Genomic DNA, 70,753 nt, shown 5'->3' with positions numbered 1-70,753 from the left:
TTCTATAAAAAAAAAAGAAAAAGAAAAAAAATCCAAAAAAACTTTTCTGCTTTAAAAAAAAAATATATTTGGGATTAATTGCATTACAGTTTACTACTTGTGCAGACTGTGATTGACAAAGCTCCTTAATAAAGCTCAGCAGTGGTTCCTGAAGCAGCCAGAGATGTTTTGGCAATGGAGAAGAAGGTGATGGTCCTGCAAGGCAGGCACTCCCCAACCTGAAGTTGCTGGGAGGTTTTATGACCCCCCTGCTACCCCTGGCTCCAGGGGGCTGCTTTTCTTCATGACCACGTTCCACAGTCCTGACCTGCTCAGTGCCATGACGTAAGCTGGCAAAAATGTCACCAGGTTTTGGGGGTTGAATGGCTTTTGTTTCCCTTGCTAGTCCTGGAATGTGCCTGCTGGAGAGCCTGACGTGTGCAGGGAAGCAGGAAAACCCTCCTATGGTTCCTCCAGGAACTGGTACCAAACTCAGTGGGTTTGGGGCTATTACAGTTTGGGCTTTTTGAGGATGGTTCTGTAGGCAAGGCAGTCGCACATCTGAGTGTTGGATGCTGCCTGTGGTAGGGTGGCTTTCAGGAGCAGGCAAGACTTGGACAATCCAGGAAGTGCTGCAGGAGCCCTTAGCCCATCTGAAGAAGCTCAGGATGTTGGAAGGGGGAGGAGACCAGGCAGAGCCCCTTGGCTGAGCTGTGGACAAACATCCTCTCCAGGTGGCACCACCCGAGCGACTCGGTTGGATGCGACTCAGAGCTTTAACCTGAGAAGTTGTTGAGTGTCCAGAGGCTGATGCATGTTCACTGGGTTTTGCCATGCTCCCACACATGATGGTTGTTGTCCTTTCCCTCTCTTTAATTCCCAGTACAGTCCTGTGAATGTGCCCAAGGAGCTGGCTCAGAGCTGGTGCAGGGTGGCTGTCACCTCCCACATCCGCAGCCTTCATCCCCACCAAGCATCTCCCTCAACCTGCAGAGCACACACTTGGTTTTCTTTTGGCAGATTTTCACAGAGACTCTTGGCCAGACAGTGTAGATGGTGATGTATCACCCTCCCCTTGCTCTTCCTAAACCTGGCAATCTGGGACATGGGTGGTTTGGAGATCTCAAAATGGGAGACACTGAAAGCTGCCTTTTTCACGTTCTTCAGTTGAGTAGCCGTAAGTACAGCAGCATTTTCCAGCCTGTCTGAGCCAAATGACTCCAAATTGGAGTGCTGCTGAAGAAGCCCTTTGATTAACCTGTGACTTCATTAGGGAGAGCATGAAGGGCTCAGCAGTGAACTCATATTCCAGATCTTCAGAAAAATTCCCTTTGACAGACAAACTTCCCACCCAGAGTTGCAGATGCAGAGGGGAGGATCTCCAGAGCCAATGGCAATGAGATCTGCTCCAGCTGAATTAAAACTGGACCTCTGAGGGACAGAGAAATTGTTCTCAGATTTAAAAAAGAAAGAAAAAAGGAGGAAGATTTTGTGTGGTGTGGGAGTTGTGCCGTGGTTTGGCACAAACTCTCTGGTCTGCTTAAATACAGCTGCAGGTTGATGGTTGGACAGACTTCTATCACAGTGTAGATCATTAGGGATTTATGAGTATCTATGTGTTCACAGTCATGTTTATCTCTGGGCAACTCAGTGGCATCTGCTGCCCAACAGCTACCAGGTGCCACCTCTGGTTCTACATGTGGCTGGACCAGGGGTTTTTTGAAGCCCAAGTTTCTTTAGCCCATCTCTTGACCCACCAGGTGTGAGTGATGCTCAGGGACCCGCTCACATCCCTGTGGTTTGGCACTGGCAGGACTTGATTCAGAAATATGGACAGGACTGAGAAGGCAGCTGCTCTTTGGGCCAAAAAACAGAAGAAAAAGCAAAGGAACATGAGCAACCAAATCAGGCTGGAGCAGGTGAGTTGGGGTCCACCATGGTGTGCAAATATCAGATGCTGTTGAAGAGGGCAAGAGGGGGATAAAGTGCTCTCAGTGGAGACAAAAATTCCTCTTCTTGCCCATTTTCCTACTCATCCAGGCTGCAGATCCTACCTGCCCTTTTGGCAGGCTCATCACACGTGGAGTTAATAGCATTATGAAGGCACATAGTGGTTAAAGTATCATCATGGTGGGGAAAAACCCTCTCAATGGGTTTTAATCTGTTTTGTCTGAATTTGTTTAACTAAGAGAAGTTTGAAAATAAATCCTTTTTGGTTGTGTCAAGCCAAGAACCCTGTCCAGAAGAGGCTTGGACTTCCCTTCTGTGTGTGCTCAAGGGAGGTCCTGCTCCTGTGCTCCTCCAGACCACTGAGGTGATCTATCCAAAATCTGGGCTGCAGTGCCTGCAGGAGAGCTGTGGGCTGCTTGATAAAGAGCTTTTGCAAAGCTGACTTGAAATTAGTGCAGTAAAGCTGTCACTGCCATGTAAATGATTAGAAGAATGTGACTCACTGTTTCCCCTGACTCTTCTGCTCATTCTTACTTTTTAGCAAGTGTAATTTCCAAATAATCAGTTCAGGATGGCTCAGCTGAGCCATCAGCTGTTCTCTTGCCTTCGGGCCAGAAAATCTCTGGTTCAAGTACTAGGCTGAGTGACCAAGTCAGGGCAGTGGTTTGGGTGCCACCCAAGGGCAGGGTCGGGGGTCCCTGTGGCCCTGCCAGTCTGGGTGTGTGTTAGGAAGACCCTGGGCTGCCTCCCTTGGGCACATGTCCCCCTCCCACACCTCTGGCTGCCCCAGAAGTTTGCAGTCAGGTTTGGGAGGTGAGGAGGATTTACTTCTCTCTGCCAGCAGCAGTCCAGGATGCTTTGCCCCAGCAATGGACATCTCTGGATCTTGTCTGGGGAATGACTAACTCCAGGCACTGAGTGGGAACCATGTAACCAGAAAAACCTCCTGCAGATCCCCCAAGTGGAGACCGTGGAGTTTTACACATGTTGGGTTAACCTTAATGTGATGCAAGCCTGTGATCAGGGCTTGGTACCTACTGTTTAAAAAACCCACAGGATGGACTGGAGTCCAGAAAAAAAAAATAATCCCTGGATATAGAAATAATCCCTTTTTTTCCCCGTTCTCCAAGTGACTAAGGGTACTGCCAAAGGTCTCCTTATTATTTCCCCCCCTACTTTGAATGCACCAACCAGGACTAGTTCTGAGAATGTGTTGCTGTGCCTATGGCACATGTTGGGGACATTGTACTTCTGCCATTCTCCTCTCATCTCTTGAGGGAAAAAAAAAAGATTTACAAGGATGTTAAAGAAAATTTGCAGAGTCAGGGGGCTCAGCACCTGGCAAAATACCTGGGATCTTTCCATTGCTCCATTTTTAGGAGAATCGAGGGGTGGTTTTGGAAGGTGCAGCTCTCTGTGTGCTTTAGACATGATGCATCCCATTTTATGTGGTATTTTGGGATTGTTTCACCATGTTCTTATCTCACTGCACACTGCAGCATCACTGTTGCAAACATCTTGGCGTATTCCACAAGATTGTGGAAGTCATGGAAGAAAAACCTTTGCCAGATCATAAGGAAATGAAAAGTCAAAAGCTCTTTAGGTGGAACATGATCCTTGGTGGCTGTCAGAGCTCTGCTGATGACCTCCTCTTTGAACCATCACTGAAGTAAGCTAGAAACGTTTATGATTAAAAATAATCCAGACAAATCTGCTCTCCTTTCCCCCAGGTGGAAGCGCGGCCCAGTGCTGCTGGGGGCTGGAGGGAAGCATGTCCCCCCTCAGAGCCAGAGAAACCAGGGGCTGGGAAAGGCTCTCAGCCCTGATCCTTTTCCTGGAAACCTTGTGGCAAGGCTGGGAGTAAAACCCAGGTCTCCGGGGTTGTCCCTGCCAGCTCCTTCTTTCTAAGATGAAGCAGCCTCGGAGCCAGAGCAACCCCACCCGCGCTGAGGAAATGGATCACGACGGCTCTGACCGAAGCAGTTTCTGTGCCCTGATGATGATTAAATATCTTGGAATAATCTGCTTGGCTTTCATGCAACAAACACTCCCACAGGGCTTCGGGTAATAGGAGAAGGAAAGAGGAGACACGGTGTGTCCCTGGACCGAGGTACATCCCCAAAGCCTGGCACAGCAGTGATGGCAGCAGTGGTTGAGCTGTCTGAGGTGATGGGGAACAAACCATCCTGACCTGTTCTGGTCGTGCAGGCAACAGGGATTAGCAGGAGGGGGCTGGCTGGCAAAGCTCCACTCCTCCCAGCACCATCTCCCCTTAGCACGGGGTGGAGGCACAGAGAAATTAACGTTAAGGGTGACAAAAGGGATGGGAGTGACTTAGGGGTGATGAGTCTGGGGGTCTGTTTCTCTCCAAACTATGGCAGAAACCAAGAAGTAAGCTCTGGGGAGGACAAAAGGGATGGAAGTGCCTTAGGGTGACAGGTTTGGGGGTCTGGCTCTCTCCAAAGATGGGAAGAGGGGTGGGTGCCTCATGGTGGGGACACAAGAGTCTCAGGCCTGTGTTGTGCCCTAAAGTCTTCACCCGAGCTGGGTGGTGTGGGAGGGCTGAGAGCTGCTCACAGGAGCTCCTTGTAAAAGGGCTGGGGAGGAACCCTCCACCCGAGCTCCTGCTCAATTTGTTTTGCATGTTCTCGTTGGTAATAATTTTGTGTTTTATGAGATACTTCCTAAGACTTCCCCAACATGATGGAAACACATGTGGTGCTGTAAGATGGGATGTAACGTTTTTGGTGGAGAGATGAGATGAAAACCTGCTTTTTTTCTCTGACAGATTTGTGGGATATGGTCCCAATCACTGGGGCATGGCATGTCTGACCTTCCCCCAGCCCAACCACACTGTTCAACTCTCAGAAACATTACCTGCATTTCTCTCCCTGCCCAATTTCCAGGTGAATTTTTCTCGTTAAGTCAAGATTTAAACTTTTTCTCCTCATTTTTCGGTTTTTCCAGGGGGTCACCCAGCTGTCCCCCCCATCCTGGGGGATGTGAAAATCATCCCTTGGGATTTTATCCCAAGTGCAGGGCTGCTCCTGTCTGCACTTCAAGGACAGACCCAAACCAGGAGAAGCAAACACCAACCCTAGAAATGTTTTCTGTGGGCTTCAAAGCCAGCAGCCCAGAGGTAAAAGGACCTTTGCTTGTTTGAATTAGCAAATCCCTCTACAAAGGGCATGGCTGAGGGCTCAGTGTCACATCTACTGAGCCACAAGGCAGTATTGGGACAATTCCTGCAGTATTTGTGTTCAGGTGAGTGATGAGGCTCAGCCAGGACCTCCAGATCCATTTCTCCACAGCTGTGGGTGCAGAGGATCTCCAAAAAAAAACCAACAAGCAGGTACCCCCAGCTCTGGCTGTGGGCTGTCTGTAATCCAGGTTTTCATTATTTTCATGGTAAGATGAAACTTCTGTGTAGTGTGAAAAATAATCTGAAGCCTCCCTGTTTATAGGAAGGGTTCTGACAGGCTGAAAAAAATGGAATGGAAAAGCTGGAGACCACAGGAGAGCAACCAAGATGGAAGGACAGCTGTCAGAAATGGCCTGGAGATAGAGTTTTTTAAACTGAAAATAAAGTTCTAACAACAAGAAAGTCCAACAGTGGTATTGGTGAGTAATTCTGGATGAATGCAGAGGTCAGCTGTCACAAGCAGCAACCAAAAAGGTGGAGATCCTCTAACCCAACTGATGGATTTCTAATTTACAGCTGGGAATGACAAAGCTTTCTCCAGGTTTCCACATTCCTTAAAATATTGTGGCCTTGCTTTGTGGCCAGAAACATTGCTGCAATGGAAGAAATATCTTTGATCTGTTCTTTCCCTGAAAGCCTTTGCTTTGACTTTCCATGGGGGCCCATCTTTGGACACTTCACCTTTAGGTGTCAATATTTCTTGCTACTTAATTTTCTGTGAACATCTCTGAAGGGGCTGACCTGGCCCAAGAACAGCTGAAACACACTGAGAAATGCTCTGAATGTGCAGCAATGTTGATTGATGCCTTTGCCCAGTATCTCTGGGCTTGGGAGGCACAGCAACCTTTCTGGTGCCTGGCACATGGGGTGATGCTGCCCCTCAGCTTGGTCCTCAGGAGACCATATGGAAAATGGGGGTTCCAGCAAAGAGACCCCCATGTATTAATGAAAGAAAATAATGTATTTTGGGAGCTGGCTTCTCCTGCAGTTTAGGCTGTTGGGAATTGGGACTAAGGCAATAAGTCAGGGGAGCTGTACCAATGTAAATTGGACTTTTTATAAAAGAAAAAGGAGAGGCCCCTTTTGTCAGGCTTTTCTTCAGAAGCTAAATGATACATAATGTTTATATAGTGTTTTGCCTCTCCTAAATGCAGGCTAGACATTAATTGGTTCCAGGTTTGCTCCATGAAGTAGGTCAGCTCTTTCCATTCTGCAGATAAAGGAGAGGTGGGGATCGCTGAGGGGTCCCTGGGGGGTCAGTGCCAGTGCTGAGGCACCTCTATGGTGGTCACGGTGGCTCTGGGACCTCCCTAAATGTACACCCCTTCTGATGTGTGTCAGGATCAGCTGTGGCTCTCATAAACCCAGTTACATTAAGCCTGGTTCAAATGAAATCTGTTTATGTCTCCAACACTCACTGCTGGTCAAAGCAGGACCCAGCCAACCCAACGCTGTTTGCGTTCGAAGCCTCTTGAACCTCTGCTCTGATCATCTGGAAGTGAAATGTAAAGTCCTTGTTGGGACCTGGCCAGAATCCAGCCTTTCCCCTCTTCACTCTTTTGCTTGTGGGGCAGTTTAGAAAAAGTGTCGGGTATTTTAAACAGTGATGGAAAAAAAATAATTTTAATTCAGTTCTGTTTACATAGCGGTGAATGCTTGGAAGAGTTTGGAGAGATGATTATTAATGGCTTAAACTGGTGTAGTAAAAGCTTTGCTTTGGGCTGGGGACATGAGTTTGAAGGTGTTCAAACCTTCATGTTGGTGTTAGAGCTGGCTTGGTCTCAGTACCACCACACTCCGTTGATCTGGAATGAGTGTAGGACTCATCTGACCTCATTTGTGTCCTAAAACCAAACCTGCCACATGTCAAGTGTTGAATTTAAAGGAGGAAAAAAAAAATTATGAGGAGGGAGAATCTTGGAGGCTTTTACAACCAGAGCAGAGGCTGGTCTTTTCTAGAGGAATCCCTCAAGATGTCACGACATAAATTTCTCCAAGGCTGCAGCTCCAGAGCAATGGGGTTGAATGACAGTGAAACACAGAGAAGGAGCTTCCTTCTGCAAGCATTGGGGTTTGGCCTGTGTTGGGAGGAAGTGTTCCAGGGAAGATCTCTGAGGAACATGAAGGTTGAGGAAGGCTCCATGTGTTCAGTCATCACTTGTGTGAGGTGGGCAGGGAGAACCACCTGTATTCCACGAGATGACCCCATTCCAGAGAGATTTTCCTTGAAAAAAAGCCTCAACATCTGTTCCAAAGACAGGTGACTGTGTGGAGTCCAGTTAGATTAAGAAAAGGCCTGAAAATGAGGGTTCTATCCTGGGCAGGATAATTACCTGAATGCTTCTCTTGTGTGCCCATGCACACAACTTCATCCAGTTGATGAAGTTGTTCTGGATTGATGCTGGCTTGGGAAGAGGATTGGGCCCAGAGTTTGCAGACCTGACATCAATGCTCAGAGGTGGCAGACACCCCAAGGAAAAAGATGCAACTGGGGATGGGAAGGAAGACAAAATCTCAAAGCAGTACAGAAGCTGGCTGCAGAAATGTCCGCACAATTGAAATAAATGTTTTGTTTCTTACCACCCTCAGCATGGAATGTGCTCCAGGAACCATTGGAAACTCACTAGAAAACTCCAGTTTTCCATTTTGCATTGAAATTGGGCACTTCTGAACAGTTGTTCATGGTGGTTGGTTGTCCTGATTAGCTGGTGGTCCTTAGAGATGTTCTCCTGGCAGGCTGTGCCTGGATTCCTGCCTGTGGGTGCAGATCGATGATCTGGATGGAGACCTCCAGGAGTCAGGTCCTAAGTCATTGGGTTTTGATGCTACAAAGGAAAAAAAAATGGTAAAATGAAACATTTGGAAATCTGTTTCTTATTTACCGTGCTGCCAAGCTGCTGTAAGACTTGCTGGAATCACAATCCCAGAAGCAAAAAAAAAAAAAAAAAAAAGAGTGGAAAGGATTTTCCTGCTGATATTGTTGGCAATGGGAGAGACCTTGCTGTCTGCTGCAGGCTGGGACAGGTGGGGACAAGGAGGCTTGCTCAGGAGGGTGAGGAAAAGGTTTGAAAATGTTCCTTGTTTCTCTTCCCTCTTTTCTAAGAGGGAGGTTTATTCAATAGTGTGAAGAGCTGAAGGCAAGAGCTGCAAGGCTTGAGGAAGGGGGACTTGGAGAGAGGCAGTGATGGAGGGTAAACAAGGTCATGGTGGCAGGAGAAAAAGCATCAGATGCTCAGGCAATGGTGGGTTTTCACTGGATGTTTCCACACTCCTGGAATCACCAGAAAGGATCTTCCAGCACTGTGAGGTGCTGAGGGAGATGCCAAGGCAGTTCTGCTCTGCAGGCTGGGGAGCAGAAGATGTTTTGTGGTAGCAGGGAGCTATTCCCAACACAGCAAGGTCTTGCAGCTGCCATTTTCCCCTCCAAACCCCTGCCCCTGACCTGGGAATGCCACACATCACCCCTGGCTGCTCCTGCTCACTGAGACTGGGGTGAGCTGAGCAGGGAAAAGTTTCCCAGGGACTTTTGAGCCGTGATGTCAGGAGTCATTGTCACCTTGTCAGAGAGGGCCACAGTTGTTGGGACCTACCCTACCCTCTCACCCTGACGTGAGTCAGAGTGGAACTGGGATGGCTGGAAGCAAAGATGAAAAGCTGAGAGTTGCTTCCAAAAGCTTTTATTTCCTTGAGGGCAAGACTGAAAAATATGAGGGAGAAGGAGAGATTCTGGCAGGTTCAGCTCCGACTCATGTAGGAAGGTGTGGGGGGTGGGTGATACATGGGGCTACAAAGGTGAATGTGTCCTCTTCAGGTCAGAAGCATCAGGAGATGGCTCAGCAGGGTTTCCTGAGGACAACTGGCTTTGGATATCTTGGAGGATCTTCTGTCATGAAGCACTTTTGCTCTTGGGGATTTGCCAAGTTCCCTTCTGGTCTACACAACGGAGGAAAGGGCAGAGCTAAGAGGGATGTAGGGATGGAACCTGCTTACCCTCCCAGTGCTGGGAGAGATGACTGGATGAGATGGATCCATCCATGAGATGGATGCTGATGGAGCTGGTGCTTGTAGAGCCCCTGCAGGGAGGATGGGGGGCATGAACTACCTCCAGCACATGGAAACCCCGATGGGTCACCTTGGCTCCACAGGATGGTCAAAGTGGCCAGAATCTGGTGGTGAGTAGGGATGTCCTGTGGTGGGCATTGAAACAGTCTGAAGGGAATAGAAACCCCAGTCCTGAGCTCGCCCCAACCTTGGGGAGGTCCTGTCACCTCCAGGCTCCAAGTTCATGGCTCGGAGCCATCTCTCGTTTAGCCCCAGTGAATTACTGAGCCCCAGGAAGCCAACCTTACTGAGGCTTTTGTAGAAGTCAAGGGCTCAAATTGAGCAGGAGCTTAGGGAAACTGTTTCCCTTGTTAAAATAAATGTATTAGTTTAATACGTACCAGGAGAGGATAGGGAGTTCTCCTTGTTAAATATTTACCAGTCAAACCCTGCTGAGGACTTACTTGGAGCAATTCAGCTTTAGTGATTTCCTTCTATTGTGGTCTCAGTCTCCAGCATCGCTGGAAAATGAGGCCTGGAAGCAGATTTGAGCCCTGGGCAGTCAAACCACAGCTGGGATGACCTCCTGTCATGCCAGGGCCTCAGAGGGTCCTTAAATCCTTCCTGGCACCTCCATGGAGATGCTGGCACCCACCTGGAGCACTGGAGTGAGCAGCCTTGTTTCTGAAGGGGAGAGAGAGAAGTGGCTGAAAAGAAATAAAGAAGTACAAAATAAGATTAAAGAGACACTAAATGTTACTCTGTGCTTTTCCCATCATGGCAGCCCCTGAGAGCATCCCCCCAGCAGTTTCCCAGACACACCACAGTGAATTTTTAACAAGGAGAATAATTTCTGTGGAGGTTCCTCCCCTTGGGAGTCAGCGTGTGTCTTTGAAAAGAATCCAAATGGTGAATTACCTTCATTTCCCTAAGGTGTCCCTCCTGATGGTGGAGCTAAGCCATATTCCAACAACCTGCCATAGGTCAGGGTATCCTGACAAAGCCAGTCTATTTATAGGAGCAATTTCCTATGCCTGTTATTTACATGTATATATCCTAATTTGACAAGACATTTGCATTAATAACTTAATAGTAATTTCCAAGGTTGTATCTCAGCAATCTCTGATGGTTCAAGATTTCTTAAAATTGGTAATACTCCTTTTTTTTTTTTTTTTTTTTTCCTGATTAAGTTGAATTTATATTATTTGCATTTTTGGCAACTCTGTACTGATTTTTAACCCTGTTGCTTCCCCTTGAACACCCTAGGATAAAATGGAAGTCCAAGGTGACAGATCTCCATGGAAATGCTCAGGACGTGTTGGACCTTCGTTCTCCTGAGTGAAGATTTTTAAAGATCATGGGGGGGATTTTTTTGGTTTTTTTTTTTAGAGAATGCCTCTACTACTAAGGGTAAGAGAAAACAGATGGGTCAGGTTCACAACCAGAACTGTGGGTATTGCAGGAGACATCAATTGTTGGAAGTAAACAACAGCCCTGACTCAACCAGGCTCTTAAGCAGACACTTAACTTGAAGCAGGCACTTCACAAGGGCTCCAGCCAGGCGTTAACATATGTCCTGCTATATAAGGAGGGACTTAAGTACCTACTTAGAGTTAAGCTTGTGCTTAAGTGCTTTGTTGAATCAGGGCCAACACTTCAGCTCTCCCTCTGTCTCCCTAACATTAACTGTGCCTGACATCCAGGAAATTCAAACAGGGGCTGCTGTGGGCACCTACCAGCCTTTCCTTCCCCTTCAGACAGTGCCTGCTTCTCTATTGCAGCAGGGCTCGCTGGGTTGCTGGGTCAGGACATCGAGGTGACAAGGTTATCTCAGGTACCTTTGTGCCTTCATCACCTGTGGAGACATAAGAAAACCTGTAAGACTCTATGACTACCCCGCCTAGAAGTCTTCTCTGCCTTTATTTTTATTGGTTTTTAAATAAAGATTTTTTTTTCTCTATAATAATTCACATGTTCATGAAAGATGCCTCCTTTCTTTGTGCTGGTTTTCAGGTGGCTGTTTTGTTCTTTTTTAACCCTGAGCACCAAAAATTGCACTGTGTGATGGTTTAGCCTCACTGGTCAACCTTTGTGCAAAAAAAATTTAATTTTCCAATTTTAATTTTGCAATTTTTTTTTCTTTTTATAGCTTTTTCTCCTGTTACATTCCCCACCCACTGAGCATTGCAGATCAGCTGGTGAAAGTCTGTGGTGTCTCCCCAGTTGACATCTGACTTTCTGAAGCAGGCTGGATGCTCTTCTAGTTAGCTTGAGACTCTTCTTCTTGGCTGTAGGTCCCCTTCATTTTGGATGAAACTTGTTGAGGATGAAGATCTTCCCATTTTCTGGTCACTGTAATGACACTTTGAATCAGCATCACTGGAAACCCCAAAGCTTTTCCACAGCTTGGGACTAAGTCATCCTAATTTGTTGGATTTTATTTGCAGGAAACCAAATTTCTCTGAAAACCAAACAGATTTTGTTTCACGAGCTTGGGAGAGCTCAGGGAAAGGTAGAATTAAAGTCGGTACCTGAAGACTCAACTCACACCAGGCAAATCATAGAATCATAGAATTGGCTGGGTTGGAAGGGACCTCAGAGATCATCGAGTCCAACCCTTGAACCACCGTTGCGGTTGCTAGACCATGGCACTGAGTGCCACATCCAGGCTCTGTTTAAATATCTCCAGGGACAGAGAATCCACTACTTCCCTGGGCAGCCCATTCCATTGCCTGAAATCCAGGCATTCCCAAACTTTTCCTGCTTTGTAGGTGAAGTTATGCCCTTCTTGAAGTCCAAGGGAACTTTTGCACTTGCTGCAATGGGGCTGGAACAGTTTTGTCCATGGGAGTTTTCTTCTGGACAGTTTTTAAACAGTGGGGATAGCAGAAGAGAGGAGCCTGTAGCTCCTCTTCTGCTCCTTTCTGCTCTTACCCAAAGGGTCATGGCTGGAGACCCACAGGCACTGCAAAACAAAGGGTTTTGTTTCACCAGCCAAAGTCAAGCATGATGAACCTGTGGCCTTCAGTCAGACATGACTCAGGGAGCATCGTTGAGAAACTGTGCTGATTTCTTCAATTAAAAAAAATTAATCAAGACCTCAAGGACCAGCTCTTCACTCCTTATTTTCTTTGCAGATGGCAGTATCCAAGTTCCAGTTATTTCTGCCTTGGAAAATGAAAAAAAACACCAGCAGGAGGACAGGAATGTGAGTTTGCAGCAGAGTTTGGTACCTGGAAGACTCCAGGCTGGAGCTCACCCTCCTGATTTATGGGGTACTTGTTAAAACCACTTGTTCTTGTCATAACAAAACAGATCGAAGGGAAGCTGGATAGAAGGTCCCCTTTTAGTTGGCACTTCATCATGTCTTCTTACCCTGTCTTTGGTTCTGGGGGTTTACAGTTATATAAAACTTAATGAATCAGTATACTTCAGATTTCCTTCCTAATGCAGCTGGGTTTAATTAACTGCCCTGTTTGCTTATTTAAGTGTTTTCATTAAATTGCTTTACTATATTTCCCCCCAGTTGAAAGGGAACATGGTGGGGCTGATGCCATCTGCCACCATCAGTTGAGCAGAAGCTTTTTCTTTGTTCAGACCCTTTCTTTTTTTTCCTTTTATTTTTTTTTCTTTTTTTTATTAGAAGAGACCCTGCCACCCCCAGCTCCCTGTGTGACACTCACTTATTGCCTTCTCCTCACTCCAGACTGATAAATAAAAACTTATGCAAGGACCTTTAAGTATGGTATTTTTCAAGGCTCTTTTACAAGGTCAGGTTGTTTTGCTCCCCTCCTCTCCTTCCCCTGCTTACAGATTCCTTTTTTCTCTAGCTTGTGAATAAATCAATGGTTGCTGTTACCATCACCTCCAGCTCTTGCTGCCCAGCTCTGTGGGGTGGGGGTTTGCTTTGCCTAAAACACCCAGCCCAGGGTGGGGAGGACAAGGCAGGGAAGGTTTCTGCCTTGGTATTAAGGAAGAGCAGATCCTAACCATCTCACCAAACCCTCTGAAACACCTCACACCTCCAGGGCCTTCCCCTTGTGTTACACACAAACTAAACTGAGTGAACTCACCCACTTGATTCTGGGTGGGATCTGCACCCCGTGCCAAGTGCTTTGGAGACATCACTAATAGCAAAAACACCTCCTGAAGGATATACTAGAGGGAGGAAAAAATATTAAGGACTCAAGGACTCTGGCCCGGAGGTCAGCTTTTTGATTTGGAAATGTAGTGTTTGATGTTGTGTGGCTTATCTGCCATCTCGGGTCGGGAGCAGAGGAAGCATCGGTGCTCCCGAGCAAACTGGGATTTTGCAATCCAGTCTGGGGAGGAAAACGCCCCAGCATTTATCACTTTCTGTTCCCTGCTACAGGCATTTTTACCTAAGGGAAGATGCAATGAGAATAAAGAACTTGCCCTAAAGGTACACAAGGAATCTGTAGCCAAGAGAAATGCTTTTAACCTGCACTCGCCTTGCTCAAGAAGTTCTTTGGGTGAAGGGATTGGAGCCCTTCGTCCTTCTTGAAGTTTATGGGAATTGCTGTGGCCCTGGAGGACCAGAGGATGATGCTGTGGGACCCTTACCCAGCCTGTGGCCCTTTTTGTGGAGGAGTTTTAAAGGGCTGGGGAGGGCAGGGCAGGGCAAGGAAAGAGGAAAGGGAAGGGAAAAAGGGAAGGGAAAGGAAGGGAAGGGAAGGGAAGGGGAGGGAAGGGAAGGGAAGGGAAGGGAAGAGAAGAGAAGAGAAGAGAAGAGAAGAGAAGAGAAGAGAAGAGAAGAGAAGAGAAGAGAAGAGAAGAGAAGAGAAGAGAAGAGAAGAGAAGAGAAGAGAAGAGAAGAGAAGAGAAGAGAAGAGAAGAGAAGAGAAGAGAAGAGAAGAGAAGAGAAGAGAAGCCTTCAAACTCTTCAATGTTCAGTAAATTAAACTTAAGAAAAAGCAAAATGAGGGAAAATACATTTAAACTGGAAGAAAAAGTATTTTCCCTCCCTAGAAGTGGTAAGATGTTTTTTTCTTCCTTATTTTCAAATGGTTTCCTGATTTCTGTTTGGGTTTTGTTTGTTTGGGGTTTTGTTTGTTTGTTTGTTTTTCTTTTTCTTTTTTTAAGGGAAAAATGCAGGGAAAGCAACACAGATTTTGCAAAATTTCACCAAGTTGCCAAATTAACCTGGGGGCTGGGGGAGGGAGGGGGAGAGGAGAGGAGAGGGGTGGGCAGGAGGAAAGGATCAGCTGGAAAAACATCGGCTGCATCCCATTGCCCCCCAGCCCTCCCGACAGCAACTGGCTGGATTTGCCAAAATTGTTAGGAATAACCCAAAAAAAAACCCCAAAGTGGTGCAGAGCCTGGACTCTGGGAGGCTTTTTGAGAGAATGGCTTGACAGCCCTGCCAGCTCCAAGCTCTCGCTGGTGCCTTTTCTTCTTGAAGTGAGGCATAAAATAAATTGAAGCTGCTGGCTGGGGTAAACATTCCCTCCAAACATGCCTGTTCTTGATACCCCAAATGCAGATAGTCAATTGTGGAAGAAAAGGGAGAGAGAAAGAAAAGAGAGGAAAAAAAAAAAAAAAAAAAAAGAAAGAAAGAAAAGAGAGAAAACCCGGCGCTTCCAAGACACTAAAAATAGACTCTGATCACTTACCAAATGGTAAAATGAAAATGATTTGCTTTGAATAGTCTCCAGAAAGGCTCAGATACAATGTCTTGTGGAGCAAAATTGAATCAGTTGAAAGTGCAGACGCCAGCTCAGCCTAATCCCTCCCAGCTGCTTTGCTTTGCTTTTTTTCCAACAAGCAGCCCCTAAAAGTCGTCTCCCTAATCCTGCAAACTGAAATTCAATCTTGTATTTTTTTTTTTTAAATCAAGTTTCAAGCCTGGGGCTTGCAGGGTGGGGGAAGAGGAGGAGGGAGGGCTTTGGGGTTGCCTCCTTCTCCTTGCCCTGACTGCAGTAAACACAGCCTTGAATTCAAGGAAAAGCTTTAGACTACAATTCGCTTGGCTTGAGCCAAACACACAAATCTGATGCTTTTAAAGCCCCTCCAGCAGACGGGAGATAGCTTTGAGATGCTCACTAAATGGCTGTCTGGTTGCTGCCTTTTTTGTTGTTGATTGGGGGCCCAAGGAGACCTTGTCTCTGGGTTGTTTTTTTTCTTTTTTCTTTTTTTTTTTCTTTCTCTTTTTTTTATCCTTCCCACCCCAGTGTCTGCTTTTATCAGTGAATTTGGGTTGGGCATTTACCTACTGCAAAGACCAAGACAAACAATTTCTCACAGAGGCTGGTGATAGTGGCCAGCAGTGCATGTATGGGCTCTGCTATCTCAGGGAATAGCCAGAGGTATTTATGACACTTTCCCAAGAGTTTCCCGGACTCCTGCCCTCATCTCCCCCAGCTCCTGCTGCATGTGTGATTTCCAAGGACACAGCAAAGGCTCCCAGACCATCCTTTTCCTCAGTGGCACCTGGAGCATAACTCCATGTCTTTCCACACTTGTCTTGGCAGTCTTTGCCACCTGATAGTTCCCTATCCCAGTTTTTTTATTGTTTTTTTGGGGTTTTTTTTCTATCAAGTGATACCTGTTTGGTTTTGGAGAGTCACTGAGGATAAAAGAGCAGCAGAGCATCTAAAACTCAGTCTCACTGCTCAGCATCACTATAATCCAAATTCCTGGGTCTGAACCCTTCCAAACTGAGGGTTCAAAAGGTCTTCCCCTTCAGCTGGGAGGCTCTTGTTTGAACTGAGGTCAGGGTCCAGAATCTGAGCAGGAAAAAAAATAAGATGTCTAGGAGTGAAAAGAGAAGAGAAGAGAAGAGAAGAGAAGAGAAGAGAAGAGAAGAGAAGAGAAGAGAAGAGAAGAGAAGAGAAGAGAAGAGAAGAGAAGAGAAGTAGGAGTATCTATTTTACAGGATAGAAACTCCCCTAGGAATGGCTGTAGATCTGCCTGGTCAGGTGAAGATTTGGAGTACCAAAAGCAAACAACCAAAAAACAAAAAAGCAAGTAAATAAAACTCATAACGGGAATGGAAAGCTCAGGTGGGAACTTTTGATATCACTTCTTTTCACTTAATATGTCTGATGACAAGAGTCCTGCCTACCTGCAGCTGCCACAGCCATGGGGGTATTTGAAGCTGGAAATTGGTCCCATCCCATGAAACTCACACATTTCACAGATGTGGAGATGATTATTTTACCTGTTCCCAATGTCCACGTTCCTTCATCTCTCTGGCATAATGATCATGCCCCCCACCATGCCAGAAGCAAACTTCTGCTTGTTTGCAACTGCTATTTTTGCTTTGAGCCATGTGGGGTTACATGAGGTTTACTCATTCTTGCTCTCTCTGTCCCTGTCCCATCATTTCGATCCACGGCTGGAGCACTGGGAGTGATAGAAGCATCATTACTGAAGTGACTTGGAAATTAATTCTCTCTTTTCTAAGGAGGGACAGCACATTGGGCACCTGAATTTAATGACCTCATGTGTGGATTGCTGGATTTTATGGTGTAAACTGAAATATATACACTGAGAGTGTATATAAACACACAAAAACAAATGGGGGATACACACAGGTACGTTGGGGACAGATGAAATGGAATAATTGGCATCATTACATAGACAGGGGCTGTGCTGAGGGTGGATAATTTGATATCAATACAGAAGTGATGGAGGAGACAGAGCATGTGTGTTTGGCAGGGACTTGATGGTCTATCCAGGGAGATGCTGTGGGAAGCATGGCCTTGATGCACATCAGGATAAGGTGAAGAGATGTGGAATGTCTTGTGTCAGAGCAAATTCCATCTGGGGGGGTAGAAAGGTTCTGTAGGAGCTGGCTGGAGAGCTGGGCAGTGTAGCTAGGGACGAGGTGGCTGGTGGGCTTCATAGGGAACCCACAGGATAAATGTGTAGAGAGACTGGGTGGATTTGCTGTAAAATAGAAATATTTTAAAATGTAGAGCAAGGTGTGGGAGATCTAAAGAGGGAAAGATGGGAGAAAGAAAGAGAGAGAAAAAAATAAGAGCAGAAAAAAAAGGAGAAGAGAAGAAAAAGACGAGAAGGAGAAGGAGAAGGAGAAGAAGGAGAAGGAGAAGGAGAAGAAGGAGAAGGAGAAGGAGAAGGAGAAGGAGAAGGAGAAGGAGAAGGAGAAGGAGAAGGAGAAGGAGAAGGAGAAGGAGAAGGAGAAGGAGAAGGAGAAGGAGAAGGAGAAGGAAAGGAGAAGGAGAAGGAGAAGGAGAAGGAGAAGGAGAAGGAGAAGGAGAAGGAGAAGGAGAAGGAGAAGGAGAAGGAGAAGGAGAAGGGAAGGCATAGACAAATATGGAAGATTTGGAACTGGGCAGGTAAAGTGACTGCTGGGAGTCTGGGAAATGAAGCAGTCAGTGTAATGTGGGTAGATTAAAATATGGAAATGTGGTCTATGGCAAGTAGGAGTTGTAAGTGTGTAGCTGTAACAGGGAGCAGGGAGATGAGTAAAGTTATAACAGAAAACTCAGTGGGACAGAGGGAATAAATAGAGACCTGAACTGGTATCTCTATCAATTAACATGTTTAGCTGAAGGGATATATAGAGGTATTCTGGGCAAGGGAAATTAAGGGGTTGGACTCGATGATCTCTGAGGTCCCTTCCAACCCAGCCAATTCTATGATTCTATGATTAAATAAAAGTGATGTGAGCAGCAGTGGCACCGACAGCTCTAAAACAGGAAAATGGATATGAGGAGGAAGAGGTGATCCACTAAAATGCTGTGAATATTCTGGGGTTAGGGCAGATGGGTGAAGGGGTGGGTGAGAAAAAGGGTATTTAATTTTGTTTTTTAATATATTTACCAGCTGAAGAGATTGTTAACTGAGCTTGTCTTAACTGGAAAGATTGACTAGAAAAACCTTTTTTAATAACTTAAGGGCCAAAAGAGAAAGAGATTTAGATTGAGGTGGACAGGTTTACAGCAGACAGAATGTGTTGTCTGGGTAAAGAAATTGAAAGGTAGCTGGAAGGATGGAATAAATATCTGACTAATACAGACAGAAAAACATGGGCTGGTAGAGTGACTAGGGCATTGCTTATGGGGAATGTGGAGAGAGGGACAGACAAAAGAAGAGCAGAGTTAATAGGTGAGTAGTTAATAGAGTAATAGATGAGTAACACCCACAGGGAGGGTATCTAGTCATTGAGACTCCCTGCAAATACAGAGAAGTGTGAAAAAAGGTGACCTGCAAGATGCAGATGAGCAAAGGGAGTGTTTGGTAAATGCATGCAAAAAAATTAAAGTGTACATATGGGAAAAAGCAAAAAAGCACATAAGGAAGAGATAGATTAAATGAGCATGGAGTAAATAGATTATATATAAAATTCCTGCAGAATAAAGAGATGATGGTATAAAAGCAAGTTTGGAAGAGTTAGCGAGCTAACAGGTTAGACAGGGGATTGGGCAGATAAAGAGAGGAGTATTCATAAGATGGGAGTGTTGAGAAATTAGCCTGATGATCAAATACAAATTAGAGGGATGTTAAATTGGGAGTAAATCTTGGACAGGATGATTGATGAAGAAGAATGTGGGTGCACATACCAGGAAGCTCGTCAGAGTGGGTATGAATGAATAGAGAGATGAATATGGATGGGAGATGAAAATACTTATTTTGCCATGTTCTATGGAAATGCAGAGAGATTAATAAAAATTTTCATCAGATTGATGAGATAAGTAAGTAGGCAGAGGCATTAGCTTAATGAGTATGTATAAAAGGAACTGCAAAAAAAGATTGCTTATCATGGCATTGGTTCCATTGACGTCTTGGGCATGAGTGGCAAAAGCAGAAGTGATGAATACATTAGTGCCCTAAGAAAGGACAACAGTGATTAGCAGGTAGGAGATAGACTTGATGTGTGAGACATGAATGTATGCAAAACAGGCAAAGAGGTCAGGGAAATGAGGAGATGTGGGGAAAATGGATTGCCAAGAGTTAGGAAACTTGCTTCTAAACTCCTACAGGGATGTGTGGGAGAGAAAATGAGGTGATCTGCAGTCAGGAGATGGACAGAAAGAAAACAGATCTGTTTGCACAAGAAATAGAGAAATTGCACTATCGAGGGTGATATGTGACTCCAAACCAATCCTAAAACTATCCCTAATTCTACACTCTGACACAAACCCAACCCTAGGCTTTAAGCTTATCCTAAGCCAAAGCTAACCCAACAGTAACTGAGCATAGCACTAACCTATAACCCAAACCTCACCTAAAGCTGCACCCAATACCTAACCCTAACACATGCTGAGACCTACCAAGGACCCAGTACTAACCATAATCCTATCCTACACCTAACCCACAACTCACCCTAACCCAGCCAGAACAAAAACGTAATCCTAAATGATGAACCATCCCTATCTCTAGCTTGAAACCAATCTCAACCAACACTCTCTCTAACTTAATCTTAACTTGGCACCCTAGAGGAACAGGCAGAAATATGTGACACATTTGTATTTTGCTGACACTAAACTGCATAAAATAAATTATTAAAAAAAAAAATAGTAAATATCTCAGAGGTGGAGTTGTTAGTTTTGTGTATTCTAAAGTTCTAAGTCGTTTGTTGGCTGGAGGGATGTAGGAGTGGTGGCTAAATGTGAGGGATAAGGTAGAGATGAACAAATTAAGTGTGACTGTGGAGAACAGTTATACCAACGACCTTGGAGTGTGCAAGCAAATAAGAAATTTATAGGTATGATCTCAGATCAGATGGATGAAGATATCTAACACAGAGTGATCTCTGCAACTGGTGGTTAAGTGCCAGATGTGTGTAAGCTGAAGGTAGAGAGGTGTTGGTATGGGATAGACAGGCAAGGAGGAAGTGTCAGGCAGGTGGATCCACCCAGAGCTGTGGGATGAATAGGTATGGATGTTGTCAGAACTTGTTGAGAAGTAAGGAGAGGGCAGGTAATGGGGTGGATTCAGGTCAGGGAAGCAGGCAGGGCTGTAGATTGGTGCTTTCTGGTTTTTTTCTTCAAATTATAGCCCCTGCAAACATGAGCAGAGGAGGTGCCAGCCCCTCCCAGGGAGTTTTCACCATGGAGCACAGGCAAAGGGCTCTCCCTGAAGCCTTGGGGATGAGGTGGGAGCCGGGGGGGGAGCGGTTCCACCCCAATCCTCAGCACAGGGAAGGGGTTGGGGGCAGCCCAGGGGTACAGGAAGGGGGAAGGGGCTGTGGGCTGGAGAGCTGAGAAGTGAAACACACAAAACCACTTAAGGCACGAGAATGAGCTTCCAGAGGACAGGATGCAGCTCTGGGATGGCAGAGGGATTGCCCAGGTCCTGTGCTGAACCCGGTCCGGTGGCACCGTGTGAGTCCCTGGGACCGCAGGTGGCTCAACAGAGGGACCAAGACCCCATCTCAACAGGCTCTTTCCAGGTTTGCTTTCACGGATTCAAGCCCTGCCACAGTAAATATTTAAAGAGTAGGGTCTTGCTTTGTGAGGACAGATGATTAAATGTAGGACCTGCCTTCTGACACCAAGGGGCACAGCCCCGTGTCCCAGCAGCCAGCAGCGGGTCTCCTGCTGGCTACGGTGGGACCAGGGCTTTACCTCCTGCCTCCGAGGGTTTTGCTGGGTACTTTCCTTGTGTGCTTAAGTACTTTCCTGAATTAGCTCTTAAATTAGTGAACCCTCCTTCTAGGCTTTCCGGGAGAAAGAAAAGAAGGAAGTGAAAGGAGAATGGGAATTTTTGAGGGTGCCCGAGTGCCAAGAGCCAACTTTTGTGTTCTCACACTTTGACCCAAGTTAAAGGAGCTTCAGAAGAAGCCAGAGCTGATACCTCTGGTAGGTACAGGTCCTAGGTGCCTTTAAAGATCCCACTGTGTACTTAGCTGTATCTTCAGACATCTAAATCCCTCTAAAAGTCTCACTCTTAGTGTCTAAATCCCAGGTGCCTAACTCACCTCTAGGAAAATCTCACACGGGGACTGATTCACTGAATCTTTTTTCTTTTTTTTTTTTTTTTTTTTAAATGTGGTCCTCACTCACATAGGGCTTTTGAAAATCCCACTGCTAATCTCCTGTACCCGGGCATGTATCACTCAGAAGCCTGTAAAATAAATTGCTCTGTGCTCCTGGGGAACAGCAGCCACTTTGTCCCTGCTCGTACTAAGTCAGATTTTTGCTTCTTACATATTAACACACAGATTGTTGGGAGGGTGGGGGATGTGTTTGGGGTTTTTTTGTTGTTGGTGGTGGTTTTTTTGTTGTTGGTTTTTTTTTTTTGGGGGGGGGGTGGTGGTTGGTTTGTTTGTTTTTTGATGTTTTTTTGAGGGAAGCTCTGCAGATGCTATGCGAGACCTAAATTAAGAACAGGGCTCGGGTGCTGTTTTACATGTTATTTTGGGAAGGCATCGAGCTCTGCCGTGGGTTGTAGGGCTGCATCCAGAGGTGTCGGGAGGAGCCGGCTCTCGGCTCCTCATTTGCATCCGTGGGGTTTGCCCCTGGGCACAAGCTCCACTGATCTCCTGGGAAGATTTATGAGCACCTTTGCTCATCTCAACATTGTTATCTGGGGTTTTGCAAGAAATTACTCGGGTGGAAAAGAGGGGGGAAAAAAAAAACCAACAAGTACATATGCTATTTCGTTTTCCTCTTTTTATTTCCTAAGGGAATTTTTATTTCTTGGTAAATAAAATCTCTGCGCAGATGCTTTCTTCATTAGAGAAAATGCAGTTGGGGGTAAACAAATTATTTTTTTTCTCTGTTTTAAAAAAAATCCTGCTGCAAAAACTAAGGCTGGCTGCCACCGACCCATTTTTGATAGAAAAATCTGCCTGCAGCCCTACTGCTTAATCAGTTGGGAGCAGAGCATACCCTGTAGCTTTTAATAAGAGCAGCTTGCCCGAGCGGTTCACCATGGTGAGCTGCAGAGGAGGCTTGCTGCATAGCTGGGGATTTTATTTTGCAGCTCTGTTAATTAAAACATATTTAATTTGAAGGCTGTTTTTACTGTTTTCTATGAGGGTGAGCAGAAAACTCTGCTCCTGGATAGCTTAAAGGAAGGATCTGAAGGATTTTTTTGTAAAGTAACAACTTTATGTCGTTTGGTGGGCAAACTCGTTGCAGAAACTGTGCAGTTTCTTATTTTTATTTGTTCTCATTCTTTGTATACAGGCTGGTTTAGGAGTCTGAGTATCTTGGCTGGTTTCATAATATCAGACTAAGTTTTCACACACCAGTTGCTGGACTGGAGCAGAAAAGTTGTCACAGATTCTTGTTTAATTGGTAAAGTAATTTTTACTTGAGCAAGGGTAAACTAAAATAATAAGGCCTGAAACTGTGCCATTTAAGTTAATGACAAAACCTTCATAGGTTTCACACAAAGCCTGTATTTTTATTATCCCAGCTCCAGCGACCTTTGCTGCAAGTATGCAGCAAAATGTTAGGGCATTTCTAAGTGTTATTTTTATTATCCGAAATCCCATTAAAATCAGGGCTGAAGCATCCCATTAATTTAAATAGGACTTCGCATAGTTTGCTGAGTTCCAGGCCACAGATAAAGAAAAATATGCAATTTGGAGTTAAACTGACCACAGCTTTTTATGAGAAGACATTTAATCTCAAACCAACAGAGTGGGCTTGAGGCATAAGGGTTTTGTGAACTTCATCTGGACTGGTGCAACAGGAGCTTTCACTGCCCAGCAACTTTGGGGTTGGTCATTTGGGACCTCTCAGGACCACATAGCGTTCCCAAGCAAACCAGGTAGGTATGTGAAGTGTTCCCCAGGCAGCTCTGCCTTGGGAGTGCTAAGAGGTAAGCCAGCAGACCCAGAACAAATGGAAAACTTGATTCAGCTCTTTCTCTGGCTCCAAGTATCCGCTCGCCTTGAAAAAAGCAAAGCTGCGATCCGTGGGCGGGAGGCTGGGGGCTCGCTGCAGCTGAGTCCCACTGGGTTGGAGCCACTTTAGGTGGAAGAGATGGAGCTCCAGGAATCCCTGCTGAAGCTTCGAGGGCTGGAAACCACTTGGAGGGAAGTGCAAGGTGGGGGATGGAAAACCATCACCTCTGGTGTGTGGAAACAGCCACCAGCCAGGCGCTGGCAAGGAGACTTCCAAAACCGAATTGAGAAGAGCTGTGGGGAGAGCCAATTTATACCTGGAATCCTCCTTGGGGGGCTTGGCGGTCTGAGGGACCATTAAATGACAGCCCTCTTTGGCTGCCCCCAGCGTGGGTACCTCCAAGGAAGCAGTATTTGGGTAAGGTGGTCCCAAACGGTGCTTCAGACACACGAAAACCCCAAATAATTCAAGCTTTAGTCACCATGGGGGAAACCTAAGGGCTGCTGGTAGCTGAGCATCTGTAAAACCGCACAGGGAAGGTGGAGGAGCTGCTTTCTGCTCAGTGTCTCCTCGGAATTTTCCTTTCTCTGAGCCATGAATGTGTCAAGATGCCCAAGTTTCGCCCAGCAGCAGGGGATCAGCTTTCCCTGGTACAGACACAGGGCGGACGGGCACCGGTGACGGTCACCGGCATCGAAAGGACGTGTCCCCTGGTCCCCAGATGAGTTTCAGGGGGAGAAAGACAGGGGGTTAAAGACCCCGACAACCATGGAAACTTAAAGCAGGGGCTGGCCAAACATCAGCCCTGCGATCACTGATCTGATTTGGGACCTACAGTCCCCAAATCAGTTTCTCCTCCAGGAACAGAAGAAAAGGAACACCAAAAATCCAGGCTAAAATAACAGCTGAGGGCTTGCAGACATCTCCCCCCCCCACCACCGCCCCCATATGAAAACTGAAGGGGAATATCAATCGCTTTACCGGTCTGCAGCTATAATAAATCCGGTAATAAATTATAAAGTGGCCGAAGAGACTCGACTCTTCTATCCTGAGCCCCCAGCCTCGCTCAAAGCCCCCAAGCACTTCCACAACCACCGCTGTGTTCCCCCCGCTCCCAGCGAACGTCTCCGGGGGCTCCGCAGAGCAGGGCTGCCCCCTGCGCGGCCGCGGAAACCGCCAGGGCTCTGGGCAGAGAGATGCAAACTCGGAGAAGGGAGAAAGAGGCAGATCCGCGGCAGCGCAAAGAGCGCAGTGACAGCCCCGGCAATGGGTTCTGGGGCCGCAGAGGGAAGCGGGAGCATCGCCGCAAAAAAATCGTTTCGCAGGGTGAATGATGGCTTGTTTTTCTACAAAATATTCTTATTAATTATTATAATAGGGAAATAGTTATGAAATAAGATTCTTTTGTGCTTGCAGCGGCTTGGGGGAAAAAAAAAGAAATTAATCGAATAATCTATAACAATTAAGAAAATGGGAGAACTTGGAGAAAGGGTACCTTAGGAAAAAAAAAAACCAACAAAACCCAACAATGCCACGGGAAGGAGCGGTCCCAGGGCTGCGACACGCCGGGAGGGGTCATCAGGGTGAGAAGATTAACTCTTTGGGAGGAGGGGGGATGTCTTGAAAAGCAAAACAACCCAAGGGCTCGAAGCGTTTTTATTTCGTGGGAGCCGAAATCCGGGAGCTGCCTCCGCATCCCCACCGGCTGCCAACCCAGCAGCGGGACGAAGCTGCAGTAAAAATGAGAGGTGCGAGGGAAGGGGATTTCTACTCTGGGGCTGATCTTGGGGAGTGGGGGGTCCTTCACCCCCTTGGGCCAGGTCCCTGCCGGTGTGAGGAGAGGGATATGCGGGGGGTGACGGCGCAATTCTCGCAGGGGGTGAAGGGGACACGGAGGGACCCTCCCCAAAATGGTACCGCCAGCCGGGGGAAGGAGTGAAAGCCGCTTTTCTTCTTATTTAGTCGCTTCTTAAAACACAACCAGAAAAGAACATTAAAGGCACAGAAAAGAACATTAAAAGCATTTTTAGATTTCGTTTCTCTTTTGTGTTTTTTTTGTCTTTTTTTTTTTATTCCCATGCTCTTAATTTTGAAGAAAAAAATAGAAATAAAAATCACAAAACATAACTTATAAAACAATATATATACTGCATCCTTATCCACAACAGCATAACTGAAACATCCAGCGTAACGTTTACCACAGGTGTGAAATACACTGGGAAAAGAAGTACCGTGTGCATTTTATATTATGGTTCTTTGTAATCTACAGGTAATAAGTATCGACAAAAAGAAGCAACAAATATGCCTGCAATTAAACTTCATATGCGTTTTGTATGCGCATTAATAAAAATCATATTTATCATTTCCATGTTTCTGGGTTTTTTGTTATTTTTTTCCTTTTTCCTTTTTTTTTTTTTTTCCAACAAGCACTTGTTAAAGTATCTACATTTACATAATAACACCTTAAGATCGGGGGTTTTTTTGGTTGTTTTATTTTTGGTTCCTTGTTTTTCCTTCACGGTTAGAAAAGCAAGGAACCCTTTCAGCTTTGCTAAGCAACCTTCCCGGACGCCGAGGCAGAGCAGAGATGCAGTATCTGGATTTACTTCAAAACAGACCATTTTTCGTCTATATTTTTTTCTTTTCTGAACTCTTTAAAAGGGGATTAGTTTCTCGTTTTATCGTTGGTTTTTTTTCTTCTTCTTCTTTTCTTCGTTTTTTTTTTTTTTAATTTATTTTTTTAAGAGAGAAGAAAACCACCTCTGCGTTTAAATAAAGATGAATGATAATTTGATTATCAGGATAAGATTTTGGAGGGGGAGAATGCTGAGCAGTTTTCGTACGGCTGGAGGGTTTCTGTGCTCTCTCACGACCGGGGATACTGCAGTCTTTTGGAAAGGATGAAGAGGTAGGAACCTTGAGCTGCTTAGTATCAGGAATGACTGGATTATATCTTCCAACTAAAGAAAAAACATCAAGAATCATGCATTTTAAAAACAGTTTATTCAACGGCCAAGGACAATGATCCGGCACAATGCAACGGTAGATATAAATATAACCTTATATAAGTGGTTGACCCTCGTCATTATTACTTTTAATAGTTTCATACCCAATAGTTTAACCATTTTCCCCGCAGATTCTACTCTGCGAATTAATTTTTTTTTTTCCATCCCCCCTTCCCTTTTATTTATTATTTTTTTTTTTCGAGTGTGATTCTGTTTCTCAGTGGTAAACATTAACCAAACTCTTCCCGTGCGACAAGCGGCCAAGAACCGTCCCACCAGCTCTCACCACCGAGGCGTCCCCCCCACCCCCCGCCGCCCTCCCCGCGGGGCAGCGGCCGCCTTACCAACTCCTGTGCAAGTTCAAGTAAACACATACAACCCGCATAATCCAGAGAAAAATTGCAACTCATCCATGTACCAGATTTCGATGTCTCTTGCAAAAGTTTTCTGGTCTGTTTACGTTTTTTTGATGGTTTATTTTTAATTATTATTTTTTTTAAAGCGCTGCTTTTCTTGGTTGCGTCGTTGGTTTGTATTATTATTCATTTCTTTTTTTTCCTATATAGTCGATGTCCGCGGAGCTTTTTGGGTTTATTTTTTTGTGGTGTTTGCTTTTCTTTCTTTCTTGTTGTGTGGTTTTTTTTTTTCGTTTTCTTTTTTCTTTTTTTTTCCCTCTCTCACTTGCTCAGGCTTAGCTTTGAAATTTTTTATTTTATTTTTATTTTTTTATTTTTCCGTTAAACGTCGTTTTGCTTCTGCTTTGCTTTTGTCGGCGGTGCTTTGTTGGAGGTGGTTTGTGTCAAGTCCGTCAACTGTTATACTGACAAGCGTTTAGACTGGAGCCGGGGCTTTGCAAACTGCTGTAGCCGAAACTGGAGTGCTGCTTTGATTTCAGTCTGAGGCTGGCTAAGCTGGAGTTGCAAGTGTCCCTGTAGACGCTGTAAGGTGACCCCGGTGGCCCGTAAGGACATGCCGGGGAGGACATGGCCGAGTTGAGCGAGGAACCGCCGATGTTGTTGATGTTGTTGAGGCCGGAGTTGGCCATGCCCGGCACGGCCGAGTGGCCCATACTGGAGGGCATGTTCATGGAAGAGATGCTGCTGGGAGCCGAGAACATGGACTGCGAGGAGAGGGGGCTCATGGAGTTGAAGAAGGTGAAACTCTTGGTGGAAAGAGGAGCCGGGGTGAGGCTTTTGGTGGCCCAGTTGTTGTAGGGGTAGCCGGCGTACATGTCGTCGTAAGGTTGCATCAGCCCGCTGAACTGCGGCACGTAGCCGTTCTTGCACAGGTCCATCTGCTGGTTCCGCTCCCGCTTTCTCCACTTGGCTCGGCGGTTCTTGAACCACACCTGGAGGGGGGGATGAAAAATAGAGGGGCCGGGGAAGAGGGGGGAAAACACCGATATGGAGCGGTGAGTACGGGGCCAGCGCTGCCGGGAAGCGCGGATGCGCGCAGGGGAGTGCAGGCAGCGGGATGTGGGGGACACCCATCAACGACCCCCACAACCGCAATCCATTGCCTCGGGGGTCCCGCTCCGCGGGATGCCTGCGCGTACATCTGCGCGCATCCGTCTCTATCCAGCCGGATGCACCAGCTGGGATGCGCGCAACTGCCTTGCCGGGAAGGGTGACTACGCGGGTATCCTTGTCCCCTTGGTCCCCTTTGCCGCCCTCTCCCCTGAGCAAGCCATGGGGTCGGCTCCGTCGCCTGTCCCAGCGCTAATACCATGTAATAAAAGCCCCCTGTTACAGATCATAAAAAGGGGGATTGGATTAGTATGTTTAGGTTTAAAAAAAAAAAAAATTTTTTTTTAAATCAATCAATCCTCGCATCGCCTTTTGAGAGATGCAGCCTCTGTCTTTAGATCTAACGCGAATTTACAGCCCTGAATAAGGAACCGAGAAGCAGGGCCTGCTCCTGGTGTTTGATGCGAAAAAAAAAACCAGCCCAAATTGATCTAGTCTCTCTTCTATTTTATATTAATTTTTTTAATTTTTTAAATTTTTTTTTTAGCCCTCGGAAAGCATTTGATGGTAGACGGGCAGCTCCCAAATTCTTTTTTCCAGGTTGAAACCCATCATCTTCCTACTCGCCCGCTACGCCTGGTCTTCGAGCCTCTCCTGCTGCAGCCCGCCCCCCTCCTCGCCCCGGCTTCATCCGAGCCCTTTCGGACTCCCTTTTGGACGCCAGAGCCCTGTGGTTCCCTGCGCTCTGCACCGCGGAGGTTCCGCTTCCTCCCCAGGCTCACCGGAGCCGGGATCTGTTTTTTCGGGCCTCTCCTCTCGGCGCAAAAATGGCGCAACTATTATTAACCATGGGTCCCAAGGATGGAAAGTTCGGGGCGGGGGGCGGATGGTGGAGTCTATTTTAAAAAATAACAATAATTAAAAAAGAATCCCGTATAAATAGGAAAAGAAAGGCAACATGTTCAAAACCTGTAATATACTCCTCGGAAGGTGCTTCCAGACAGGAATTTCCTGAAAATGAGGGTAATAGTTTTAATTATGGCTCCTAGACATTTTAAAGGAAGGCCCTCATAGCAAATTAAGGTTAGATTTGCAATCTGCAATCTCAGAACATCAAACCAAAACATCTCCGCACAGAGGGAGAACGAAATTATGTTAATGGCAACTCGTATATTAGTTTTATTTGCTTCCTGAAATATTCCGCCAATATTAATGCAGTTTAGACTCCGCTCCGGCTTTGTTTTGTTTTAAACTCAATTAGGACGATGCTTTTAGATGCATTTCCCCCATTACAGATGGGTGTTTACTCTTGAAAGGTTTAAAGCAGAATCTCTGTAATCCGATTTGGTCACTGGCGATTTAATTGCCAAGAAAAAAACAAAGGGGGTGGTGGGGGGAAAGAAAAATGTGATTTTTCAGGATGGCGAGGCTTCCCTCTGCCGTTCCCGTTTTCTCCCCGGTTTCTCCTCAAAGCACACGGTGGAATACGCGGCTACGGTCGAAACCGCGGGGGAATTATCCCTGGAGGGGGACACACACACAGGAGGAACGCAAAGGGGACCTGGAGGAGAAACCGTGACATCCCAGGCACGGCGGGCAGAAAGTGTCGGGATCAATCCAGCCTAACCGCTCGGCTCTGGTGGTTCATTGCCAGAATATTTCACCCGTAAATCTCCCTAAGGAATTGCCGAGGCTATAGATATATCTATATATAGACTTATTTATTTATTTCTGCCGTGGCATCGGCTCCCCCGCGCCTTCGCTTTATCATTATGTATCTACCAGAGCTTATTGACTTTGGAGCGCGATCGCTCCCCGGCCCTTGCCTTTCTCTTTGCCCACCGGTGTCTTCAAGCCGCAAAAGATGCGCGGATTGGAGGCACCTAGCCCCGCACCACGGAGGCGGTGGTCGGGGGATTACAACGAGCCCCCAAGGACTGAGCCGCCATCCTCTCGTCGCGACTGCAACCAGCAGAGCTTTGGTGTGGATGATTTTGGGGAATAACCAGAACAAGGGAAAGGGCCGCTGGAGTTGCTCCGCTATGGGTTAAGGCTACTCAGAAGGGGGGCTTGCCCCCATAACAGGGCCCTTCCCAACACCCCCCATGCCCTCTGCGCTGCTCGCCCCATAGTTTTCGGGTCGGTCCCCAACCGTGGGGCCGTCCGTCCCAGACCGTTCCGAGCAGCATCTCTCTGCGGCCCGGGAGTTGAATTTCTCTTCTCCAGCTTGGATCTCAGTTTTAATCATACAAATCAACGCGGGCGCTGCTCGCAAACCACCAAAAGGGGCAATTTCCCTACAAGACCCCCCCCTACCCGGAGCAGACTTCTGCACCCTCGCGGGGCTGAGACCCCTCTTACCCGGACTCGAGGCTCGGTGAGGTTGGTCCAGACGGCGATCTCCTCCCGCATGCTCATGTCTGGGTAGCGGTTCCGCTGGAAAGTGGCCTCCAGCTCCTGCAGCTGCTGGCTGGTGAAGTGGGTCCGCTGCCGCCGCTGCTTTTTTTTCTTTGCCGGGTCGTCGGTGGCCCCGTCCTCGTTTTTCTGCTCGCCGCTGCGCTCCTTTTCTGCGGTGGGAATTTGATTTCGGGATTGTTTTGTTTTGTTTTGGGATTGTTTTGTTTGGTTTTTTGTGAGTTTTACTTTTAAAATTTATTTAATTTTTTGTTCGCTTTTGTTTGTTGTTTTTTTTTTTTCGTTTTTTTCCCCACTCTCTCTCTCTTTTTTTTTTTTTTTCCCCTCAGACAGAAATAGAGGCGTCCAACCCCCCCATCCTTGCCCGCCCCACTGGAGTGACGCCTGGGGATATCCACGGGGGTTCTGTCATGCCCTACACCCCCCCGATACCCCCTTCCGCACCCAAACCCGGAGGACAGAGCCCTGAGCGGGCCTAGGGCGCCCGGGAAGGCAGCGAAACCCCCAGGATGGCCCAGCTCGAAGTGGGACCGAGGAGGGGGAGTACTGGTGGAGGGACACGGGGTTCCTCTTAGCATCGGCCGCTCCCCACACCACCTCTTCACTCTCTCCAAGCTAAGGCGCGATCTTTGCTCTATTGTCTTTGTTGTGCTCGGCCGCGGCAGGAAACTTTGGAAGGGCAGGGGTGTAAAACCCAGCAGCGATTCATTGCAAAAGACACTCTCCCTCTTTGCCTCTACACACCCTCATTCTTATTTCTTAAAAAAAAAAAAAATAAATTCTTTTTCCCCTTTTAGGATTTTAGTGTTTATTTGAACTCGAGGCTGAGCGAAGTCCTCTGAAAAAAAACCAAAATCATATCGAACGAAGCAAAGAAAAAGCAAACAGGAGAGTTTTCACGGTGGGGATTTGCGCGGATTGGAAGCAGAAATCCAACCCCGGCCCTGCTGCAACGGGGGGACAAACCACCGCTCCCTTTCCGTAACGGGCTGCCTGGTTCTCCCAGCCCGTGTTTCAGTCCGATTTAACCCGCTTAAAACACATGGAAAGGGACTCAAAGGCTTGAACGAAATGTGCTCCCGGCGCGGGGCCCGGCGGGAGCGCGGAAAGGTGCGGCTGGGCGGCGGGCGCGGAGGCTGCGGAGATGGGGGATGCGGCCATCCCCGGGGCCTCTGGCCTGCTGCCTCCGCAGGGAAATTCCGCAGAGACTTTTCCTTTTTGTAGTGTTTCCCACCCCACCTCCTTTCAGCGAGTTTTATCCAGCCGGCGGTTATTTCTCCAGCCCCGAGTTCTGCGAGGTAAGAGCGAGGCTAAAAATAATTGCAAGCTGCATCCAAAGCCCGGCAGGATTCGTCCTTGCAAAGTCACCCCTCGCCTGGGCACCGTCCACAGCTAAAGGGGAAGGGGGGAGACAGGATCTCGAGGCCCAATGGGACCCCCAAAAGGGGTTGGTTGCAGCCCGGTTGGCCTCTCGCTGCTGTAAGAGATTTGCAGAGCAAACAAGGCCTCTGCGGAGCAGCCCCCGTCACCACCCGCCCCCCCCTTCACCCCCCTGGCCCCTGGACCGACCGAGACTCAAGGCCCGGTGGTGGCGGGGAAACAGAAACCAAAATAACCCCCGCAAAGAGAAATCGTTTGGTTTGGGGCTGGGAAGAGCGGGGAGAAACAGAGCGAGAGGGAGATGGGGGTCACTAAGAAAGCGTTGTGATTCTTCCCGGTCGCCCCTTGCCCCGTTTCAGGTTTAATTGTGCTTGGATTTCATTAAAAGTCCGGCCTCTGCGCCAGGCTGTGACACAATTTGAAATCATAAAGCAGTTCAGTCTTGATCGGCATTTGTACCTTTTTTTTTTTTTTACCCCCATTAAAAAAGAAAAACATATATGAGAAAAATATTTCGCAGCTTCTCGTAGAAGAAAAGCAGGCAGGTCCTCAGTCCTCCTCCAGAACCAAGGGGTCACACACAGGGGTAGGGCAAAATGGAGCAAATCTCCCTCTCTAATCTTAAATAATCCCCTCTAATCTCGGAGTCCCTTCCAGACGCCGGTCCCTAACTTTGTTTGCGAATCAGTCACAACCCAAACCCTGTTTATCACCGGGTGCCACTTCGGGGACCGATTCTTGTCGCAACCACTCTCTAGCTTCTAGGACCTGCTAAAAGTCCGGAGGGTGCCACAGCCATTACAAAAATTTACAGTTAAATAAGATATAAACTCCCCCTTGAAATGGTCTCGGTGGATGATGGGTATCACTCTCCTTCCTGCAGCTTTTGTTTCCTTCTCCTAGTTTCTCTTGTCATTCTAGAAATGTTGCTACTTTAATTAAATACAAACTGGGAAACCGCAGCTTTCCCTGCAGCTCTCGCACATGGTGGTAAGGGCGCGGGGACCCTTTCCAGCGGGGAAAAAACGCGCAACTTCTGCTCGAAATGTCTCCGCGGCCGCGCACATCCCCTCCGCGGCGGCCCGCGCTGCCTGCACGCGGCCCCAAACCGCCTCTCCTGCCTTGCGGGGGTTTTCTTTCTTTTTTTAAACATTTTTTCCCCTCCCATCTTTTGACAGAGAGATCTTTTTTCCACCTCTGCACCACCCGAGTTGGAAAATAAACCCGGGCAAAAGCTGACATTATTTCAGAAACATCCGGCAAAACCGCAGTCCCCGAAGAGCCCCCCTTTTCCCTTCGAGCCGAACAATTAATAATTGTGGTTTTTATTATAAAAAAAAATACAAATTTAAAAGGGAGCAGCTCATGGGATGGGGCAAGGGAAGCCTGGGTGCCCTCCCGGTGGGCTGTCAGCACCGGGCACGACGGAGGAGACAGCCCCTTCCCCCCACTCCGGTTCTTGGGGCTGGGATGGAGCCTCGGGGATCATCGGCAGCTCTTGCCCCCTCCCCTGTGTCCCCCTTCTTCATCCTCTCTGGTTGTGCCTAATCGACCACCCCACCAAGGGAAGGCGCGGTGGGGAGGGGGAGGCGGCGCGGGGGGAGCTGGCCGGGACCGCGGGGTTTTGGGGGAGGGGAGGAAGGCTAAGGGTGGGGGTTGGGGGGAAAGAGGAGGTGGGGGGTTACCTGGCACCTCCGTGTCGGAGGATTCACTGGCTGAGTTCTCGATCGGGTCTCTGGGTTCCGAGGATCTTTGCAAATGGAAGCTGGAAGCCATGTCATGGGAGGGTTGGGGTCTCAAGCTCTCGGGCAGTCTCTCCAAATTCATTCCACCTTTAAAGGAATCCATGGCAGGGGCGCCGAGCTGCCCGGGGAGTTTGCAGGTGTTTATTCCACACAGAAGGGAACAAGGACGTTTGTTTTTTCTTTTTCTTTTCTTTTCTTTTTTTCTTATATATTTTTAAGGAAAAAAAAACACAACAAGAAAAAAAAAAAAGAAAGAAAGAAAAACAAAAGCAAATCCACTTATTACTAACAGTGTTATTTTAAGGGTGTCGGAAGAAGAGCTCTGGGCAGTGCCTGGAAGCCGGTTGTCTCTGCTCGGGGAGAGGCACGGCAGTCCGGCCGCATAGGCAGGGAGGTGGTAAAGATCCCTTATAGAGAAACGCGAGTTGCGAGTTGGACAGTTTAAAGCTAAAGAGATTAAAGTGACCTGCCCTAGAACAAATGCCTGTAGTTAAACGGGGCTCCTCCCCCTGAAGGTTAAATCCTCCCCGTCGCTCATGCATCACTCCATCTAGTGCTCGCCCAGCCTGGCCGAGCGGGCGGACCTGCCTCCGCGCTCCCCGCCGAGGTGCGCCCCTTGCGCGGTCGCGGCCAGGCCCGCGTAACCCCCGGCAGGCCCCTGCCCGGCCCCCGCCGCGTCTTCTCCCAGGGTGCCCCCTCCCCTCCTTCCCTAAAGTCGGCGGTTTTAAAAATACTTCAGAAACGAATGGAAAGGTGAAAAGTCATCCCCAGCCGCCCGGGGGGGAGGTTCAGGACCCCCTGCCCGCCCTCAGCACCCTGCCAGCCCGCCCTCCTCCGCTGCGTCCTGCCATCCTCCAGAGCGCAAATTGCGCCCCCAGTCAGGGCGGCATCTCCGCAGGCTTCCTTGTACCCAGCCCTCCTGGGCCTCCCGGCCCAAAGAACCTCCTCCCCCAACGCCCTGCGCATCTTGCACACCCCTCAGCATCCCTGCGCGGGGCTCTGCGACCCGTCCCGGCGCGACGTGACCCCACAGCGAATTTTCGTTCAGTGGGGAACATGTTCCTCCCAGAGTGGAGGTGTGGGGGGGTTTCTTTTATGGACAGCCTCCTCGGGCTTGCGTCTGACCTGCTTTTATCTTTTTTTAACATTTTTTTTCTGGCTGTGGGGTTTATAACCAAGCGGCTGGGATCCAGCCCGGCGAGCCTGGGGACTGGAGCGCGGGGAGCAGCGGCAGCGCGAAGGCTGCCATCACACCGTCTTTCAGCACATGATTAATAACAAATAATTTTCTTCCCTCAGCCGAACTCGCAGTGACCCTGCGGAGGGGTGTCAGCTACTTTGCCAGCCTAGGGGACGGGGCTGGAGACACCTCTCCCCACCGCCCCAAACCCCTGCCCTAGTGGACACCGGTGCGCCGGTGCTGTACGGCCGGTACCCGGTGCTGTCCCTCGCAGGCCGGGACACGGCTTGGAGCCTCCGGGATGACACCTCGGAGGTTGGAGAGGTGTAAAAAGACATGGGAATCCCTTAGTGTCGAGGGGAAGTGATGGGAACCGCGGGTACCGGTGGGGCAGGCGGTGGGGGGCTCGTTTCACCGGGGGAAGGGACAAGGGAAAGGGGGAGAAGGACTCTTGGCTGTGCCTCGGGTAAGGACCTTTTCTCCTCTTTATTTTCTAGGCTCACTTTAACTGATCCATCCTGACACTCTATTTTGCTTTCAAATCAAGTAAAGATGTGGGAGAGAACTTTTGAACTGGTTTATGGAAAAGTAGGAGGGAAGCTATGCTCCCTCCCAAGTTTTGTTTTTTTTTTTTCCTACATCGCCGGGATGATGCAGCCGGGCCCGCCTTGAGCCCCCTTCCCCTATTTCTCTCCCCCCCCGGCAGCTCCCAAGGACCGGGGTCCCCCTACCCATGGGACCAGGGACACCGGCAGAGACAGCCCACAGCTCCCAGTCCCAACCCTCTGCTCTCCAGCCCCTTCTGCAGTTTAGGGGGTGCACAGGTGGGTGCAGGCAGGGCCAGATCTATCTAGCTCGGTCTTTCTTTTTTTCCTCTTTTTATGACACCTTAGATATCGGTCTGTCTGTCCACTCCTCACAGCTGAACAGGCTGTTTGAGTCTACGAACAAAGGGGAATTTCGGGCACCAGGGGTGAACAGGAACATCTCTGGGCTGCTAAAAATGAACGCAGTTTTAAATGCAAAAATAAAATAATTTTTACCAGGACCTCTGGGCTTCGAGGGGCTCAGATGATGCCGGAGCCCAGGACAGGGGAAGGATGGAGACTTCCTCGAGGGAGGAAAGCAAGAAGCGGGGATGACCTTTCCCCCGAGGAGAAGGAAGGTGACCGGATTGCAAACGTACATGGTGCCGTAGACCCTTCCCAGAACCGATTTTTTCTTTATTTCAGAAGAAAGAGACGGAACCTCTGGGCTCCTCTGTTCTCAGCGGGAGGGGATGGAGCTCAGAGGGCCAGCCTGGAGACTGGGATGGAAGAGGGCTCCCAGCAACCCAGCGGCTCCTCTCCAGCTATTCGAAACCTACTGCTCACAGCAGCATCAAAAACGGACGCAGGATTTTTTTTTTCCTTTTATTGCATCTAACTTACAGTTTTTTTCTTGCTCTCTAAATTCTGTTTTTTAAAAACTCGTTCTAGGCTCCATTCCTCCCTGCCAGGCTCAGGGAAAGGCTCAGCCTCAGGCATCCAGGGGGTGATTTGCGCGAGGGGACGGCTCGCTAAGGCCGGGTCTGGCCATCTCCTAGGGTGATGGCCTCCCCTGGTTCCTGCTGGGTGGTCCCTGGGGAAGACACCCCTCGATACCGGCGTTAAATAGAGGGTAACGGTCCGGCCCTGCCGTTCCCGACCCTCGGGGGGCGGAGCAGCACCAGCCCCCCCGCATCCTCCCACCCCCCAGGTGTGTCTATGGCGGGGACCGGGCTGTAAGAGCACACCTGCGCACGGGCCGCGTCTCAGCCGGGCGGAGATATAAATAAATACTTATATATGCGTGTGTGTCTCCTATATGTCCTATGCGGATTTAAGGGCATCCTGCCTCTCGGCGCTTTAGGGTGCGGGCACATTCCTAATCGCACAGGAGCCAAATCTGCCCGATTCTTCCCGTTGCCGGTCGGGACACCACTTGTAGAGACAACTGAGCGCATCCGCAGGGCGGTCGCCCCCAATTGTGCGCTGTCTCCTCTCTCCTCCCCGCCAGGCCCTCTCCATTTCGGGATGCTGAGGATGCCCTCTCTGGCAAACCCTTCCAAGAGACGGTACGTCACGGGTCCGTTCGTGTGACGTCATAACTTGCTTCCCTGACATCACGCCTCACCAGGCCAGGCTCCAAGACAACCCCAGATGTTCCCGCTCGGAGCCGGCTGCTTTTCCCCCGACGTGAAGGCGGGACAGAGGACCCACGGACCAGGCGGGAGGGTGGACGCAGGCTCGGGATCTCCTTTTCATCCGCCACCCCCCCTGGCTCCCCAGGGACCGGAGGGAGCTGCGGAGAGAGAGAAGCAGCAGCAGACGAGGGCAACCCAGCTGGGGGGCCCCCGACCAAGGCCCGACCTCTCCAGGCCACCCCCGAGGAACCGCGACTTGCGTGGGCGTGGGAAGGGACGGGGACAAGCAGGGGGGGATCAAGCTGGGGGTCGAGAGGGACCCACGGACCCCCCCTCGGGATCTGGCCGGTTTTTGAGGGTCATGGGAAAGATTCGCGTGGGAAACCTCTGCGTGGGTCTGGAGGAGCATCGCCGCTCAGCACCCGCGCAGACCCACCCTTCCGAGGCTCCTCCACGCAGCATCAGGGGGCTGTAAACCGCTGGAAGCCCCCATAGAAAGTGCTCTGCTCCCTGCTGTTAGAAATAAGCCAAGAACGAGAGTTGGCGTTTATAAATCAACCAGGGACGGGGGCCGTGGCCGTGTTGCCCACTCGATGCCGAGGAGGGGGTGTCTGCCTTTGGAGAGAGGCTGTAGCCAACGCAAAACCACCTGGGCCATATATCAAGTGGTGGAGTTCAGTCTCTGCCAGCTTTTTCCTCTTCAGATTTATTGGCGATGTATAGAGTCAGATTCGGGCTATAAATTATTGGGAATTGTTACAAAAATGAAAGCATCTCCTCCCAAGCCCTACAGGAGAGATAAGCTCCTGAAAAACAGAGCTGCAGGAGAGCTCAACCAAACCCAAGCTTAGCCGACTCAACCTAACCAATACAAGACAAACCAAGACAAACCAAGACAAACCAGGACAAACCAAGACAAACCAAGACAAACTCAACCCAACCCAACTCAACCCAACCCAACCCAACCAAACCAAACCAAACCAAACCAAGCCATGCCAAGCTAAGCCAAACAAAACCAAACAAAGCCAAGCCAACGAAATCACAACGACCGTAACCAAAACAAGCCAAGTCAAATCCAGACAAAGCAATCCTAGATAAACCGAATCCAAAGCAAACCAGCCAACCTCTATTTGGTGCCACCTTCGTGCAGCCTAGAGCTACCGCGGAAAACAATTTTTTTAAATATTAAAGTCCTATAAGTGCCCAGCGGGAGGCGAAGAGCCGGCTGGAAGGGTGAGGCTCCCCCGTGACCAGCGCCAGCAGTGCTGCGACAGCGCGCAGGGGCATTTTTAAATCTTTCCCCTCTGAAAATGTCCCCCGCACGGATCAATCAGTGGTTTTCGGCCTCCAGCCCTCGCTCCTGGCCTCTGCTGGTGCCTGACTGACCCTCGGGATGCCCAGGCGGGTTGGGAAGAGGCAGAGGCCGGGGATGTGCGCAGGCGTGTGCGCAGGACAGCGCGGAGCCCCGAGCGCACCGCGGGGGGCGATGTTTGTTGTTGCAGTGCCCCGATAGGGTGGTGTCCATTGGGGCAGTGTCCCGGGGTGCGGGTCTTGTCCCAAAAGAGCATCACCCAAAACGCCGCCTTATGCGCACCGTCTACACCCCTGCGCAAGGCAACGCTCAGCACTCCCCACCGAGACCAGATCCCGATCCGGCTCTAAGGAAAAGCAAACTCCAGGTAACGGCGACCACGAAACGAGCCCCAGCACCCCTCGACCTCCCGCCGGAGCCGGATCCCCCCACCAGGCCAGGCGGAGCGGGCAGCAGCGAGGGGGGTGAAACCCAGCACAAAGAGCATGTTAAATCGCTCAGGAGAGGAGGGTGGAAAATTACGCTGGCTCCCAGCCGGCCTGTCCTCCTCTGTCTGCGGAGCCAGAAGAGCAATTTTCACAAGAAGCTGAGCAAAACGAAATCAGACCGTTTTGGAACTGAGGCTTTCGTCCTTCCGCCTGTCATCCAACCCTCCGGTTTCCGCGGACGCGCAGGGACCCTCCGCGCAGCCCTGAGCGACGGGCGGGCTTCAAGTCGCCTCCTCCGGCCTCCCGCAGCCTTCCAAACCATCTCGCCCCCAAGGCCTCATCCTATCCGACCCTGCCCCAGAACCTCGTCTCTCCCCGACATTCAAACCCAACGGGGAAAACTGATTTTTCTGGTAGGGGGTTGGTCCGTGACACATCCCGGGGCACCTGGGGGACCCGGGGCTGCGGTTTGTCGTTCACCCCCCTCCTCCGCCCCCGCCATCCTCATCTCGCCCCGAGGCTGCCCCGGGCTCCGGCAGCCAGCGGCAGCGCTTGAAAAAAACTTGGGATGAAAAAGATGAAGGCTTAATGTTTTCTGACAGATACAAATGATACCCCAAGGCTTTCTTGAAATGCAAGCGACTGACGGCTGGAGAAACGGTTTTCCTATTCGGGTTTCTGCAGCTGGAAGCAAACGAGGGCTGGGTGGAGGGAAATCCCCTCGGACCTCCTCACCTTACCCTCTCCCAGAAAATAAAACCATCTCCTGGGTGTCTGCCATTAGGCCTTGGACAACTCTTTCTTTCTTTTACCCCAAATGCCTGGCAGTACAATCCCAGTCTGGCCTAGAGCTCCTTACCAGCCATCTCCCCATCCCTCAGCCCACAGACGCTGTACTCGGCTCTAGGAAAACACGAAATTTGCTGTTACCAACTGCTTGGGTTTATATCTGACTGGTGGCAGAATGATGGGAGTGAGTGTCAGCGCCCTGCAATGAGGATGGGCAGCTCAGGAACACGGGGAGTTGTTTCCTTTAGGGGGGTGGGGCAAGGTAAAGAGGGAAAAAAGCAGAATATGGTCCCACAATTCCCTCTCTGAGCAGAGGGAACATGCTTTTCTTATTAATTGATGGAGGAAGGGGCACCGCAGTTTGCTAGGCAGTCTGCTCATGTTACTCTGGGCATCCTTAGATCCCGAAATTTGTCTCTTTTGTGGAGTAAAAAAGATGCGGCTGAAGCAGGATAATCAAAGGCCCGGGCACTCAGTTCCATTTGTTAAGACCAGTCTTCAACAGGAAAAAGAAAAGAAAAAAAAAAAGAAAAAAAAGGAAAAAAAAAGAGTCTGTGTTTGGAACCGCCGATATTATGTTTCCATGTGGGTTTCCCCCACCTTGTTTCGGGCCAGTAACCTCTTAATTGCTGCAGCGTTTGGATGAGGGAAACACATTTCCCTTCAACAGGACATTTCCTGAAAGGCTGAAATATTCTAATAAGGCGCTGGGCTCTTTAATGTGCTCAGAACAGCAGCGAATCTCTGCCGAGACGCACATTTCCTGCTTAAAAATGCTAAATCAGAGAAAGAATTAACCTTTGTGAGCGTTCAGGCTCTTCTCATCTATATTATCTCTTTATTTTCCTTCCCCCCTCCTTTTATATTTCCCCTCTTATTTAATTTTTCCTCTCTTATTTTATTCTTTCCCCCTTTTTTTATTTATTTATCTTTCTCTCTCTCTCTTTTTTTTTGTTTTTTTTTTTTTTTTTTTAAGTTTCCCTCGAAACGCTGATTTCTCCCCGCTGCCTGGCGGCACCGCGCTGCTTCCTGCGCGGTTTTACCGCATCCCGCGCTTTTCTCCGCTGCCCGGGGAGCAAACACCGCCGAGACATAGACACGGGACAGTTTTATTTCCAATTTCATTATGGGAAGGGCCGTATTTTAACGGGCCCATCTCGGGGACAGATAGGAACACGCTGCCTTCCAGAGGGCTGTGCTAATCAGCACGCCGGGTTAGATATAAAAAGTTCAGGGCAAATAAAACGAATTAGTTTTATTAGCACGTTTAGGAGGCGGTCTAACGAACGAATTCGGCTTTGCTAGAGAATGTTTCCTCCTCCCCTTTTGTTATTTAAAAGCAACATCTATCCGAGCTGTTCATCACGGGAGGGAATTAATGCACTGCTCAAGCTGCGGTGATTTTTTTTTTTTTTTTTACTGAGAGAAAGGCGCTCCCTGCTCTAAACCCGATAAGAAGGATTTATAATCTTGGAAAGTCACGATTTCATAATAAAACCTGCGTGAATAATAAAACCGACTGTAAAGGACAGGCTGAGAAGTTCTCCAGGTTATTGTTCGGCGGTAGCTTTCGGTAGGAAACCTCTGCCTCCAGCAGACGCGCCTTGAACTCGCCTAAAACATTCCCAAGGAAATGTTGCCACCGCTCCAGCGCGGGATTGCGAGGGATATTTCAGGCAAAACGCAGGATTTTGGGGAGATTTTCCCAGTGTAGCTCTTAGAAAATATTTGGAAGTAATTTTTTAGATTGGCGACTGGAGTTGGAGCTGGGAATAACCGGGAGAGTTAGGACCTCGGTTTGCTAAGTGGAAAAAAAAATTTTTTTTCAAACTAATATATAAAGCAAACGGCGTCTCGGCCCTCGTTGCAGGCACAGCATTATTTTTGTCTGTTAAATTCGTGCCTCGGATTTCTTGGTCGCCCTCAGTACGGCTGGCAAAATTTGGGAAAAAGAGAGGAAATAATAGAAAACTCGCCTAGTGAATTTCTTTTTTAAACGCGAGATCTAAAAAATCTTCGAAATATACCGTCGGTGAGAAGCTCTCGGGTACATTTAAGCGGGATTAGTGCGTGGAAAAAAATTGCTTTTTTTTTCCCCTCACCCAGAGAATTTCACTCCCGCTGAGGGCAGCGTTATCCCGGAGCGGTCCCGCCGGACCCCCGCGTTATATGCAGCTTCTACAGCTGGTGCTGTTTCTTCAAATCAGAGTTAAAAAAAAAAAAAAAAAAGAAGAAAAAAGGGGAAAAAAGAAGGAAAAAAAGCAGGGATGCTACAGAATATTAGCTCTCTGGAAAGGGAGTTCACCGACGGCCCAGCCGCACCCCGCTCACCCCGGGTGCACTGCGGGGGCACCCCGCACCCCCACCCGCACCACCTGTACCCCCCGTTGGTCCTGGGGAGCCCCCGTCCCACCGGGTCCGATTCCTCCCCTTCCGACGGTCCCCCCCCCCCTCCCAGACCTCCGCGCATCCCTGCCGCGCACCGGCCAGCCCTGCCGAGTAGCCGGTTACGAACCGCGGTGTGTTCCGAGCCCGCGGAGCGGCCAGAGCAGAAGCGCTGGAGGCTGAAAACTGTGCGGAGCGTTAAGGAAAAAAATATTTAAATATATATATTAAAAAAAAAAAAAGAAAAAGTGAGGTAACCCCTCTGGAATTGAATTTCCCAGCGTATTTGTCAGAGCTGACGAAGCGCAGAGGCCCGGAAAGAATTTATACACGGTATAAAGATGTCAAAGACTGCGCGGAGCGCGGAGTCGCTCCCCGGCCTCCGCGGGCGCGGAGCCGCCGCAAAGCTGCGGAGCGAGCCCGGGGTAAGGGGCGCTCAACAACACCCCCTCTCCCCCCCATTCCCTCCCTGCCCCCGGTCTTGGCTTTGTTTCCCAGCCCTGAAAAGAGTCGAGTAGCCGGAGGAGTCGAGAGGGGGCCAGGGGTGCGCAAGCCCCGCGGACACGCGTGGGGAGAGGCGGTGGGGGCCGGTGGGGCGGGCGCAGGCGTGGGGGGGCGGGACGGGGCGCACGGGGCTGTCGGGGAGGGACAGGCAGTGACACGCGTGGGGCGGGACGGGCGTTGGGGGTGATGATGGTGGTGTTTGGGAACACGCGTGGGACCCTCCCCCACTTACCGGGCGGGTGCGTTCGGCGGCGGCAGCGGGGTGCCGGGCCCGGCGGGGGCTGTGTGCGCCCCGGCCGCCGCTCCAGGGTTTTCTTGGGAGATTTCCCCGTCTCCTCCTGACGTCAGCCTCGTCCCAGGGTGCTGCAGACGGGGGAGGGCCGGGGGCAGGGCCGGCAGCACCGGGAGACCGGCGGCCCGGCAGCTCTCTCCCCTCACCTCGGTCCTGCCGCCAAACGCAGCCCCCGGCCCGGCCCCCCCGCGCTACCCACCCCCGCTGCTGGCCCTCGGGGCTTCTTGCGTGCTCCCGGTTATAGAGCCCCTGCTTTCTTAATTTCCACCCGCCTGGTGTTCTTGTCCTTGGGAGGAGTGATAAGGAAAAGTAATTCTTTCTTTCAATTTTTAAATTTTTAAAAAGAATTATTTTAATTTCTCATTTCCTCCCCTAGGAGATGCCCTGAAATAAGCTCCTGGCTCAGGATTTCAGCGCTGAATAATTCGAGGTAACAAATAGCTGGGACTGGACAACACAGGTATGTCCAGCCCAAACCCAGGCCCTTTGTCTAGTTGAATTTTCCAGGGATGCTTCTGGAGTTTCAGACACTTTGCTTCTCATCCCAAGCCCCTTGGAAGGTCTCCTCTTGAAAGCAAAACCATGCTGTGAGCAAGCAAACACTGTGGTGCCTTGTGCTTCCCTACCTAGGAAGTAAGTCACACAGGCACAAAGTTAGAAATGTAGCTGGAAACCAAGGACAACAAGTATGGAATGGATCAGAAAGATAAATAGCATAAAATCAGGAACAGTCCAGTCCCATACTCACCATTTGTTACAGAGAAAAAGAAGTAAATGGGATTCACATGTCGAGCATTAGCTGGTCGTTAGTCTGTAAGATAATATTAACTTTAGTGATTGCTGCTTTACTCCAGTTTTCCAAAGGCAGTTCCAGGAGGAGCCCAGCCTGTAATTTAGGATGGCACATACTGTGTGAAAGAGGCTTTGGCATTGGGGCCTACCAGCACATCAAGGTGATATGAACATAATAAAACCTTTGGAGAAGGGAATAGGAGTTCATGAATTAATACATTCTACTGGTTTAATTCTCAGACCTAACAGAGATCCCTGCTCAGCTGATCACTGCAGTCCAACAGCTGGTTGAAAGGTGCTGGGAAATTAAAGAGCAGGAAGATGATTGTCTTTAAATCAATGTTTAATGATGTGGTACTAGGAGCAAAGTCTTCCTCCAGCAGATGTTGATATATTGGGGATGAAGGGAAGCTTCCCAGGCTGCCTGAGGAGCTGGGGAGACACCTCCATGTCCCACCAGTCTTGCAGGTGGCTCTGATGTCCTCAGCATGGTGACACAGCTGGCTTGGCACTGGGCTTGACTGAGGGCTGATCTGGTGAAGGCTTTGCCCAGGTCTTTGGGGGGTTGCTGAGGAAACTCCTCCAGGATGCTGAAGTGCTGCAACATTTTCAAGTTGTGACTATGATCAGCTGGATATGGCAAAAGCAGAGAATATCCTGGCTGTGTTCAGCATGGGTTAGGGCTGCCAGGATCCATCTCTCATAAAGATCAGCTATGGATGCAGAAATATCCCCCCGTGCAGGAATAAGTTCCTAGAAGGAGAAGCTCTGAGGCATCTCCCTCTTAGCAGGGAATCAGAAGAGCTCTGGAGAGGCCAATAACTGGTCAAAGATCACACAGCAAAGGAGAGGCAGGGCTAGGGCTGGCCCATGGGCTGCAACAGCAGATTATGTACAGACCCCACCCCCTCCTAGCCTGGAACACTGTCCTCACTGAACTGGGATGGAAGCTTCTGACCTTCTGAAAACTCTGGCTGTGCACTGACAGAAAGCTCCAGGTACCAGAAAAATAAACGAACCTTCAAGACAAGATGTAGGAGTGAACTTCTGGATGTGGTGTCTAAATCAAGGGGGAAACAGAAGCTGTGGGTGTAAATCTTTCTGTAGGTGCCCAAGTCTTGTTATTTCTTTTGTGCTTGATCCCAGGATGGATTAATTAGTCACAGTGCCAGTGCTTCAGCTGCCAGTTTAATAGGTGACCATCCTAAAGCTTCTCCCCCAGAGAAGACATCAGGTGGATTCAGATGCTAAGAGGACGCAGGGGCTTGTGCAAAAGGGACCCAGCATTGCTGGGGACAGGAGGGACAGAGCACCCACTGCTGGCCCCTCATCACCAGGTGACCCTCCTGCTGTCAACCAAACCAGAATCAAATCCCCCCAGGTTCCAAAAGGATGGGGATGGTTTCCACAGCTCCTTTCTCACATGAAGGTAGCACAAATTGTTTGTACACAAACAGAAAAGCTCCTTGCAATTGGCTTTTCTTAATCATCACAAACACGTTTTGAAAGTCACTCTGTATTTCCAAATATAGTGAAAAAAGGAATTTCTAGGCTTGCTTGTTCCTTGATTTGCAGCCTTCCCTTTTAGTCCATCCTTGGAAGAGTGTTGAAGAGGCTGCACTGCTTTGGGAGAAACTGGGATATTTGGAATATGACTGGGCTGTAATGTTTCTAAACTTCCCAGAAGAGAAAAATTGCAATGGAATAAGATTTTTTCTGTGCACGCAAATTAGTTTTGGAGCCAAATGGAAAGGAGAGCTCAGAGAAAGAAAAAAAAAAGACAAATTGTTTGGAAAATATTGTCTTTCCCAAGACCAACTTAACCGTATGGAGGAAGGGAGTCAATACTGACATTTTTCCTTTATATTTGAGTCCAGCAGCCCTCCCATCCACTCTGCTGGGAGGTTTGTGAGTCAGACCTGCAAGATCATCATTTCAGGGTAATATTTCCAGAGTTCCAGTCCCCTCCCTGCTTCACTCCTATTCCCCACAGAAAGAAGTTGGGGTCCTCCCCCCCCTTTAATTTATGGTAAGAGCAATGGGATGGGACCCAGAGCTGTCCCTGTCACTCCTAACCTCATCCATAGCTTGGCATCACTGGAATTGAACTCCAAGAAGGGCAGAGCAGCTCCATCACTTAGAAAACAGCTCTGGGAGTTTATGCAGAGCATTCTGAAAAGCAGAAAGCATGCTGGAGCAAGAAAAACCCAACATGAGGAGTAGGAGAAGTCCTCTTTCCAGCCCTGCCCAGCCTCCTGGTGTGACTCCAGCAAGTCAACTCTGAGCTTTATGTGCCTGTAACCAACCACCCCGACCTCCCTGCAGGGCATGGACAGGTTAAGGCAGGAAAAAGGTGTTAGGCAAAAGGAAGAAACTATAAAAGAGAAGAATTTACTGGCATTTTGGTCATGCTTGGGAAAGGTTGCTGTAGCCACACTGGATGGATGATGCTAGACCTGATTTCTTTGTGGACAAAATGAGGGGGTTAGGGGGGCATTGGTGCCTTGGTGGTTAGAGGGAAAGCCTTGTTGTGGCAAGGAAATCCCTTCACTCCTTTGAAATGGCTGAATTTCCCATCATTGCCATCTTTAAATAATGAACACAAACAATACTCACAATGGTGACATTTATGCAACACCAGAGAAAGCAGCAGCAATTGTATCTGCAATTAGCAGGGAGCAGAGTGTGCAGGATGCTTTGAAGAGGAGATGTTGGGAAGGAGGGTTGTGTTCTCTGTGTGTGTGGTTGTGTTTATTCCCTGGTGACACTCTGCTAACAAGCTGCAAACCAAGGATCACCCACAACAAACAAAAACAAACAAACAAAGTTCTGTAAAGGGTGGTAATACTTAGTTTAATTCTCTTAGGCCTTTAAAAATAATTATAGCTCTGTTCCTGACAACTGGAGAGGCCACATTTGCTCCAATAAAACTGCCTGTTATTCTTCAAGACTGACATTTGGGGGTGGCTCCTTATACAATGTGGACATTAATGGGAGCAGACCTCAACCAAGGAAATAGTGATGTACTTCTTATCTTTGCACTAGGAGGATTTTTGATTCTGCAGCTTGTGGTCAGCTGTTTACTTGCCAGTTAAATCCCAACACATTTAATGACTTTCTAGAGATCTGCTTGAGGACTTACTGCCAAAAAACAGGATCTTGGAGATTCGGGCGTTAGTGAAAAGTTACTTAAGGTCTAGACACTGATCCAAGTATCTCCCTTGCAGTTTATTCCCTGCTTTATAAATTTTGGGGGACAAAGTGTGATAAATGGCACGTGCATCTTCAAAATGTTGTGGTGCTATATCTGACTCCCAGTATTTTGCAGAGCTTAAGATTATTCCTTGGAGCTTTAACAGAATATCTTAGCTCATGAGCTGTCTGAACATCACCCTCAATCTGAACATGCAGCCTCTTAGACCTTGGCACCTCCTTAAACCAACTTCTCAGGTCCTGGCAGAAAAAAATCCTGTATAAACATAATATATAGAGATAGTCAAGTCTACCTTCAGCTGAGAAGCATTTAGCTTTGGCCTCATCAGGGATCAAGTGTAATTTAAGGGAAAAATTGTGGTTCTCCATGAAGAGATGGCAGCAGGCAGAGATGTGCAGCGTTCTGGGGACCTGTCACTGAATATGTGTTTTATTGACTGGCTTTGGGCCATGCTGGGAGGCCGGGGGGGGGAGGGCTTTGGTCTGTCCACTCTTCATTACTGGTGTCGAATGGTGCTGTGGAGTGAGACTCTCTTAGACCCAGGACTTGCCTCCTCTCCAGCCCTGAGGATCTTCTCTGTCTTGTATTATCACTGCTGTATCTATTACACTTAACGACTTCCAAAGTTGTTCTAAAAGTATTTAAGTGCCTGGTGATCCATCTGAAACTCATCTCCACTCTGTGCACAGGTCCCAGGCGTTAATCTTTATTGGTGACTGCTCTGGCCTGTGAGTGGAAATGAGGCAAATGTGCATTATTTGGCAGGAGCTGTATATGGGACAGAGCTCTCTGGCAGCACACACAGGGCCTCATACAAATGAGAACTGATGGCTTAATATTTTGTTACATTTTTCTCCACCAGAGTTATTACCTCCTAATTGCAGGGATGGATGAAATTGAGGAAAGTGTGCTCGTGCTGGAGAGGCTGCCCTGTGTCAGCCTTGAGCTGTCACCCAGGGCAGAGTGGGGTCCAGGGGACTCCCCTCCTGCTCCCACTTTCTGCCCTGGCCATGCTTGACACCAGCACATCCCATCACTGGTGGGTGAAGCTGGGGTTAAACACAGGGTGGTGACATTTGTGAGGAAATTGGCACTTTCTGTGCTGTTTCAGGACACAGAAATATGCACCCCACTTCTTGCTGATTTTTCAATCTGCACCTATCACCCAAAATTGTATGTAGATGATCTCTTTCATTGGCAAACTTATTCCTGAGATCAGGGAGGGAGAAATCAATCTTCCAGGGGGAGCCTGAGTGTGGCCAGCAGAGTCAGTGTGCCAAACCATCATTTTCTGTTCCTTGGTGTGTTTTACAGGAGAGCTTGGTGCCAGGCTGAGGATGCTCCAGGTGGATTTGGTAGTTGCACATGTAAAGACCTGTTGGATCTTGTTATTCCCAAAAGCTTTGCACCTCATGAGCTTCCTGGAGGAGCTTCCTGAGCACAGTGCTGCTCCTCCTGCCACCCCACCCTGGCTCTCCCGATGGACCAGAGGACATCATTCTGCTGAAGATGCTCAGACCACCACTCCTGAGCCCTCTCTGGTTTAGGTCACAGTTTCAGAGCCAGATTGGCAGCTCTCTGGCTGACAGCAGGTGTCTGGTTGGTATCTCTGTCTCTGATTTACCATGATCAGCAGCAGAAGTTGAGAGGCACGTGGCTCTGAAGACAAAGCAGCATGGAATAAAGATTTTCACTGTCATCCCTCTGACTGCTTTCAAAATCATCAGTGTCTTCCACCAAAGGGCAGAGGTGTTTCTTGTACCTGCTTTGGCAGTCAGACAAAATGCTGATAGACCCTTTACAGAGACTGACTTTTCCATGCCACAGGACACAGGCAAATTGTTATTCTCTGTTTTCACAGGGCAAAGCTGGATGGTTCCAAGTCCCTAGGAGGTACCATCCCAGGCTGGAAACCCAGAGCCAGGAGAGGAAAGGCATTTCTGGTCATTGAAAATATGGAGCATGATGTAAATTGGATTTCTTCAAAAGTATGAAAGGGCTGAGACCAGAGATGCTCATAGCAATGAAATAACAAGAACACAAATGAGTTTGGGTGCAAATATCTGGCGTTTAGGAAGCAAACGAGTTGTCCATATGTGGATATTAAAAACACCTTCTAGCATTTTTGATCTCCCAAAGGCAAAGAAGACAAACCTGGAGCTCTCGCCAGGAATGGGCTGACCACAATGTAATTACCAACATTAGGTAGAAGGTTAAAATTAAACACCTGCATGGAAAGTGTTTGCAGAAGAGAAGTCTTCATTTGCTCATGAGCAAAAGAATTAAAGGCATTCATCCAGTTCCATGAAATATTGTGAGATCTCAGGGTGGGAAGTGCTAAGCATTACAATTATTATTGACTACATATTAATATTTGTTATTTGAGAGGATTTGTGTGTGTGGAGAGAACTTGGAGGCTCTGGTCTGGCTCTCTGTGCTTGGACTCTCGAGGGAATTTTTAGTGTCTACCACAATTATAGCTGAGGACTGAGTGAAACTTTGTGGTTTTACTCAACAAAACATTAAATTCAGTGACTGCCCATGTTTTCAGGGAAAAAAAAAAAAAAGAAAAAATAATACAAACCCTTCAGAATGCATTTAAACAATATTTCCATGGTGTGGCTGGAGAGGAATCTTCTTTAAAAGGGATCCCACATGGCTCAGAGACAAAACTAGAGGCTTCTGGACATAAAATTGAGCACTGCACACCAGGCTGTCAGGTATTTTAATCCTTCTCTGTCTCCTCCAGCCCACAGAGATCATCCACCTGCATGTCCTGCATGCTGAAGTGGTTTTGTCTCTGTGCAGATGTACCTGGCTGGGGCATTTCTTGCTTCACCTTTTGGTACCTGCAGAGGAGAAGAGGAGAAAGCTTTCCCACTGACCTGGGGAATTTGAATTTTCCTGTTTTGAAAGATGACACGTTCTTCCTGCAAAATCTGCCAAAAATAATTTAAGGTGTTTGTATAATTACTTACTGTATGTCTCAGGATTAGCGAGTGCATTTAGATGTTTAGTTTTAAGAACCAGAGTTTATTCTGCTTCATGCTTAGGTAAACACCGGAGGTTGGGATCCTTCAGAGCTCAGGTCCATCAGGTCTGGTGTCCTGCTGCTGGAGGTGACCCACAGCTGACAGTGGGTGAAGTTGCAGTGTCAGAGCCTGGATGTGGATGCTGGGATGCAGGGACCAGAAGACCAGATTTAGACTGGATGTTAGAAAACAGTTCTGTACTATGAGAGTAATGAAAAAATAGAGCAGGTTCACCAGGGGGTAGCAGACTAGTGACCTTTAGAGGTCCCTTCCAAGCCAAATGATTCGATAGTTCTATGGTTCCATCATTCTATGATCTGTGACCACCAATCCTGGGCATCAGCTCCTTTGGCTTCACAGTGTTACTTCTTCATTAATTTTAAACCATCACTTAATTTCATTTTAAACCATCACTTTCACCAGTAGAGCCTGGATAACTGCTGCTGCTCTGTCTTTACCACCTGGTGACCATGAGAAACCTCCTGTGGTTTCTGCTCTTGCATGTCCCCATGCAGCTCCTCCCCGGTGAGCTGGGGTCAGGGCTCACACATTTAGAAATTGCTGGTATTAATACATTTTAATTAATAAGTCTTTAGGACTGCAGGTGGGAAAAGCATTCCCCAGGCTTCCTTCAGCATTCATAACCTCTCCTCCCATCACCGCGGCGTTTCTGAGCTGAGCTGTGGTTTGTTTTTTTTTTAAAACTCCAGCCCTTGTGTGACATATAATAACTCTGAAACTGCCTTACAAGCCAAGATTACAAGGTACAACATGAGGTGAAACAGTATATGGGAAATCAGGATGCATGAAAGATTTTGTACAAAGGACAGTTACCCACTGTACATAAAGCGGGGAGTTGCTCAGGGCAAACCTTTAGGATCTGATGGATTGTTATCCCTGGGATCCAGTGTTAAAGAGTGTTTATTTATTGTAGCTCCCTAGTCCTCCTCCCACAATGTCCCAGCCTCAGGGCTCTGAAAGATGCAGAAATGCTGCTTTTCCCTGACTGCCTCCTCACCCTTCCTCATCACCTGGGGATCTCCATCAGAGGCTGGAGCTCAGACCTGGGATGCTTTTCTCCTGCCTGCTCCCAATAAACGTTGGAAACATGGTACAACTGTGTAGATTTAGCTCTCCTGCCCTCAGGAAACTCCTTCCTCCTTGCTTTGTCCCCTCACCCCATGTGTCTGTGTCCCATCCCTGCCACCATCCCAACGTGGCTGCCACCAAGGGCTCACACCTGATGTTTTTTGCTAGAGCTGCAAAAGGTGACATCCTCCCAGTTCTGCTCCCACCAAATGAGCATTTCCAGTTCCCCATTACCAGTGCAGATGCAGTGGGGCAGATCCCGATGGCTGGCTCTTCCCAGGCACCTTCCTCTTTGTTGGGTGACTCCAACTCTTCCTCAGCAAAGCTGGATGGAAGCTCTCCTGTGGAAATGACTGGAAATAATTATTTTTTTTCTGGAGGGGGCCAGTCATTTGTTGGGTACAGAATCTTCCTAGATTTGACTGAAAGAATACATGTGTGCTGAATTGAGGCCAGTCCAGGTCCCTCTTATGACAAGAGAGGCAGGAAAACAAGAAGGCTGTTAGCTGTGAGCTTGTAGTTCTCCCATTAGCTTTTTTTCCCAGCACTTTATTTGAATAAATTCTTTTACAGTTCTCCATTTCATGTCATCTAACTTCAAATTTAAAAACAATGCAAAATCATCCATCTCCACTTTTTTTTTTTTTTTTTAAGTTCAGGTTATATTTGTTCTGCTTGGAATTTGTGAGCAGTGACTGTGCTCTGAAGTCATGGGCTGTGACTGGCAGAGAAGGATACATCCCAAATCTGCTGCCAACAACGACCTTTCTCATGGGGCTGGGAACTAGGAGGCTCTTTTGCCTCTGACAAAAGGGCTGTCCTGTTGGAAGCACCTATTACTTGGTAAGATATTTCTCTTGAAGAGATGGAAAGGGAATAACCTTGGAGGCCCAAGCTAGAAGTGACATTATCCATTATGCCTGGCAGAACATAGCCCAGGGTTTAGTCATGGGTAGTTGTAACCTTCTGAACTGCTGTGCTCCTGTGGCTCCCCTGGAAGGATTATTCTGCAGCTGAACACATTTCATCATTGGGAAATATTTCCTGATCTTCAGCCTAAACCCTTCCTTTCTTAATCTCATCCCATTACTCTTAGTTATGCCCCATGAATAACTCTAAATAATTCCTCTCCCTCCTTGATGGTTACAAACTCCAAATACCTGTTGGCTGTTATCATGTCCCTTCAGTCATCCCCAGCTTACATGGATTTGTCTCTTAACCTTTCCTTAGAGCTCTCTCCAGCCTGGTCACCTTATCATGGTCCTCTGCTGTTCTCCAAACCCTTCCCTGCAGACTGGGGCCAGCAGGGCTGTCCCTGGGGACACACACCATGCCCTGCCAGGCTGTCACCCTCCCACACCTCATGGTGCTCCTCTCCCATCTCCTGCAGCTGCTCCAGATAGAGCCAAGCTTGGACTAAAATTATGTTTTCAACCTGCTTTGCATCTCTCCTTCCAGATCTTTCCTCAGCTCCTCTGCCTCATCCCAGGGAAAAGAGAGCCAGGAGCCACCTTTTTCTCATCAGGAAAGCTGCAGGACTTGCTGAGCTGCAGCAGAGATCCCATCCTGCCATGGCTTTAATTTTCTGCAGTCTTTTTTCTCACCCAGAGGCTGTCTGTAGGATTATGTGTGTCAAAGCTGGTGGCTGGAGGGAAATCACAAAATGCATTCAGAGAAGCACCTGCCCAGCAGCTCTCTTCCAGAGCCCTCCCACAGACTGCCCATGGGCTGCTGGAAGATGCTTCGAGGTGCAGGGTCCTTACCCACCACTTGGTTCCCATCACCCAGAGGCAGAGCTGAAACCTGAACCTACTCCTTCCAACCCAGGGCAGGCTCCTGCTAATTCCTCCCGGTGTAAATTCACACCTGGAGCTGTTTTCTGACAAGGAGGGAGGGCAGGCTGGGAGAGGGCTGCCCAGCCACTACAAATTAGAGCTCTGAGTGGCAGCTCTGGCAGGGATGCTGCTCCCTTCTCCTGACACCTTGGGCTGCCTCAGGCTGGAGGCTCTTGATGCTCAGTGTGCTCATCGTGGTATTTTCCCCTTGGTGTACAGCAGGTAATTATTTCTGTATTGGGCTGCAGCTCTCATCTTCTCCTGACCCACAGCGCCTGCAGCAACAACAAGAACAAGAGCAAACAGGTGACTGAGAGCCCTGCGTGGGGTGAGGAGGACAGCTGCATCCATGCAAGCCCTTTGCCCACAGGATTGTTCTACCAATTTTTGGCTGGAAGTCTCAGCACTGAGATTTTTGCCTTCTTCAGCATGTGAGGAGGATCCAGATGCATCTTGCTGGTGAGAGAAGAGATGTGCTGGGGCAAGTAGAAGCCCAAGGGCAAGGTCATATCTTTTATCACCTAAGGATGATGGGCTCTGCCCTCCAGAACTGTCCCTAGAGGTAAGGCTGCTGGGTCTTGTGTGAAGGCAGTGGGGGACCTGGGCTGGGAGGGGAGATGGAGCCTTAGCTCAAGATGCTCAGCTTGCACTCAGCATCATACTGGTGGTGACTGCAAGGGCACTGGTCTGCCTCCTGGAGAGAGAAGCCCAGCAGGCTCAGGCTGTGTTGGAGTCCTCTGATCCAACCAAACCATCCTGGGAGGACTCACTGTAAACCACCACCCCTACACCATGCCTGTGGTTAGTGTGTTGGAGAGGAGCCTCCTTCCAGTAGGATCAATCCCTCCTGTCAGCATTTCCTCTGGAGCCAGGTGGCTACAAACCTGCAGCTTTCTTGCCAGGGAGCTGCCAGATGGAGTGGCTGACCTTCCTTCCAGCAAAGCAGCAGTCATTGGGATCATGATGATAAAGGTGAGACCTCATTGCATGAAACCATCTGAGCCAACCCCACACTTGTGCCCCCAGAAAGCCCAGTTTCACCCCATTACCATCACTAATCTCTCCAGCAGGGGCAGGAGCTCCCTGTTCACACACGTGGAGGCTGTCACCACAGCTTGGGAGGGCAGTGCTGGGGATATGGAGTGAGCAGAGCTTGGTTGAGTCCTGTGGTGGTCCAGGGGGTGGAAGAGGAGGCTCATAGCTGGATGTGGAGCATCATTCCCTACCATAACCAGCCAGCCCATGGCAGAAACACTTGGCTTCACGCTCACAGCTCCTCCAGTGCTGCAGGCAGGTTGGTTGTCAGGCCAGGAAGCATTTTCCCCTTCGAAATAATACTTTGAATAGCATGAAACTGGCACCTCCTTATAATTATGAAGCTGGGGAGTTACACTGACAGCATGAGTCACCTTGCCGTGTGCTTTGGAAGGGTGGTTGCCCATGTTATGTACACAGGAAGAAAAGATTTCAATTTATTGTGGGCAACTGCATTGACATCAGTCAGTCACAGAAAATGGTTTGGTGTTGTGTGTATCCTGTTTTTCCCAAAGGTTTTGCTCAGCTGCACGTTTGTACAGCAGAATACTTTTTGGCTGTTCTTCCTCGTGCCTATTCTTTCAATAAATACCATTTCACTGTGATCTGACAAGCTCATACTGCTCCAGTGTAACAACTTGCCCATACATATTGTGGTGTTGTGTTAAAGAGCTCCCTCATTATTTCGCTGCTGTGTGTATCTCCAGCATCTGTCAAGGCTTGTTTGATTCAAACGTGTTTGCCTTATCAGAGGGGAAAAAAAAAACAACCCAACCTTTTAGAACTGTCACTGAGGGCAATTAATAATGTTTAAAAAACCCCCACACCAAACAACCCCAAAAAACAAATACAAAGAAGAATAGTGCACCATAAGGAATGCCTTGCTGTTATGGCACCCAGGAGGAAATAAGGTATTGGAGCCAATCTGGAAACCAGCTGGGTGTCCCAGATGAAGGAATGCCCAAAATGGGGAGTGTCACATCAGGATATGGGTGATGGCTGGAAGCAGCAGAAGTGTGGAAGCTCCAGGGCACCCTCAAGGACTGACCTGTTCCCAGCATCAAGGCGAGCGGGTGGCTGAGAAATGTCCTTTCCTCCTCCTTGGTGCCATTTCAGTGTAATGGGAGGATTTAATGAAGTTTAAGTCATTTGCCAGGAAAAAATAAAATCTTAGTGAAAAATCTCCAGCTCCATGACTATCTGGAAGACCTACATTAAACATTTAATAGATATAGTTTTTGTTACTCAGAATCCACACATTTAGCCAAAAGTAGCTGAAAAGCTGGATTTCATACTTTTTGACCATTTTGTTTCCATGCTGACAGGTGGAACAGAGACAGGAATTTCAAGTCCTTTACCTACTAGGTTTAACTCTTATATCTCTAATACTAATTTTATCCTGACATAGTCTCATTCCCATCAGTAATGCCAGAGGAATGACAAAGATATAAGCTCTGCTTCAGAAAACTACCATCTTTGGTGAGGTGAGGAGGATGTGTCAATCTTCTGGGGTGGTTTTATACCTGCAAAGCTCCTGGATTTGGTTGCTCTCCAGGCTGAGTGCAGATTGTCACTTCTTGCCTTTTTTTGCCTGGTGAATCCATCAGTAAAATGGATGTCACTGTATCCCCTTTCCAAATGCTCTGCAGTAGCTGTTGCTGGTGTTACAAGAGTATCCCCAGGCATCTCTCATGCTGGAGTAATTTCATTTTCAGATGATAAAAAGTACACAGTATTTTATTTCTCAGGATATACTTTAATGACTTGTGGCTTTATCCAAAACCCTGCCATGACCCAAATCTCTGCTGTCCCAATGAACAATATCAGCACCAGCCTCAGAGGAGCCAAACACGTGTGATGCAATCTGAGTAGCAGAAAGTAAGTGAGATGACTTTATCATCAGGAAAAAGCAGGTCACTGGCTTTTGTTTAGTGCTTGCTTTGCTCTCACCATCACATGGTACAAAACCAGGAGCTCCCCTTCCTTATAAACTTGAAGCTGCTCAGCATAACTCTAGATTTTGGAGTTGCTCTGAGGAACAGAAAGCCAAACTTTGCCTTTGTCTAAATCAGAAGATTTATGAAAATGATAAAGCTTGGCTAGTATGACTTTTTGAGTGTTTGGGAGGGCAGAGTGTGGTTGAACACCCTTGACTTGCAATCTCTTTGCTGCTTTTTAGCTGCTGACTTCTGTGGATTTACTTTCTTGTGCTGGTCTGTGCTGGGTGGGAGCTCATGGGGTCCCTCTGAAGACAAAGTGTCCTTTTGCTTTTGAGACAGAGAATGAACAAGGAGAGAAGCAAGATCAAGCCATAAGTCCCATCCTTTCTAATTAATGAGGAGCAGGTTAAAATGGCTTCAACCAGACTTTGCTGGGACACAAGGGTGTGCATGGCTTCTTTTGAGCCTCTCTTTCTTTTCCTTCCTGAGCCTGGAAAGAGAGATCCCTTCCAGAGATTCCTGGCAGTGGGATGCAGGGCTCCTGGTGTGGCACTCCTCTTACTAAATGGAGCAGAGCAATTCCCATTGCTCCCAACCTGGGCTGTGCTGCCAGCCCTCAGTTCACTTGGAAAGCTTTGGCCTGGTCACACACATTCAGCACATGCTCTTTTAAATGGTTTCCAGCACTATTCATATAAGGAATGGGAAAGGATAATTATCCTGGGGAGATTTTGGAAAGAATTGAGCATAACCTTGGTGTCCAGGCTGATATTAAAGGCTCTGTGCTTTGCTGCAACTTTGTTCTGCTCCAAGGCAAAGATAACCCCAGGTGGTTAAAATTCTCCTTTCCAAGCACATCTTCACTTACAGCCCCATCTTCTCATCAGTATTTGGGTGATTGCTCTCAGCATGTGCAGAGATCCATGAAAAGCAACACCTGCTTTTCCTCCTTTTCTGCCATTTCATTCTATTAGATGCATTTTTTCCTGACAGGCTCCATGACTGCACAATTCCAAACCTTGACACACTTGGATTTTACGGGGTTCTTTGCACATGTCCCTGGCAAGGGGCTGCAATCCTTAATCATGATGGTTAGCAGAGGTTTAGTGCAACTGAACTCAAAACTTGAGCCCCAGAGCTGATCTTCCTGCCCAAAACCATGATTTCATGATTCTTTCAAGAAGGCCCAGCTGCCAAGGAATCCAGGTATGTGCTTCTCCAAGGTGAAGCTGCTTCCCACCTGCCCGTGACCAACTCCTTGGTCCCCCAAGGACCTCACTAAATCTTTCAGTTCTTGGTATTTGGGCTCATGCCCAGAGGAGTGTTTCCATTCCAGTTGCTGCTCTTTCATCCTGCAGTGGCTCTCCTGAAGTTTTTTCCAGTTCAGGCCCCTGTTCCCCGAGGAAAAATGTTGCTATTGCCCCTTGCTTCCTCCTGGGAATCTCCCTGTATAAGCTTTAAACTTTATAGGAAACATGAACAACAGCAATGAAATCTCAATCTCCTTTGTCCTTGAGTAGCACCACGTATGCAGTAAACTGCACCTCCTAAATTTTGCATCTTTGAAGCTTTGAGATGATTTGTGCCTTCTCTTTCTAGACATCAAGATCAACTCTGTCTTCCCCAAGAGGTTTGAATAGCTGAGGCTGCTCCAGGTTTTGAAGGTGCAGTTCTCAAGTTCAGCAGAGCCTTGGGCCAGGCTCTGCTTTGGAGGCTTAATTCCCTTTCCTACCAGACCCTCTGATTAGGAATAACTGTGACTGGATGTTGTATGTCAAAATCCATAATCCCCTGCAAATTGTTTAAAGTCTTGTCCATTGAACTGCAGGCCATTATCAGCCATAACAATTTATGGGACTCCTTGTCTGGCAAATGCAAATAGAATGTGTGCTGTGACAGGTTTTGGGGTCAGATTCTCTGTATTATTCAATAATATTATATAGTTCTAGGCTCATGTGAACGATAACCCCTATTAAAACGTGATCTTTGCCAAAAGAGTATAAATAAATCTATTTCAGACAGCTCCAGTATTTACTTGTCAAGCTATTTTACTTTTAAATGCCCAGTTTCATTTTACAAGTCACTCTTCTACACATTAATCTGTGAGTAGCACACTCCATCAGGGGCTCTCCTTCCATTTTCCTCAAAGTGGTGAATGGGGAATAATGCTTCCATGTCCCAGTATCCTTCTCCACACTTGGGCTGGGTGCCTTCAGTCAAAAATTTCACAGTTACACCAAATCAAGGAAGAGATTTTCCAAATTTTTTTTTCCTTGAGGTTCACTTTGCTGTGTTGGGAATGATGCCTCTTCTGGCATGGTGTAGATACCCTCAAGAAAGGTTTACATGAGGTAACAGCAAGCCAAAGGCAGCAGAGGTGGTTAACATGGCCACCAGGTTTTTGGTAGCCCAGCCACAGGCTTTGGGGAGTGTGAGATATTTTATAGTCATATTGTCTTGGAGAGAACTCAGAGATCCCAAACAGAATGCTTGATTGTTCAGTGGAGACATGCTGAGATGCTTCAAATAATGTTTGTGGACATTGGGTTGTCTTCAAAGGTGGTGCAGGTCTTGGGGGTTTACTTGGCAAGGGGCTGTGGTCAATATAAGGATTTATTGTTTGCTTTGCACTTTGATGCTATGTTTTATTCTGCCAGTAAATAATGACAGCACCAGAACTGCAATTTAAATTCTTTGAAAAATCTGGTTCTTAACCTCTTACTGGGTGTTTGGTCTTGGAAGAACAACTTATTCCCTTGCTCAGGCAGCTCAGAAGCATGCAATAAATGAACATTTCTAGTGTTTGAAGAGTTGGAGCATGTAAATTCTTACCTGGAGAAAAACCCAACTAGAAGGTGAAAACAAAGAAGAAAATTGGGGTCAAACAGCAAGGATAAACTAGGGTAGTGCTGGGTAATATCACTTAGACCACCTCTGGGTCATCGTGAGAGAAACTGGAGTGAGTTGTTCTGCAGGAGTGCAGGGAAATACCACACCCCCAAAGATGAGATCACTTTCCTCTCCCTGATACCCAAAACCATTCTGGTCCTTCAGGGCCTGGCTATGATATTTTTTCACTTGCTATGGACTTGAGTTATGTGTAGGTCTCCACTTGGGCTTCTGCTGGCTGGGGAGGGTGTATTTTTAACCAGCATTAGTGGAAATTTTGATTCAGGGCTTTCTGAAATCCCTGGAACCGAAAGCTTGGAGTTCATGCTGTTGCATGGTTTCCCTGGACACGTCTTCTTTTTTTTTTGCCTGGAAATTTTATACCAGTGGAATGAGGGGATTTTAGATATTTATCCAGGATTTCCAGCATCTGGTGCCTGGATGGAGCAGTAGCCCTGACCATGGACTCCCCGTGGCATCCCAGTCCCTCCCACATCGCTGGCCTGGGTGTGTGCCTGACCACCATGGCAGCCCCTGGGGTTGACCTGATCTTGCTGGGAGAACGTGCTAGAGAGCAATATTTTCATCTGGGGTAGCCCCACAAAGATGCAGCAGACAAGTTTCCATCAGATCCCAGCTTGAGCTCAGCTGTCCCAGTGAAAATCAGGAACGATGCTGCTCCCAGGGATGTGGTTTACCCGTGGGAAAGGAAGAGGAACATAAGCCATGGGGATGCAGAGAGATGTTAATGATGTGGGAATGGCCAGGTCATCATAATTCAGCATCTGTTGTCACAGCTCACAGAGTGCTTTATCCTAAGGTAAATTCTCAAAGAGAAATAGTTTCCCCTCTTGCCTGTGGACAGGGGCTCTGGCTGAGGGATAAGAAGAAAACCAGTTTAAAGAGAACTGGTGATAAATGTACACTGGACTTGGCAGAAGCCCGTGGTGTTGGATTCAACAAAAAATTATCTCTGTGAGTGCTGAGACATGGAGCTTCCTTGGCTTTTTGGCTCTGTCCTCCTTTACCAAGTTCAGCTCCTCTCCATAAAGTTTCAGAGGATTTCCAGAGCCTCCCTTGGCTCCATTCCTCCCAGAGCACATCCCTTGGTCCTGCTGGCGTTTCATGGCACCTGATAGAGGAGCTGCTGTGAGCACTGGTGGTCTGGAGATGTCAAACCATTTGTTTGTGCAAGGGACAATTTTGGAATTTATAATTATGAAGTATTTTGTTTTTGTAGGATAAATTCTTTGTGCCAGATTTCTTACATGAATTTTGTTTGTTCTTGCCAAAGCATGAGAAAAATACAATTTAAATGGATCTAGACTTTTAGTTTATCAAAACTCTCTTCACTTGGTGAATGTGACAACCATTTCAAGAAAGTTTTCATAATATTTTGAAAACTGGAATAGAAGAAATACGAAGCTTTTCAGCCAATATAAATATGTCCAGTACAACAAGCAAATATTCCTTCTAGGTTGTGTTGGACAAAGAACTATTGCTTAATAAGGAGTATTCACTTATTTTTAAGTTTTCTTAGACTTGACTGATTGTTCTGTGAAGAATGCTTTTGGGTAAACTTGATGGTTTTAGTAGTTCATAACCAAGGAGTAATTCAGAATCATCAAGCAATAAAACCCAGTCAAAGTCCAAGCACCAGCTTTATAAATGTGATGGCTTGTTTTCTTCTAATATCAAACCAGACCATTCTTTAAGAACCATATTCCTACAGTTCCTTGGTATAACTTTTTTTTGGGGGAGCCTTGTTACTCATTTTAGGAACTTCCTTGCTGAGCAGTTGCCTAATGCAGGTGGGTAAAAGCAGAAATCTCTGCTGAGAGCCCTCCAGCTCTGTTTTATTTTCCTCAGGTCCAGCATGAGCACTCTTTGATTTGCATCTTGCATTTTAAAATCTGAACAGAATGGAAAAACTGAGGGTTTTTTTTTTCTCAAAGTAGTGCTGAAAATTATTTGAAGGGGCAGAGAATAACTGTGACTTAAGATGACTTGTGGCTTACATTATGGAAAAGTAAGAAACGAGGCAATTTTGATGTAGTTTCAGCATCCAGAAAAGCTTTTTTGCAACAAATGTATCCCATTCCCATGGTTCCAAAGAAGGACATTCATTTATGTTTTGTGGGAGATGAACAAAATTCAGAGAGCTTTGCTAACTATGGGAACCAAAACTGAATCCATTATTTAAGAGAGACAATAGAAATCTATTTAATGAGATAAATCTGACCAGAGATTAACTTTGGTCAGGAGATTTTCTAATAGGAAAGAAGGAGTGGGGTCACCCAGATCCCTTTGAAAATTTATTGCTGTGCTTAGGAATTCCTTGTACATACCAGGACTGGGAATCTGAGTAGCAGACTGTTGTGGCAAGTAAAAAAATAAATGGTGTTATCTTGATAGCCAGATAACGCAGTATCTGCTCACATAAAGTCATTTGGAGAATATTGTTTGTGAAAACCTCTTTGCTTTGGATCCATTCCTTCTCCTTTCCGTTTTCTGATAAAAAATCCTAAACACCAAGCAGTTAAAGGCTGCCATAAAACTGAGAAGAAACACTGACACTGGTGCTTTATCATGCTCCATCTGGGAGGCGAGCCAGCTCTTCCTACTTCAAGTTTATTTCTCCTCCTCTGCTTTACCTCAGATAATGTCTCATAAACAGTTAAGAGGGTCATTTATAAACGTCTCGGAATGGTTATTGCTCTCATCATAGGCTTTGGATCTTTGTGCTTTCAGCTAGTGAACATCAAGGTAAAAACCAAAACAAATTCCCAAGCCCGGGGCACTAGCTCTTTGGGAAATAGAAAAGTTGCTATTTTTCTTCACCTTTTTATTTTTTTAATTGACAACTTCACCTCTCAGGTTAGCTGGCACTTGCTAGTTTACCAAGCTTGATGAACTTGTGCTAAACCAAGGACTAGGCTTCTTAACCAAAAGCTTAACTAGGGCATTTTAACCAATCATGTCTCATAACAAGTGGGCTACTCAGCAAAAAGTCTCTGGAGGGAAACCCACTAATTTCAACCAAGCTTAGGTGTCTTGTAAGCAAAGTTTTCCTCTACTTTTGCCAAAGGAATTAGAACCACTGGTGGCCAGCAAGAGCAGCATGTGTTGGGAGGGCACTGCTTTCTCCTAGAATCATAGAGTCATGAAGGTTGGAAAAGACCTTCAAAATCTTCAGTGTGAGGGTGGTAAGCCACTGGCACAGCTTGCCCAGGGAGCTTCTGAATGCCTCATCCCTGAAAGTGTTCAAGGCCAGGTTGGATGGGGCTTGGAGCAACCTGGTCTAGTGGGAGATGTCCCTGCCCATGGCAGGAGGGTTGGAACCAGGTGATCTTTAAGGTCCTTTCCAACCCACAACATTCTATGATTCTTTGATCATCAAGTCCAACTGCCAACCCAACACCACCATGCCAACCAGACCATGTCCTCAAGTGCCCACGGGTCTATCCATCAGCATTCAATACCCACAGCTGAAAATGCCCCTTAACCCAGGTGCTGCTGGTATTGGTACTACACAAGTATTCTCCAATAAGGATGAGCAAAACCAACATCCCTGTGCTCTAGAGGGATGCAATAAGAGTAGAGGCAGCAATAAGAGTTCCTTCCCAGTTTGGGAGTTTGGCCACTTTGTGAAAAATTGACATTTGGGTAATTTCTTGTGATGGAATTTGAAGAGGCAGGCTGTGTAAAAAGACATTTACAATAATCTTTTGTGTTCTCCAAAGGAAAAGAATCCACCTCAATAATCTTTTAAGTTAAGCTTCCCTCAGGTCTTGTTTAACGTTATGAAAATGGCAGCTCATATAATTTTATTACCTGAGCTAAATATGATTCTTTTTTCTGTCTTCCAGCTATTTCTCCTAATCCATATCAATAAAACTACTAGAGTATAATGATTTTATGGGCTGCTCCTTCTTCGACTTCTTTCTTTTATTACTTAAAATGGATTGTCTTCAAATAAACTAATTAATCTCCCAATTAGAAACCCAAAGTAAAGTTACGCAATGCATGCAGCTACGTCAGGCAGGAATGTAGAAGCAAGGATGACCAAATACTTACTCATGATGTCCCAGCTCCCAAAGGATTTCTTGGAAAACAGCAAAGAGAAGAACCTGCTAAATTAGGAGAGGAAACGGGACTCCTGGTATGTTTGAGCTGGATGGTTTGAGGATGAGCAATCTGGAGATGTTCTGCTCTGAGCTTTTCTGCTCTTCTTTGGCAGTGGGAGAAGGGAGGATAAAATATTCCTCAGATTTATTGTGTATGGAGAGGGTGGCAAAGCTCTGGGGAAGGTTGCATCCAATTAGAGAAATCAAACTGCAGGAGCTGAAGCTTATCAGACATTTTTATTTACTGCAAATACCACTGGAAACTGAACTTCTTTGAATAATGAGATGTGAAGCTGGGGCTTGTAGACTCCAACCTTGTCTCTGATGCTGGCTTTGAACAAACTGGGTATCTTCTGTGTCTTGACACTCCCTCCATAAGAGATATGATGAAAAATACCTCCTTCAAGCAACATTAGAGATTGGAGCTGATGTTTTTAATGCCTCCTGCAGCAAACACTAAGTAATTATTATGCACTGATTCCTTTCAGCCCCAGCCTGCAGTCCCTGCTCACTAAGAGATTTTGGCTGCTGCAGGCCGTGTGGTATCACTGCTAAAGTTGGCATGAATGGATGTATCATGGCCTGAGCTTTAGTAAAGCAAAATCCCTCCTCGTGCAACACAATGTGTGTCATTGTAGGCAGAGAGTATTAGTTATCCTTACACACACGGAAAATAAATGACCGTAAAGCTTGCTAAGTCACACTGTCTGTATTGATTGTCTGTGTCTGCAAAGATTCCAATACTGGATCTCAGTGATTTAAAAACAAAATTAAATGCTCCACCTAATTATAGTTCTGTGCACGTAGAGTTGCCTTTGAGTATTTGCAGCTGTCAGGTTCAAATATTTTTAATAACTGTGGCTGTGACATTTGTTCAGCAGATGAGGTAAGAAGAAAAGATAAAGGGGCAACAGCCTGGTTTGAGGAATGGAAAGAAGATCGGAGCCATAGCTGGATGCCAAGGAACACTGGAACGTAAGTTTGAAGGTGGACTTGAATGCACCAGATTTTGTCACTAAAATAAAATAGCAGGTGGTGTGGTAGCAATGCTGTGAAACAAGATGGAAGAAGCACCTCGTGTAGGAAATGGCTGAGAAATACATGTTACACCAAGCCCAGACCTGAGAAGGCTGAGTCAAAGTTTCTCTCAGGAAGGATTTAAGGTCCTAGAGTAGCTTGTGTCAGTTCTGTTATGTTTTCCCATGGAAGGAGGGCAGCAGCGTGCAGATGTCTGGCTTTACAATACTTAAGCACCAAGACCTCTGTGTAGATGGGTTCACCTCCCAGCTTCCCTGCAGAAGGACCTGGTGCTTGCGTCCACTTTTCCCTACACCACTCATGCATTTCCTTTCCCTTTTCTGCACAGGAGTTCACTTTTTCCAAGATGTGCTGAAGCTTTTGGTCTGGAAGAGTCTGTGTCTTCCTGATCTGATTTCTCTCCTTTTTTTTATTTCCTCCCTCTTTTTCCTTGCAAATAATATTTTACACATTTCTGTCCTCAGCTGCTGTGGTACGCTGTGTGCAAGCCATGAGGTAATGACAGAAATATAGTTTTGCAAAGACTTCCACTGAGAATTCCCATCATGACATTGCTGACAGGAGATACCTTAAAAAGAAAGCACCATAAAGAAAACCACATGTTTTGGGGTTTTTTTTCTTCTTTTCTTCTTTTTTTTTTTTTTGGTTGGGGGCGTGAGTGGAGAGAGGAAAGATTAGTAGACTGTTCTCAATGTATATGCAATGTGCATGTCTTAGATCTATGATCTTTGCTGCAGAATCCAACTGTGCAGATCCATCAAGTTCAGCCATGCTGGAGTATGCCACACAGGTGGATGGTTTAATCTTGACAGTTGAACTTCCAACTGAAAGGAGAGAGAAAGAATGAGATGAAAAAACATGTTAAAACCTGTTCGGCTTCCAGTCGGGCTTTGGAGCTGTGCTGCTGGATAATGCTGCTGCTTGGAAAACAAAGGCAGAGCAATGGGTGGCTCTTCCAGTTGTAGAAACCCTATTGGTTTTCCTAAAGCAATTGCAAAAGAGCAAGGACCCTCCCATCTCACAAAATAAAGGAGGCAGGGTGCAGTTCTGCTCTGAGGAGGATGAAAGAGTAATGCAAATTTGTTCATGGGGAAAATAAGACTGGAGGCAGCTGAGATCCTTGAGCTGAGTGTGTGTTTCATGGGGTGATGCTGTCATACTCCAGACCTGGACATTTAGGGCTGGATCTTCAAAGCTGCCCAGGTTGCTGATTCATGGTGTTCCATTTTCATTTAAATTAGGACAAACCACCCAGTTCTCAGCAGAAATATTTGGGAGCTGCTTCACACCTCTGAAATAGAGCAGGCTTGGATGCACGTTGCATTTCTGCTGCATGGGGTTAGCATGGCTTGGGTTAACAGCAAAAAAAAAGGGAAATGCTAATGAAATGCTAAAGCACATACCTATGACACAATCTGAAACAGGTGGATGTGGAGCAATTGACAGCCTCACACTTCACTCAAACCATATGTGAAACTCCCATTGCCATCCTAGGAGAAATGATCAAGGGCAGGGGATGGCTGTTAGTGAACATGATTTAAAACTGACTTTGGAAAGAGTAATTTATGCTTTGGAGCCTCCTCAGATGTGTACCCAGTAGGAAATTCTGTAGCTACACCTGTTTACACATCTTTTGGCTCTCCAAGATGCTAATGAGAAACCCAGCCCTCATGGGCACAGTCAGAAACTGTAACAATTACTGAACTCCAGAAGGAAAATGGGTTTCAGTGACTGATTTATCTGCTGGCTTCCTGGTAGGACAGATAATTCACACCAGGAGTTTCCAGGGGCCTTGGGGCTGAGCTCAGAGTTTGAGGTCCAAAGGCAGAGACTGCATCCAGTAAAGATCCAGTGCCCCAGAGCCAGGGACTGTCCCAGCCAGAGCTCCCTTTCACTTCTTTTTTTTTTTTTTGCCTGCACCCATGTTTTAAAACCTCTGGCTGCCCTCCATGAGTTTTAGAGTTGGTGGGACTCCAGATTACTTCACTGTTGAGATGCATTCTTCATCCATCACTTCTCCATGTGCAGCTGGGGGCCTGGCACTGGACCACAGCTGACTGAGGGCTCAGCACATCTTTAACGACCCCCTGACCCTTAGTGCTGCCTTTTAATTTAAGGAGAGAGAAATCAGTGTCCTTAGACTTGTGGTGCATGCAAGGGTGAGCTTCCAGCTCAGCAGGCTCAGCCCTGATGGTCCCCATCCAGCTTCAGGCTGATGGAGCACCCTGCAACAATGTGCTGGCTCTCTGAGGTCTCTGCCCACCATCTGCAGGGACAGCCTTCAGACGTAGCCTTCCTTTGGCAGAAGTGAGCCATGGTTGCACCTTCTCAGATACTCCAGAAGGGTGGCAACTACTTCTCCAAAGGACAGGAATTGAGCTCATTACTAGAGGACCTGGGTCCACTTCCAAAAATCCTCGTGTACTCCTGCCAAAAACCTCACTCCTTAAAAAGCTTACCCAGGCAACCGCTGGGGCTAAAAAGAGACAACCTTTGAAGAGCAGGTGAAAACTTCCTGCAGATGTGTCATCTTTCCATTAAAAGTGCCCAAAACTGGGACCTGATCAGCGGATCACAGCAACAGATGTCTGTGCCTCTTCATGCATCAGGATTTTGGGCTGGGAGTGGTGGGAGTGAGGAAAGCCCTCAGGGAGATTGCAGGATCAAATGGGTTGCTTAAGTACGAGGCATTAAAATTTTGTTTGTGAATCATCTTTTTACTTTGTTAAAGATAAGTAGAAACATGGTAAGGGAAGAATAAGGGTGGGTGTAAATTGCCTTGCATGTTTAAGAAACTGCTCCTGCAGTTTTCTGGATGGGATTGCGTGGTGCAAATATGCTCCATCAAAGCCACTTTGAGATCCAACCCCACTCTCATCATTCCCCTCTCCCCAAGTCAGATTGCAAACAAGCAACAAGACTTCTGCTTAATTATAGCCGGAGGAGCGATGTTTGGGCTGTGAATCACAGTAGATTTCACACTGATAGAGGAGGAGAACATGTGCTGATACCATCTGCAATTTGGGAAGAGTCCACCAGCAGCTCTGCAGAGCTGCACGCCGTGCTGAGACATCCCAAGGAATCCTGCTACGGCTCATCCCTGGTCCCTGCTCTCGTGGGACCTGTGAGCACATTTATTTTCTGCACAAAGTGCATCTTTCCTACCTTCTTCTTGTCCCTGAAAGGCTTGGGAATGGGAAGGCTCCTTTTTCTCTTTGCATAAGCAGGACAGAAATTCAAAGGGTTCTGCTGAATGTTTGTTGGGATGCATATTATGTGCAAAACCCTCCTGACCCCTCAAAAACCATTTAGTTAAAAGAGGATAAAGATGATTTACTTATGCCTTAGGGCTTTTGCTATTTAAACACTGCACATTTCTGTCTATTTACTATGGTATTTACCAGAAAAGCACAGTTCAATTAGCAAACCTTGCCTCTCCTGTGCCATTTCTGAAGGCTCTTACAGCACTTCTCAGAGGCTACAAACTTGGGGGATGACCAAACCACGTCATTCTGGCTGTGGGATGGTGAAAGCAAACACTCCTATTCGGTGGCCACAAGGACAGAAAACGATGCCCAGGGATTCCTCAGCTTGGCCAGCTGCTTATTCTGGTGAAGCAGCCAGCGCTGCAAGTTGTGTTGTCACCTCACAATGCGCGCACCAGCTCTGTCACCCAGGTTTGGGTGGCGGTTCCTGGCATCTGATGAGATCCAGAAATGGTTCCAAAAATCCCTGGGACTCCCCCTCTTTGAGCTTGACAAGTTTTTTTTGTTTGTTTTTTTCTGCCTGGGGGTATTAGCAGTAACAACACCGGTGCAGCCGATTACTGGCTGGCTGTGCTTAATGACCCGAGGCACATCAGCTCCTCTCAGCTGGCTCCCAATCCCAAGGAAACGCACCCCAGCTTGATTACTGTCGCCTAAGGAGTCACACATGTACACCAGGAGCCTTCTTTTCATTAACTGAACCTGCTGCAGAAACAGATTTTTTTAATCAGATAATGCATTTTAAATGAAATCACTTGGGTTGCTGCCCCTTTTCTGTTCCCTTCCCGCTTTACAGGAGCTATCTGTGTTTCATGTTGGAAGGAGCCCTGACTATAAAGTTGGTTGTGTCCTTCTGAAGCGGTGGCAACAGTAACTAAGACGTGTTGCTGTTTTCCACTGGGTGTATTTGTACCATCTGGACAATGTGACTCAGACCCATACCTAAAAATTCAAGACAAGATGTGATGGATGAGACTTGGGAGAGAAAAGGTGGTAAAGAAACTCCAGGCAAGCAGGAAGCTATGAAGTCCTCAACCTGGAGCTCCCTGCAGATGACTTTGGCAGGTGTTGAAGAAATAAGCACACACATTTGTTATGAGCATTATGAATGATATATAGCAAATGTTTGCAAAGCAAGGGAGAAGAAAAGCTGCTGGGGCAGGGCTTGGGGTGTTCAGACTGCAACAGTGCACTGAGGAGCGTGACCTGAAGATAACACGGTTTGGGGAGCGCCAGCAGAGCTGAATTAAGCATGAATCAGAAATCTTTATTGAATAGTGAGGTAAGAAATGGAGAAGGATTTCCATTCCAGGAACCACCGCCTTCTCCCTCCAAAGGAGAATTTTGCAGAGCTGTTAAACTGTGTCTGTTCCACGTCCCAGACTTGCCTTTGGTGAGGTGTGGGAAATTGAATGTGCTCCGTGCTCCAAAATCAAGAACAAGAATAAAACTGTTCTTTCCCAGATAGAAAAAAGGCGTCAGCACACAAAACCAGGCTGGGGTGGCCCCAAGGACCAGAATCCTTTCTGTGCAGCTCTGTGGGAGGGTGGTGGTGGTGCTGCCCCACTCCAGATGCCATTCCTCTGGGTCTCTTGGGTTGGCGCTGGCATTTTGCAGGTGAGGTGACATTCCCTCTGGCAAAAATTTACCCCTCAGTCTTGGTACCCAACTCTATTTGATGAAAATGCTGTTGGTTTTTGCCTTCCCAGGCCCTGTCCTGAACTTTGCAGCTTGTCACACTTGGCATGGCAACACGGAAATGACTCACCAAGACCAAAGACATCTGCAAGAGGCAGTTTCAGGTTGTGCTTCAAATAATTCTTTCTGATTTTTTTTTTCCTTAAGCAGACACAAACTCTTCAGAACTGCCGAGTGCTTTAGGTTGAAATCCTGCTTTTGTTTTGCTGTGGTTGAAGAGAAGAGAAAGGAAGGAAAAAGGTGAGATGTCCATCCAGGAAGGGCAGCATGTGGGCTGGGTGCCCTGGATGCCACCAAGGGAATAACTATGGATCAATTTATTCTTTTTTATTTTAGTATTACCTAAGTGTTAGAGAAGACCCTTTATACTGAAAGTGGCTTTTTTGCTTTACTGATGTGACTTCAACAATCTTCTGAAGAAAGTGGTACAAAAGAAATGAAGTTTGAAGTGATTTCCTGCATATAAGAAATTAAATAGCTCTGCCTTGAAACCTGAAGTAAATAACTTTGAAGCAGAGTTATTCTTTGTTCTTGGTTTCAGTGGTGAATTTCTTCAAGCTCTCATGGTGGGAAGGAGATCTTTTTTCAGGAAAAAAAGAGTAAAAAAAAAAAACAAAACCAAACCTCTTGGCATGTTGGATGGAAATCAATCTGAATTGGAATTGCAACTGCTGGTAAATCAATGCCATCCCCACGCTCTCTGTGGATACTTGCCCACTCCTTAAAGATGATGCTCATATTTATTTTTTTAAAACAGGGCTGGACAGTGTTTGGTATATGGTGAATTAGACACCATCAACACTTTAAAGGCCTCACAGAGGACTGTGAGCTCCTGCAACCCATCTTTGAGAGAACTGCCACTGCCATGAGCCAGCCTGCTCATTGCTTCCCTCTTACCATGTACCCATGTCCCTGCTGGTGGCTGCTCTGAGGTGAAGAAGCTCTCCTCAGGTCCCACATTTCCCAGAAAATACATTTTTCCCTGGCCTCAACAGCCTGTGAGTGGTCCATGGTGTGGCTCCACCTCTTTAGCAATGGAGCTTGACAATCTGGGCAGTGTGCCACCAGCTCTCTGTCCTTGGGAGGTTGTCACTCATCCCTCTCAGCAGCTTCTGCCCCGGAACCATCTATCACCACCTCAGTAGCAAGCCCTCACTTGCTCCTTTTCATGGATCAGAAGCAAAAGAAAGTCACATCCAGGGAAGGGAAGACCAAATCTACGTGTCTTGGTGTTAAACACTCTTAAAGGTGTTCTGTTTTTTTTTTTTTTTTCAGGTGTGACCCACCGTGTTCCTGTAGCTGTGCCACTCCTGGCCCCATACGTTGGGCACAAGTCACAGGCAGGTGTCTGGAGGTGATTCCACCTTCTCTGGTACCATCTTGTCAGGCAGAAGAAACCTCACTCAACCAATTCACCATCTACAAGTCACCTGCATGCTTAGGTTACCTGACTCTCTCTTGCTGCTATTGGTTGCTTTTATATTAGTTTTCCACATCCCACAGTGTCACAGCTCCTGTCTCAGACATGAGCAGGGCAGATGCCCAGACTTGAGGAGAATTAGAACTCTGGGAATTAGGAACCTCAATGTCCTCGAAAATACCAGTTTTTGCCCAGTCTCACCTAACTTGTAGGTTTAGCCAGAGATTTAAAAGCACCATGGGAAGAGGGGTGGTGGCATCCATGCTTTCCTGGAGGATTTTTCCTGCTGGAAGCATGTAAGAAAATGACATTTTTGAGCTGTTTCTGCAGGTCCTGGATGTGCAATGTGCATCCCTCTATGCTAGCAACACTTAATTGCAATTTTTAGCCTGTGGCAGCTTTCATACAGCCCGAGCTGCAGGAAGAAATGGTCTTTCCCACATCTCTGCTCCTGGAAGAGAGGCAGAAGGGCTGCATGCACAGTTAACACTTGCATTATCTGCCCCATATGCAACCATCTGGTTCTGTTGAAGTTTTTGATCTCTTGGCCGGGTTTGATTTATGTGGCAAGAGCAGTGGTGTTCCCATGGCAGAAGTCGAGAGTGATGGTTGACGTTGCCACTGCTTAAGGGTAAAGCTGGATCCCACCAAGGCTGAGGTTTACATTGCCCATTATTGGACACATCTGTCTCTCCCTTCGCCCCTGGCCTGCTTGGGGCTGGGTTTGGGCCAAGCAACGTGAAACCCGTTTGTGTTTTGCAGTGCCTGACGGCTGGGTTTGTGGGACGCCTCTCTCCTGACTATGGAAGTTCTGGAAAGTGATACTAAAGGGTATTTTTGCACTAGAAAACACACCAAAAAAACCCTAAAAAAAACCCAAAAAAACAACCCAACAAAAAAACTCAAAACAAACCAGGAAATTTTGACTTGACAGAATGGAGTTTCTGCCTCTTGTTGCCAGGGTGGCAGCATCAGGCTTGGTGTCCATAGGATGAAGAGCTCCAGTGAAATGTTTTGAGAGGGCAGAGTTCCTGAGGTTGTTAGTTTGCACGTGGGGAATCAAACAATGCCAGGCATTGCCTATCTTGTGCTCTGGGTCATCCTCATGGATGTTGATGTTCTTTCTCTTTTTCCTTCCCTTTGTGGAGGGTGTAAGAAACCATGCTCAGTGATTGCATACTTGAAACTTCTCTTTGTTTTGTTTTGTTTTTTTTCTTTCAGATCTCTGTCATTAACATCACACGATAGGACACACCATGCTGCATGATCATAGCTTTTGACACTATTTCCTTCATTCTATGCCATTTTGCATAGTTCATGAGTGAATAGTCAATAGTTACAGCTAAGAGACTGA

The 70,753-nt window shown here is 47.4% G+C and overlaps 1 protein-coding gene across 1 annotated transcript; it reads right to left on the bottom strand.

Annotated features, from left to right (window-relative positions):
* Positions 1–26,729: 26,729 nt before the first annotated feature.
* Positions 26,730–41,998, bottom strand: PITX1 (paired like homeodomain 1). Its single transcript, XM_030459160.1, has 4 exons — positions 41,965–41,998; positions 32,911–33,173; positions 29,792–29,997; positions 26,730–27,312 (listed from the first exon to the last, which is right to left on the bottom strand). The coding sequence occupies exons 2-4, from the start codon at positions 33,071–33,073 to the stop codon at positions 26,773–26,775; spliced, it is 909 nt and encodes a 302-aa protein (XP_030315020.1). The 5' UTR covers positions 33,074–33,173; positions 41,965–41,998; the 3' UTR covers positions 26,730–26,772.
* Between the last annotated feature and the right edge of the window lie 28,755 nt (positions 41,999–70,753).

Source organism: Calypte anna, chromosome 13 (assembly GCF_003957555.1).
Source record: "Calypte anna isolate BGI_N300 chromosome 13, bCalAnn1_v1.p, whole genome shotgun sequence".
Lineage (NCBI taxonomy): Eukaryota > Metazoa > Chordata > Aves > Apodiformes > Trochilidae > Calypte > Calypte anna.
This window is presented reverse-complemented; position numbering and strand designations above follow the sequence as displayed.

Bases quoted from the DNA above. Each gene is read 5' to 3' on its own strand.
- PITX1 (XM_030459160.1), bottom strand. From the start codon at position 33,073: ATGGATTCCTTTAAAGGTGGAATGAATTTGGAGAGACTGCCCGAGAGC. The intron at 29,998-32,910 runs GTAACCCCCCAC...TTCCCACCGCAG, and splicing joins CTCCGACACGGAGGTGCCAG to AAAAGGAGCGCAGCGGCGAG. The intron at 27,313-29,791 runs GTAAGAGGGGTC...CCCCCCCTCCAG, and splicing joins TCACCGAGCCTCGAGTCCGG to GTGTGGTTCAAGAACCGCCG.